At 41.0% G+C, this 61373-nt stretch overlaps 1 protein-coding gene across 1 annotated transcript; it reads right to left on the reverse strand.

Moving 5' to 3' along the window:
• Positions 1–20147: 20147 nt before the first annotated feature.
• On the reverse strand, positions 20148–60640 carry LONRF2 (LON peptidase N-terminal domain and ring finger 2). The gene is made up of 13 exons (XM_040623717.1): positions 60455–60640; positions 55118–55517; positions 45483–45601; positions 36988–37110; positions 34674–34832; positions 33950–34151; positions 33504–33597; positions 33108–33222; positions 29863–29984; positions 28329–28487; positions 24984–25146; positions 22346–22495; positions 20148–20692 (listed from the first exon to the last, which is right to left on the reverse strand). Exons 1-13 carry the CDS (start codon positions 60638–60640, stop codon positions 20498–20500), a joined length of 2187 nt encoding a protein of 728 aa, XP_040479651.1. The 3' UTR covers positions 20148–20497.
• Between the last annotated feature and the right edge of the window lie 733 nt (positions 60641–61373).

Raw genomic sequence — 61373 nt, forward strand, 5'->3', positions numbered from 1 at the left:
GGTGCACTGTCAGCTGACTGAATGTCTGAAGGTGTTTTTGGAGAAGGACCTGGGAAACTTACCATGGTGTTACAGTCCCCTCCCCTCTCGGAGAGCTGGTTATTGTCTTCATTCAACAGGTTCCAGGCCTGAAACTGCTTCAGATATGGAAGTTGGGCAAAGGAATGTGAATTTGTGTCAGGGTACCTCTCCTTCACCCCTTGATTTCTTTTGGTAGTACAGACTGAGTAGCTCCTCTGTTGGCTGTCCATCTATTCTGCCCTAGGGATACCTTACTTTAATATCCATGCTCATATCTGTGGGTCAACAGCATCCCTCCCTCCTCACCTTGGGCATCGCTACACGTTACAGTAACTGTTCACCTGGCTTCTGGCAGTTCCATGCTGTCACGTGGCCTCTACTGCTTTGGAAGTCCATAATCCCAACTGCCATCAGTGGGCTGGGTTCTCTAATGCCCTTCCCTATCATCAGCTCAGGGCTGGATTTTAGGGTTCCTGGGACTCCTTTCACTGGGGCACTCTCCCATCTCCTTGGGTCCTTGTTACTGTGTTAAATAAATCCTGAATCCTAGGAGACTGCTCCCAAATTGATCGGCTTTCTTTTAAGCAGGATATATTCCAATCCCTTTGACGGAGCATCTCAGAAACCCATCTCTTCAAGTCTCCTGCCTTCTGCTGGTACACATGGGCTAGGTCCTTCTATTGCTTTGGGATCCAATACTCTCCCCAACCCCTTTATTAGGCTCAGAATATCCCTGGATGAGTTTCACTATGACTTAACCCTATTATAGGCTTAGTGACAAGGAGGGTAGATAGGGTACAAGGGGTATCAGAGGATCCTGAGGAGTAGGAAGGAGTCTTTGTATCATCTCTTAGCTACTTCTGTGGGTAGGTCATGTAAATAATAAATAAATCTTTGCCATTTGAAGACAATGAGATTGGGGGGATGCTTGTTACTGTAGTCATGTAGTCTATCCTGACTAATACATCTGACTGCATGCTGAAAGAAGGGAAAAGATCTTTCAAGTCTCAAGAACATAAAAAGAAACCTTTTTTTCCTAGAATGGTATGTCTTTTCTTTTTTAGACATTTTCATTAAATAGTCATTCTGAGCACACATAGGTAGATGAGGTAGACAGTTTTTTTCATACCTCCATGTCCTTGGTTGGTTTTGCCAAATGCACTGGCTCGTGCCCCAGTTTGCTAACACAGTCACCAGGCCTGGAGGGAGGCCCAGAAGAGGGCACTGAGGTGGGCCACGGGGCTGGGAGTGGACAGATTTCTGGACAAAAAGCCAATGTTAAAGCTGAATCAAATAAAAAATTCAGTTTCTCAGCCAAGCTAACCACAGCTTAAGTGTTCAACATCCACCTAGGGCTAGTGGCGACTATGCTGGACTGCACAAATAAACGTTTCCATCATTCCAGAAAATTCCGTGGGACAGTGTTAAAGGATTTAAGATTAGGCACTCCATGAAATACCTTGGAAAATGCCTGAATCTTCTAGCTCATATATAAAAGAATATCAGTTTAAGTTTTCCCACATTTGGCAGCAGTCCTAATAATTTAAATGGCATAACAAACAACTTGTGGAAAAGAGAAGAAACTTCTGAATCATAAAGTTCTTCCAACAACCACAAGAGAGGAAGAGTTTAAATATCATTCTCTTGAGAAACTAATAACAAAATTCTCATAGGAAGAGGTGATCAAAGTAAATGCAACCAAAAAAAAAAAAAAAAGGAGAAAATGTGTCTTAAAGAAGCCAGGCCATTAATAAAAATAGTTTTCAGTATTTTGCAATGAGTGTGGTATGCCAGCTTTTTAAAATTTTTAACTTACTCCTTTTAAAATTCTAAATAAATATACATTTTCATACCCTAACTCTGTGTTTGCCCTTTTATATTCCTTTTCTTACGAAGTCCTACCCCCCACCCACTCCCCAAAAAACTGTATAAGCCTCAGTTCTTATAAAATCTTTTATGCCTTGGATAGAACGGTTCTTAAAAAGAAATTATTGTTTTTAAGGCAAAGCCACTGACAGCCTTATTTTCTAGAACCGAGTTAAGCTGGGAAAGCTCCACATTTGTACTGGGTTGAGTAGCAATCCTCTAAAATTCAAAACCAATTAGAACTGTGAATGTGACCTCCTCCGGGGACAGTCTCTGCAGAGGTAATCAAGTTAAGATCCTCTTGGATTAGCGTGGGCCCTAAATCCAATGACGGATGTCCTTGTATAGGAAGAGGGAGACATGAACACACACACGGAAGAAGGCCATGTGATGACAGAGACAGACATGCCGTCAGGTTGCCACGAGCCAAGGACACCTGGCAACCACCATGAGGTAGAAGAGGCAGGGAAGGATTCTTCCTAGGGCCTCTGGAGGAAGTGTGGCCGCGCTGATGCCTTGATTTGGGACTTTTCCTCTCCAGAACTGTGAGAGAATAAATTTCTGTGGTTTTAAGACACCGAGTTTGTGGTAATTGGTTGGAGCAGCCATAGGAAATGAATACAATATTCTACGCACTGAACTATTCTAATTTCCAGTCGTTGTACCCTATTACGGGGGTGTAATTATTTATTAAAGAGCATTTACAACACTGTAAGTTTTATTTAGTCCAAATATCACATCTTAGATATAGAATTCCAATGAATGAAAATCAACAGTCAAGAATACATGAAGTAAATACTGTACCATTTAAGACTGGCCTCACTTAAGCAACAGGAAATGCCAAATACTGCTATTACACCTTAATCCTGACTTGAGCTTAAAAAATAAAAGGCCAGAAGAATAATCTACATTACATGAATGTGATAACACATTGGCTATCTCTAAACAGATAAAAGCAGAGTTTTTAAGTTTATCTACATTGACTTATTGGCTCAAACCTGCTCTTCTAATTAAGAAGAAAAAGATACACATCAAATTTTTACTGGTAAAATCATTTCACAGCTATAAAAGATGCTAACGACACCACCCTCTACTAGCAAAGAACACTGTACAAAGAGAGCTTTCCAACCTATCTATTAACACGTTGTTTTCCAGAGTTCAGTGGAAACTTGTGTGTATGTGTGAGTAGTGTGAGAGGTAAGATGAGCCAGTCACTGATCGAACTGTTAACATATAAAACTTGACAAAACCGTTCAAGTTAAAGGACTATGGTAAAAGACAAAGGCCCCAGTGCAATATTTCAAATGATCCCCGAACGTGAAAGGTTAGAGACAATCCATGTTGCAAATGCCATGTTTGTCCTTAAGGGCCACACCTGCCAACTCAGCCTCATGACTTAGACTCCCCCGGTGGATTCCGTCATTACCGAGGCTCACACTCTCCACCTGGGGGCTGTCTTAGGCCAGGGAGCCTCCCTGCTCTGCAGAGCTGTTCTGCTGCGGCAGGACTGCCACAGTGGTTCTGCGCCGAGCTCTGCACACACAAAGGCCCAGGCTGTGGAGAGACTGGCAACTTGGGGGCCTCGCTGACTGGGAAGACACTGCTCCTTCTGGTCTGGCCAGTTTTTAGAGACAACCAAAGGCCTCCCACAGAGCATACTTTTCATATGAAAACCAACCAATCCGGAGCCCCAACTCTCAGCCGCTTCCTCTATCTGGTTCTTACACTCCAGGAGGCAATATTCCTGTGCCCTAATCACGCAGGGTCAGCACCACACAACCAGAGGTCAATCAGCCCTGTAGCCGAGAGCCCCCTGACATTACCTCGCCTGGCCTAACACTAGCAGCTCTCCCCTATCCTGGGAAACCAGCGCTCCTGCTTCTGCCTTCTGAGGGGCTCTGGGGTGTCTCCCTGTGGCCCTTTGTGGCACGGCATTAGCTTTTCCATGTTGTCACTCTGTCACCTCCATAAACTAAAATCTTGTGGGTAGATTTTATCACAACTGGTGCAGCAAGAAGGGTGACTGGTGTTGACAGAGGGGCATGCCTCTTCACTGCTCCTGACCGACTAACAGACTCTCTAAGCAGCCCACCCGCCAGCTGCTGGCACACTTGTACTCTGGCAGCTGCCATATGCTGACACGGCGTTCCAGCCTAACTCGTAGGAGGACATCAACGGTTTCCATGTCTACGGGCCTCATTTACTCTTAGGTGCTGTAGCCTAGGCTGCTGGTAACCCACATTCCCTACTTGGCACCTTGTGGGGTACATAATCGGACCCACGGCTCCCACGTGACTCCCCACCCTGATATGCCTAGTTTCTGGACGGATGACCCCTCAGAGATTGGAAAACTGGCCAACACACAAGGCAGAGGCTTTTCCCAACCAGGAGCAAGGAGTGACTTCCTCCAACAGACTGTGTTGGGGTGTAAGTCTGACTGACTAAGCCAGCAATGCCAAAGTCAATCAGGGCTGCTTGACTGAGTTACCTCCCTCCTCATTCTGTGAGCAACTGATCCCATCACATTGATGCCAGCTTCCTCTAGACTATCTCCCTTTTAGAAAGTGTCTCTGGGGGCACCTGGGTGGCTCAGTCGTTAAGCGCCTGCCTTCAGCTCAGGTCATGATCCCGGGGTCCCAGGATCGAGCCCCGCATCAGACTCCCTGCTCAGTGGGAGGCCTGCTTCCCTCTCACACTCCCCTTGCTTGTGTTCCCTCTCTTGCTGTCTCTCTCTGTCAAATAAATAAATAAGTAAATAATAAAATCTTGAAAGAAAGAAAGAAAGAAAGAAAGAAAGAAAGAAAGAAAGAAAGAAAGAAAGAAAGAGAAAGAAAGAAAGAAAGGGTCTCTGGCAGAAGTCCAAGTGTTAGTCCCTAATACACTATAGGGATCTGTTGGTGACATGATGCTGAGCGCCCTCCTCGTGGAAACTACAGCCCCCAAAAGGCTTAAAAAGTTGCTTCAAGGGGCACCTGGGTGGTTCAGTTGGGTAAGTGGCTGACTCTTGGTTTTGGCTCAGGTCATGATCTCAGGGTTGTGAGATCGAGCCCCACATTGGGCCAGTACGTGTGGTGCCTGCTTAAGATTCTCTCTCTCCTTCTCCCTCTGTCCCCACTCACGCTCTCTGTCTCTCTAAAAAAGAGAAGAAGTTGCTTCAAGGGCAGACCTCTTTGTTGTCACTTGCCTTTCTGCTATTGCACTTTGTCCCCAGGCCCAGTGTGAGATAAGAAACCTCTTCCGTGGAGACTGATAGCTCCATGTTCAATGCAAATTCCATCTCAATAGAAAGAGAAGAAAAAGGACAAGAGCAGAGGAGTAGATTGTTCCTGCTCCCCCCTAAGACTCAAGGAAGGTTCTCAACTCGTCCAAGATGGCAAATCTCTTGGCCGGCATGTCTGGGCGCTCAGGAGAGCTACCGCCTATCAACACGATACGAGCCTCCTCCTTAAAATCACGTGGTCACAAACTCAGGATGCTGCCACCTCTACTCTCCCGGATGCAGCAGCAAATGATGTAACAAATTTTATATAACGAATTATGTAGAATAATTATATGTGGAGCAAATGTATAATAAGATTGATATACTAAAAGATTTTTACAACCAGAAGATTAAAAAGTGTTCATTGGTTTTTGTGCCTCTGCAGCCTTAGCTGTAGGTTCTAAATTAGCTTGAACATTTTGCTAAAATGCACCAATGACAAAACTTCTTGGACGTAATCAATATGGCGGGGGGATCATAATTATACCTGGGGATTCTACTAAATATAGACATTGTAGCTCTTACCATCTGAAAAAAGTAATCAAATAAAAAACAGGAAAAAAATATAGGTATGCCTCATTGTAACTGTAGTTTTGTCTCAATTCCTGTAGCGACAGTACCAACTCTCCTAAAATACCCCCATGTAGAGACACACTAACATAATGAATAACAAATTAAAACTAATGTAAGTCATTGTCACTTACAAATTGGACTGACAAAAATGGGACTCCATGATCCCCCCCCCACCCTACCATTAAAATAGTTTACCTGGCCCAGTGTAAGTTAATAAGGCCCTTCAAGAGTTAAATTTTATTCTATAAAACCTAATTCACAAAGAGGTGATTAACCTAGTTGCTTCTCCATTTTTATGGCTCAAATTTGCCCGTTCTTAAACCCAGGGAATATAAAGGTCCTTCCTGGTGGATTACTGCCGTCTTGCTGCCGTGGTCCCATGCATTAGGGCCCTGATACCCAATATCCAATATTTTTAAAATTGTAAAATTACTAATTTTATTCAATCAGTAGCTGGTAAATATGTTGCTCTTAGAGGTTTGGCTAGGACACTTGCTCCTACTCGCTACTACTGTTGCTGCAGCAACAGTCTCTCAGGCACACTTCTCCTTCACCTTGAGGGGACATATTACCTTCTCCAGGCTCCCTGCGGGGTACCTCGGCAGCTTTGCAGACAAGATCTTTGCTGCGCCCATCCCCTCCGCGAGCACAGGCATGACATCACAATGATGCCATCCTTGCTCCAAGAAGATTCATCTGACACACTCACCAAGGACATACAAGCCTAACATCCTAACATCTTTCAGTACTTTCTGGGTTCTGATGACCACATAGTCCTCGTTTACAAATTATCCTTAATCTCACTGATGTTGCTACTTCAAATCAGTCCCCCTTAAATGGGGCTCCCTCAAAAAAACCCTCTGAAATCTGACCAAATTAAGATCCATAGGCACTGCTCTCAGAGACTCTTTCACTCAAGAGATCTGGGCAACTTTTCTTAGGTCACCTGGCATCTCTGGACCCCAGATGACTGACCTCATACCCGACTGTCCTATAAACAGAGGCTCTCCCAGACACTGGGCTGTATCTCTGTATCCAGATGCCCCTGGTTCATGAAAGTCACCCCACAAAGTCCACATGGGTACTGAGGCCTCCCTGATATAGGATGGAGCCAAACTCGGACTCTCTGACATAGTCCACCTACAGGAAGGAGTGGTCTCCCCTGTCCTCAGTCCCTTGCCCGATGCTACCTTCCCCAGGCCCTTCGCTACCTGAGGAGCTGTTGGGATTAACTGAGTGAACAGCAGTGAAAGTTCATAGACTACATGAATGGCATTGCCCACCATCATAAAAATGATGGTGAGCTCAGAGGAACACTGCAACTTTCTATCTTCTAGCCAGGATGTCCCTCCAACAAAGGATGGGACCCCAAGGGTGGGCACCATTGGCCAAAACTGAGGCAGTCATCTTCGTGCTCAGCAAACAGCCCCATCTGCATACACATCACAACTGTTGCCCCGGCCTAAGGTTTGTCCTTTTCAGGATAAAATCTCTGGGAATCTTGTAGCTAAAGCTAAAACACAATCAAAGTCACACACGTACTAGGCCCACAACACAAGCCCTTGCCAGGACACTCCTTACTCCCCCGGAGGTTACAGGCATTATGAATAGTAACCAAGACACACGTGTCACTTCTCAGAATATGCAACACTGGGCTTCTGGAAAAGGTGTTCAATAGAACTTTCATGCCCCTGTTAGGTCCCAGACAACCAGTTCAATGGAAAAATAATGATCTCCTCAAAAACTCCTGTTCAAATTCGAGTCTAGCAAACAGACGGCGCGATGGCCTCAATCATGCCCTAGGCCTTAATGTCTCTTAATTCAGAGCCTCTTGGCTGATTCATCCCTCATACAAACTTTACAAACTTCCCCCCAAAATACCTGGCAAGTTGATGGGGTAGGTGGTCCCGATGATTATCTCTCCCACAAAACAACAAAAGCAACAAAGAAATAACTACACGTCAACGGAAAAGGCTCTGGGAAAGCTCTGGACTACAAAAATGCAGCAAAACCCCCTCAAATCCAGAGGATGGCCACATGGAAAAGTGTAGGAAACATTTTTCCCTGTACCACCCCGACCCTCAGTCCAGAGCCGCTCCACACCAAGAGGGATCCCCTCAGAGGGATTGTACCCCACAAGGAAAGGAGAGCAGGGGCCCCTAGCAGTGGACCTTCACAGCCTTTGCTACTGAGGACCCTGACAGTCTTCACTGACGCTGAGCTCCGCTGATGGAGCTGCTCGGGTCGCACAGGGTCTCCTTCCCGGGGCTGGAGCCGTCCCTGTGGTGAGAGCTGCCCCTAGGCTCCTATGTCACGCCTGTGACCCACCGGCCCAGGCTCGTGCTGCTGCAGCTCCGTGTCTCACCCCAGGGTTCTAAGTCAGGGCGCTGACCCGGCGTTACTAGGACAGGGCTGCTGCTGCTCTACACCTTGTCCCCAGGTCACAGTCTGACCTGCCATCGCAGGCCGAGCTGCTGCTGCTGGGTCCCAAGTCACAGCTTCGGCCCGCCGTGACCAGGGAATGCTGCCGCCCTGGCCGCTGACTCGCCTCCTGCATCCTAAGTCAGGGTGTTGCTTCTCCGTCATAGGGGCTGAGCTGTTGCTACTGCTGCTCTGTGCTCTGCCCCCAGGCCCCAAGTCCAGGCACTGACCTGCCATCGCCAGGCCACACCACTACAGTTCTGTGTTCCCTCTCTGGTTCCTGAGCTGGAGCTTCGATCCAGCATAACTGGGGCCAAGCTGCTGTTACTCTGCCCCCTGCCCCTGGGGTCAGACCACTGCTGCACTCTGTCACCCTAGGGTCTGTGCCACTACTGCATACCGTGCTCCTGGGGCTCGAGTCATGCACAAGCCGCAGACCCAGACCCTGGTTCCATGGGAGATCTGCAAATGCCAGTACCTCAGACACGGGTGTCCCTGCTGCCGCAAGTGCACCTGTGCCTCAGGACCCAGGCATGATGGTGGTTCCACATGCAACCCAGCCCTGGACCACAGCGCCACTGAGGATCCGTGTACTGACTTGGTGCCAGGAGGGACGCCCTCAACCAGAACTTCCTTCCATGGGTAGCAAAGGAGAACAGGAGAACCTCAGCAAGCTTCACCGCCAAGGACTGCAGTAGCCCTAGCCACCACTGCCACCAGCAAGCCTTCCACAGTCTGGGCCACCAAAGATCCCCACAGCCTTTACTGACACCGACCTCATCTAACAGACCCGCGTAGACACTATGCCGCTGTACACTCCCCAGAACAAGAAATGCACCCTACTCAGCCGGTGCCCTCACAGCCCACCTCCAGGTAAAAGTCTCTCCCCACCAAAGCCAGTCTGAAAAGGCCGGAGGAAGTAAATCCCCCTCGAGCGCCCAGACGTCAATATAGACCCCTTAGAAACACACACAAAAGGCAAGGATGCGCGACATGACAAAAGGAGCACAATAACTTCCTGGCAACTGACCCCAAAGTATTGAAATTCTGTGAGTTACCAGAAAAGGAATTCAAAATAATTATTTTAAGGAAGCTCAGTGAAATTCAAGAAAACACAACTCAATGAACTCAGGAAAATAATGCATGAATAAAACAAAAGTGTCAACAAAAAATTAGAAATCATAAAAAAGAACCACACAAAAATTCTAGAGGTGAAGGATACAATAAATTAAATGAAAAATGCAACAGAGAGCTTCAATAGAAGGCTCAACAAGCTGAAGAAAGAATCTCCAAACTTAAAGACAGAGCACTGATATTATCCAACAGAGGGGGGAAAAAGAGTGGAGGAAACCTATGGGACTTATGGGACAACAGCAAGCAAAAAATGTTCATACTGGTGCGCCTGGGTGGCTCAGTCAGTTGAGCATCTGCCTTCAGCTCAGGTCATGATCCTGGGATCCTGGGATCGAGCCCCACATCAGGCTCCCTGCTCAGCAGAGAGTCTGCTTCTCCCTCTCCCACTCCTCCTCCACCCAGCTCATGCTCTCTCTCTCTCTCTCTCTCTCTCACTCTCTCTCAAATAAATAAAATCTTTCGTAAAAATGTTCATATTGTGAATGTCGCAGAAGAAGAGAGAAAGAGAAAGAAAATCATTTAAAGAAATAATGGAAGAAAACTTCCCAAGCTGGGACAGAGATAGGGATCATTCACGCACATGAAGCTCAAAGGTCCTCAAACAGATTCAACTTGGAAAGATCTTCACTGAGACACATTATAAGGAAACTCTCAAAACTCGAAAACAAAGATGGGGTGCCTGGGTGGTTCAGTCAGTTAGCATCCAACTATTGATTTCAGCTCAGGTCATGATCTCAGGGTTGTGAGACTGAACTCCACATCAGGCTCCATGCTCAGCAGGGAGTCTGCTTGAGATTCTCTCTCCCAGGGTGCCTGGGTGCCTCAGTTGGTTAAGCATACAATTTGTGATTTCAGCTCAGGTCATGATTTCATGGATCCTGAGATCAAGCCCCATGTGGGGCTCCATATTCAGTGGGGAGTCTGTTTGAGATTCTCTCCCTCTGTCCCTCCCCCGACTCATGTGTGAGCATTCTCTCTCTTTCTCTCAAATAAGTAAATCTTAAAAAAGATTCTCTATCCCTCTCCCCCTCCCCCACACCTCTTGCTCTCTCTACCTCTCTAAACAAATCAATAAACAAATCAAAGACAAAGAGAATTTTGAAAACAGCCAAAGAGAAAAAAGACTCATCACATGCAGGGAAACCCCACAAGGTTATCCGCAGATTTCTCTGTAGAAACCTTGCAAACCAGGATAAAATGGGACGATATATTCAGAGTGCACTAAGAAAAAAAACTGCCAACCAAGAATGCTTTGCCCAGCAAAGCTGTCCTTTAGAAAGGAGGGAGAAATAAAGACTTTCCCAGATACACAAAAGCTGAGGGGATTCATCACACTAGATCTGCCTTACAAGAAATGCTAAAGGAAGTTCTTCAAACTAAAACTAATGGATGCTAATTAGTAATTGAAAGCATATAAAATATAAAATTCACTAGTAAAGATAAATATATAGTCAAATTCAAAATACTCTAATACTGTAATGATAGTGTGCAAATCACTAGAAAGACAACAGAAAAGATCAATGAAGAGTTGGTTTTTTTAAAGATAATATTAACAACCCATTAGCCAGACTAAGAACAAGTGAGATGATTCAAACACACAATAAACAAAAGAGGAGACATCACAAACGATACTACAGAAATACAAAGGATCTTAAGAGAATACTGTGAGCATTTATGCCAACAAATGAGAGGACTTAGAAGAAATGGGTAAATTCAAAGAAATACACAACTTACCAACACTGAATCATGAAGTAATAGAAAATCTGAGCATGTCAATAACAAGCAAGGAGACTGAAGGAGTAATCAAAAATTCTTAAAAGGAAAAGACTAGAACCAGATGGCTTCACTTGCAAATTCTATCAATCATTTAAATAATACCAATCCTTCTCAAACCATCTCAAAAAATGGAAGAAGATGGAACATTTCCAAACTTACTTTATAAGGCCATTATTACCCTGATACAAAACCAGGTAAGGACACTATAAGAAAAGAATATTACAGACCAATATATCTGATGAAGATAGATTCACAAAATCCTCAAATACTAGTAAACCAAATTCAGGGGCACATAGGAAAGATTTAACCATGATTTACATGATTTTCATCAGGATCAAGAGGGATTTACCCCTGGGATGCACGGAAGGTTCAACATATGCAAATCAACCAATGTGATACCCACATTAACAGAATGAAGGATAAAATGTATATGATCTTTTCAATAATGCAGAAAAAGTATATGACAAAATTTAACATCTTTTCATGATAAAAACTCTCAACAAATTAGGTGTAGAATGAATGTTTCTCAACGTCATAAAGGCTATGTATGACAAGCCCACAGCTAACATCACACTTAACAGTGAAAAGTTAAAAGCCTTTCTTTTAAAGATCATGAGTAAGAGAAGGATGCCCACATTCACCACTTTCATTAAAGACAGCACTGGAAATCCTAGCCACAGCTATTGAGCAAGAAAAAGAAATAAAAGACATTCAAACGGGACAGGAAAAAGTAAAATTATCTCTTATAAATAGAAAACCCTAAAGGTCTTACCAAAAAAACTGTTAAAACTGATCAGTGAATTCAGTAAAATCCCAGAATACAAAATCAATTGCATTTTTATACACAAACAACAAACGATCAGAAAGAGAAATTAAGAAAACAATCTCATTTACAATTGCATTAAAAAACAATAAAGTACATAGAAATAAGTTTATCCCAGGAGATGAAAGACCTGTACATTGAAAACTACGAGACACTGCTGAAAGAAATTGAAGACACAAATAAAAGGAAAAGGTATCTCATGTTCTTAGATTGGAAGAATTGATATTGTGACAATATGCATACTACCCAAAGTGATCTACAGATTCAGTGTGGTCCCTGTCAAAATTCCGATGGTATTTTTCACAGAAATAGAAAAAAATTCCCAAAATTCATAAGGAAGCAAGAAGACCCCAATAGCCAAAGCAATCTTGAGAAAGACGAATAAAGTTGGTAGCACCATATTTTGTGATTTCAAACTATATTACAAAGTTACAGTAATTAAAATAGTGTCATACTGGCATTAAAAGGCACATAGACCAGTAGAACAGTACAGACATCACCAAAATAAACCCATGTAGATATGGTCAAGTAACCCTGACAAGGGCCCCAAGAAAACACAATGGGAAACAGACAACCTCTTCAATAAATGGTGTTGGGAAAACTGGATATTCACATGCAAAAGAATGAAACTGGACAGCTATCTTATACCTATGAAAATTAACTCAAAATGGATTAAAGACTTAAATGTAAGACCTGAAAATATAAAAATCCTAGAAGAAAATGAAGAGAAGAAACTCTTTGACATTGGTTTTAGCAGTGATTTCTTTTTGGATAAGATGTCCAAAGCACAGGCAAGGAAAGCTAAAATAAACAAGTAGGACCACATCAAACTAAAGTTTCTGTACAGCAAAGAAAATAATTAATAAATGGAAAAGGCAACCTATAGAATGGGAAAAAAAAATTTGTAAACCATATAGGAAATGAAGTGAACTCCCATAAGGAATGCAATTAGTATTTTGAAGAAATATCTGCGTTCCCATGTTCACTGCAGCTTATTCACAATAGCCAAGATATGGAAACAACCTAAATGTATTTCAATGGGTAACTGGATAAAGAAAATCTTATACACACACACACACACACACACACACACACACACACACACAGCAGAGTATTAGTCTGCTTTAAAAAAGGAAATCTTGTCCTTTGTGACAACAGGGATGAATTATGCTAAGTGAAATAAGCCACAGAAAGACAAATATTGCATGGTATCACTATATATGGGATCTTTAAAAAAAAAAGCTGATTTGATAGAAATTAGGAATAGAATGATGGTTGCTAGGAGCTGGGGAGAGGGGGAAATGGGAGGAGGAGGATGTAGGTCAAAGGGTACAAACTTTCAGTTATAAGAAGAGTAAGTTCTGAGGATCTAAGGTATAGCACAGGGACTAGAGTTAATTATATAGTTTTGTGTTCTTGAAAGCTGCTGAGAGTCGATCTTAAGCATTCTCTTCACACACACACGCTATGTGAAGTCACAGATGTGTTCATTATCTCAATGTACATGTATATCAAATCATCATGTTGTACACTTTGAATATACGTAATTATATTTATCCATTTTTAATAGAACTGGAAAAAATTTTCTAATTGCACTTTCCTCCATTAAAGGGGGATATGTGTTCAGACGGCTAACAGACATATGAAAAGAGGCTCAACATCACTCATCATCAAATCAAATCATCAAATCAAAACCACGATGAGGTACCACCTCACACCTGTCAGAATGGCTAAAATTAACAACACAAGAAACAATAGGTGTTGGCAAGGATGCAGAGAAAGGGAACCCTCTGGCACTGTTGGTGGGAATGCAAATGGTGCAGCCACTCTGGAGAACAGTATGGAGGTTCCTCAAAATGTTAAAAATAGAACTACCCTACAATCCAGCAATTGCACTACCAAGATTTACCTAAAGGATACAAAAATACAGATTTGAAGGGGTATGTGCACCCCAATGTTTATAGCAGCATTATCTACAATAGCTAAACTATGGAGAGAGTCCAAATATCCACTGACTGATGTATGAATAAAAAAGATGTGGTACATATATACAACGGAATATTATTCAGCCATCAAAAAGAATGAAATCTTGCCATTTGCAATGACATGGATCGAGCTAGAGTGTATTATGTTAAGTGAAATAAGTCACTCAGAGAAAGAGAAATATCATATGATTTCATTCATATGTGGAATTTAAGAAAGAAAACAGATGAATATATATGGGAAGGGGGAAAAGAAAAAAGGAGAGAGAGAACAAGCCATAAGAAACTCTTAATGACAAAGAACAAACTGAGGGTTGATGGAGGGAGGTGGATGGGGGATGGGCTAGACAGGTGATGGGCATTAAGGAGGGCAACTTGTAGTGATGAGCACTGGGTATTGTATGTAAATGATGAATCACTGGATTCTACTCCAGAAACCAATATTGTACTGTATGTTAACTATCTAGAATTTAAATAAAAAAATAAATAAAGGGGGATATGTGTTGCCTTCATGTATATTAAAAACTCATTATATGTTAGGCCCATTAACAAGGTTTCCCCCTCTATAAATTTTTCTATCTTGCCCCCATCCCACAAGGGTTAAAGGCCAGACTGAGGGCACATACTTTCTTGGGACCCATTAATCACAGACATTCTCACAGGTCTGGCAGCTGCTCAACTGATAAGGGACCCAAGTGAACATAAACCAAAAATCAAAAACAAAAACTTTGCAAGGTGTAGCTACCCACCATTCTATTGACTGTTGGTTTTCTTACTGCTGGTCTGGTTGCTTTCATTGGTTTACAAACACCTCCAGTAAATCACTGCTTCAAGCAGACATACCAAACGTTGAGACCCACATCAATCTGCGTGCGTACCCACTTAAAATGGATACCCCAAGTCCCACACCCCAGACAACATCACTCTGGCCCAGAAGCTCACTGCTCAGATGACATCTCCCAGACCACGAGCTTGCCACTGGAGAAAATTTGACCCTGGACACTAGAATTTATGCCCACAGACTGCTTTTGCTAAGTCACAAATTGGACACAGGACGTTTTTACTTTTCTTCCTTCAATATTAGGGATTCTATCATGTTTCTGAGCTTGCTACCTGTTTAGTGCATTACCCTGGTATTATATTCCTTGCTCTCTGCCAAAACACACACCCCTACATTCCCATGGCTAAATTGAAGATGGAGGTGATTATTACTTTCCCCAGGAAGCACCTGCCTTCTCTCAGTCAACCCCTCAAGTCTCTGGGAGAGGACCACTCACTCACTCTCCATTGCCTTCTCCTACTACCCCCTCCAGCTTTCCACCAGGACCTCCTACCCCGTGTCTCCAATCATAATACTCCTTTCCCTTGGTTACACACACTTAATCGTTAATGTATTTACTAAATTATCATATGCTCCAGTAGCATAACTGCTGGACCTGCCAACTTGACTCAAGAAAGAGATCAAGATATTATTATCACACTCATATATTTCATACACTTTACAACTCCTCCAAGATAGTGTTGAAGACTCCAGATCTGTGATCGTGGCTAATGCATATAAATAGGAACCTCAGTTATGGACTGGCCTCAAGGACTCCTCACACCTCTGCCTGTGTTGCTCCTTTGTCCTCTCATAGTAAAATGCTTTCTGTGCTGTTCAAGGTAACGTATGCCTTACTCTTTAATGTCTCCACTATCATCACTCCAAAGTTTCCTTAATATGATGTCAAAATATCGGAGGACAATTGTATTAATCATGTGTTTAGGGGCGCCTGGGTGGCACAGCGGTTAAGCGCCTGCCTTCGGCTCAGGGCGTGATCCCGGCGTTATGGGATCGAGCCCCACATCAGGCTCTTCAGCTATGGGCCTGCTTCTTCCTCTCCCGCTCCCCCTGCTTGTGTTCCCTCTCTCGCTGGCTGTCTCTATCTCTGTCAAATAAATAAATAAAATCTTAAAAAAAAAATCATGTGTTTAAAAAGACTTTATGATATTTTGACATCTTGGGGGACTCACTGGCTGGGGAGACTGCCCCTCCTGGGCTGGCCAGTGAGAGGCAGCAAAGGGCCCACAAGGAAGCATACCTTTCATATGAGAACCAACCAATCCAGAGCCCACACTGTGAGCCACCTCCTTTGTCTGGCTCTTACAGTCCAGGAGAAAAGAGTCCTCAGGCTTAATCACCCAGAGCTCAATACCAGACAAGTAGATCCCACCCTCATAGCCCAGAGCCCACCACCACCATCCAAACTAGACAATCCCAACCTGTTTCCCCTGCCCTGCCTGGTGTTTCCCACAGAAACACAATGAAGGCTCTCTCCCTCACTCCTGCTTCTGCCTTCTGGCTCTGGTGCTTCCCCATGCAGCCCTGATGGCATGCCTCCCATTTCTAGTGGAAATATGAATAACAATAAATTTTTCTTTCAAGGGCAGGGACCTCTCTGCATTGTCACATGGTCACCTTTAGAAGGCACAGATCAGAGCTAATGTCCCTAGCGAGCCCACCTGCAGTGGTGGCACATGAATTTCTTCAATAGTTTATGCTGCTGTAATATTCTAATACTCAATATGCTAACAGTCACCTAAAAGCAGATCCACTACTAAAAGCTACTTGGCAGGATTCAGCAGACTTGGTAATTTTTTTTTAGCAGTTGAGAGCCCAAAGTTAAGGTGAAGTTAAGGCAAGGAGTTGCAAAGGTGGAAATATCTCCTATGAGTCAGAATGCAATGGCTCAGAACGAAGCGTCAGCCCCAGTAGGGACAACGTGACATTGGGCAACAATCAGGATTCAATTTTTCCCCATGTGGCTGGCACAGCTCACCCTCCTCATTCAGATCTAGCCTCCCTGGTTTTTGGGTTTGATGAACCATAGAATCAGAACAGGGTCTTCTCATAGGGGCAGAGCTACAGAGAAAGAACCTCTTCCTGCAAGCTGCCATTGCTAACCATGTTGAGAACGGGAAATGGGGACCTCTCTACCCTATTCCACAGGGGTATTTAGGAAAATAAAACCTCATGCCTTAAACAAACAAAACTCACCCACATTTATTTTCCCTCTTTTCTTTGTATCTGCCACATTATTTGATAGATAGCATCTAAATTTTGAAGAGTGGTACCTACCAAATCAATTTAACATAAAAGGAGCAAGGAAGAAAAAAGAGATGAGTACTTTTTAAAAGCAACTTAAATATCATAATGACTTCTATGTAATACAGCTAGTCCAGGCAATGGACTATTTGGATTATAACAACTACCAATTTTCAAAAAATTTTATGACGAAATGATACTATCATAGTTCATGGTAATTCTACCATCTATAATTTTGTTCCTTGAGGATTCAAAAGTCCTGTAGTAAGACTTGATGTATGTTAATAGTGAGATACAACTTACTAAGCAGTTTTGCTGCTTTTTGGTTTGGGAGGTGGGGGGGATGATACTTAAGAAAAGAAAGGACACCCTTGTAGTTGTAAAAATGGGATAACACTCCAAAAGTTGGAACATGCATTGGTTATGAACCACTTATTGTGGTTGCACGGATAAATTTTACATTTTAAAATTGTTTTTTTCAATTTGAAACTTTAAAAAAAGTATTCTAACTTTTGATTCTGAAGATGAGGACACACAGGGAACGTGATACCCTAAAAATCGCATGAGCTTTCAGAATACTGCCCATCAGGATATCAATTGTATTTCAGAGACGTAGGCAGGGATGGAATTATGAGCCAAACCACTTAGAAGAGTGAAATGGAAAAATACCTAACAGAGCGCACAGAATGTACTTCAAGTTCTATAGACTTACAGAAGAAAAATCACTCCCCCACACTGTTATTATTACTCTAAGTAGATTCTGTTTTATTCTGATGTAACTAGACCATTAGTGTTGGAACATTTTCAGTAAAATTAAACTTGAACGTTCTGACTCTGAATGAGACCTTATTTTCTGAGAAATATTAAAAATGACATCTCCATGATAGAAAAGAGGTGTGTATGGGGGGTGGGGGGAGCTGTTCCACTGCTTTAGCTAAATTTGTAGCAAATTTGTAGCAAACAGGAGTTTAGGTTTCCTTAAGTTTGTAAAAAGGAAGCTTCCCTCATAATACGACTTGAGATATTATTTCCCTGGTCTGACTTCCTGATAAAGAATGTCATCTAAGGGGCACAAGGGTGGCTCAGTCAGTTAAGCGTCTGCCTTCGGATCAGGTCATGATCCTGGGGTCCTGGGATAGAGTCCCACATCAGGCTCCCTGCTTAGCGGGGAGTCTGCTTCTCTCTCTCCCTTTCCCTCTCTCCCCTCCCCATTTGTACTCTCCCGAGCATGTGCTCTCACTCTCTCTAATAAATAAATAAATAAATAAATAAAATCTTCAAAAAAAAAAAAAAGAACATCATCATCTAAGTGCTCAGGAAGTGTCCATCGGCTCCTGCTCTGCTCTAGGTGACATGTTGCATGAAGCATCACAGTCCATTCCCTTGGGTGTCAAAAGGCAAAGACAACAAAAACTTTTGCTGTTCTATCTACATCATTACTACCAAACAGGCTTTTACACAAGAACACTCAGAATGAGCTGACAACTCAGAAAGAGGCAGACAGAATCAGAGGGATAAGTCAGTGGTTCTGGTCAGTATTCTGTGCCAGTGATGACATTTCAGGAGTAAGGTTGAGAAAGCAACAGCATCCGATTGGTATGGGACAAGCCCTGGTCCTCTGAGCACAGAGACTTAACTTCAGAAAGGCCCCTGGGGAAACTATGATCACACTGTGGTTATTTTACAAACTCCCAGATGGAAACAGCCATGATATGGTTTTAAGGTAAGAAAGATTCTCCAAAAGAAAAAGAAAGAGAATGGTGCAAATCCATTTTCATGAACCATTCCCGAGAAAGCTCCTCTGGTATACTAGACAGAGTTTTGCTTTCTTTTAGATGATCAGGTTAAGACACAATGTCTAAGAAGTTCGGATGCTATCATTGACACATGAATCAATATAAAATATTTTAGAAATCACTTGGACAAACTGCCTTTAAACCATGATCAAGATGAGATTTGAGATTCGCAGTAAGTGAGGCACTAGAAACATCTGATTGGAAATACTTTCACATTTTCTCTTTATGGCTAAGTTATACGAGAACAGTATTTTCTCACTCCCATAATGAAACTGAGCTTTAGCTATGGAAAACTCCTGTAATTAAAACGAAACACAATTATAAAGTCTTTCTAATAAAATGCTTGATGGATTGGTAAACAACCAACTTTTGACACTATGAAATATATTTGTTAAAACTCAAATATCATACACCTTGAATGAATAAAGCAAATCTTACAGCTGTGATTTATTTCCTGGTCTGGTTCTCATCATCCTTCCGTTAAGAACATCCACAGCACAGACCAAGAAGCCAACTCAATGCACCAGCTGGTCAGGCCGGTGAGAACAATTCAGTATCTCAGGTTCAGATGGTTATTTCAATTAATACTACCAACATGCATCAGTGGCTGCAGTTGTCATGTACTGTCCTTTAATAGGTAACACCAAGGTCTGATCACTTCTAAAATTTCTTTTCAAAAGACACAAAGACAAATTTTAGGTTGAGGATGGAGGAAAAACTTGCTGAATATTTACATCCCATCCCCACCTCCTGCTTCTTGCATATTGTCCTGGTATGTTTTCCTGGAATAGACAGATGCCCATTCCATAGCAGCTTTTTTACATCTTCATCTATGAGTGGATGGATGGTGAACTCAAATTACTGATGGGCCTAATTTGCAATGCAAATCCTAGGAGCAAGAGGACTATTTCTTAAATGCTTAGTATCCACCAAATTAATGAGACAGGGTTATGCTTTCAAGGAGTTTTTTGCACTAGTTTGGTTCTAAGTTTGACATCCCAATGCACGTAGAGTTTTAGCTAACTTTTGCTCACTCTTTCTTGAGTGTGTAGGGATATATATCCTCAAATCACCTACACTGGTTCTCAGATTTTTCTATATCCAAGGTATACCTTTGTGTATTCTGACGTTCATTTGATTACAACATGCAATGCACATCTGAACTACCGCGGGACACAAAACACAGTTCTATCCGGCAGCTACTACTTCTTGGGTGACGACTAATTTTGGCTCCTGAACTGGACCACAGTTTGGTTCCTCCACTTCACAGACAACTTCACAGTGACACACAAAGCCTAAGCGCGTTTTCAGTTAGCCTGCGCTCTGAGAAATCTGCTTCCAGATAAAAATGTGGTTTCCCCTTTCCTGGCTAGCCACCAAAGCATGCTGTTTCCATCTGGTGCAGCAAGTCACTGTACTGGGAAGGGGGTCCCTCTTTCTTGCAAACCCTAACCCACTCGTCCACCTTCTGTGGTGTTCCCTGCTGTCGGCGAACTACATCCTGGAGCATCTGCTTCAGAAAGATTCTCCTAGGTTCTTTTCCAACCATAGGCTCCATTCAAACTTCAGGCTAACCTTGTACAGAGTCCGCGAGGCACAGACTTTAAACATTTGCGTAGGAGTCAATGTTTGCTAAGTGTTCATTTTGTAACCCTATCGACGAGCGTTTTACAAAGCATGATGAATGGGATGCTACTCTCTATGCCTAGCACTCCTCACAAAAGTACAAGGGCTTCCAGAAACCTTGACAGAAAGAGAAAATCAGTTATTTCTCTCCCTGCTATTAACCAGCTCCTGCCGACTATTCATCTTACGCGTGATGATGACTAGTATTCGCCGAATGGCAAGCAGGCGCTCTTTAAGGGAGATCATGCCAAGAATAGCCAGCTGAGCCTTGCGTTCCAACGGCAACACCGCCAGGATCCACCAGGACCACGCGGGACCGCTAGGGTTACTCTGCGAAAGAAACGAAAGTGAAATGAAATTATCACCTAAAATACAAGCCTCTTCCCCCACACTGTCCTTTTGTGTCCCTGACAAGGCAGGGGCGAGAATTAAATGCCATCTTCTATTTCAGGTCTACTTCCCACCCATTCAGCCTCTGGCATACAAAGTTTACTTTCCTGTTACACATTTAAATGTGGGAGAACTCCCAAAACAAAGAGCTTGCAAAGGGAAGCATCTTCCACAGGGAAATTCCACAAATTAATTGCTTCTGCTCTCTCAAAGCTCTAGTTGGGAGTATATAGCAGTCAGGCAAGGGAACCATAATTTTTACTTCTATTTCCAGTGTTCTGTGTTATTGTTTTTTAAGTTTTAAGTACACCATAGAAAGTTCAATATTAGGAAGGCTAAAAGTAGGTGCACACATTTGATTATAATAAAAGAAAGCTTTTAATAGTTATGTGATGAATGTGAACACGTAAATGAAACATCTATATATGGATTATTGTTAATTATATGTATATGGGAATCACCATGAATTAACTGTATGAGAATTATTATGCTGACTGACAGTCTTTATTTCACATACCCAAACTCACACTTCTGGACTGAGCTCTAAGCAAAGCTGGTCATACAGTTGTTCTCAGTATTCCTGGCATTAAGAACCAAGATAACCAGGCCTCCCAGCTTCCTGTCCTGGATTCTCCTCTAATCCCACCCCAAAGGTAAACATCCCACCTGGGAATGAGAGAGGGTGGACTCTGGTGTCAACTTAGTTTAGGATGAGGAAGATTCTACTGAAAGATCAAGAGTATTATATTTGAGACAATTTATGGCTTACAGGATGGTTCTGAATTTTAGAAAAGACATAGGTGTGGGGGTGGGGAGACAGAAATCCTCAAGAGATAGGAAAATAACATAAAAATGGATGGGAAAAATAAAAAGGACATTTCATCTTCCCCCAACCCTGCTGAAAGCTGGTCCTCCAGCTCCGCTTTCTCCACGATAGGTGAGCACGTACAGTCGAAGGAACTCCATACTCTCAGCCACAAGCCTAAACCATCCCTGCCTGGCTCTGTCACCCAGAGGAAGAGCAGAGGATTCATTTGCGGTTAGAACTGCTTCACAGCCTGAAGCCAGGCATTGCTTGAAGAGCCAGCTTCGTGGAAAGCTTGTGGAACACCAGAGAAAGCCGGGCTAGAGATAAGGCAGGAAGCCTTCTAATTTAACAAGACTTAGATTTTCTCTTCACTTATTCAACACCTGTTTATTAGGCGCAAGGCAATATGATATGTAAAACGTGGAGTGTTCGTGCCAATATTTAAGAATTATTACTCTCTAAATAGTAGGATTTAAACAGTTAATTTAAATAATTGGTGAGAGAAGTAAAAGTACTAAAGCTGACAGCCAATCAGAATAAATTTGCTTTTGATAGAAAAGAAATCACCTTTATGCAGTACTCATCGGAAAGCACTGCCTGCTTTGCTCCAAAAAGCACATGCTACTATATTGGGTGCTTCCTTAGGTTGCTGACAAATGAATTGGTTCGTAAGTGATCACGATGGAGTATATTGCATATAGTGCCTAATTTTCCTTCAGAATAATATATCTTAGCACATTATAGCAGCAAATAATAGCGTTATAAAAGAAATAAGGAGAATATACCTGAGGCTCAGATTCCCTGTCTGGCATTAACCCAAAATGGCTTAAAATTTGTTCCTTCATGTGATCCTGAAGTGAAGTAAACCAGGAAACTGACTGCTGATAAACTGAATCATGAAGACTGGTAAGTTCTTCATATGCTGGACCTTCCACCTGATCAAGGAAAAATGGACCACCATTTCAACAACTCATTAATACACATGAAATGTAGCAACATTGGCTGCATTTGCTAAGTGGATTCATGGCATTTATTTCTTAGAAAATTGATTAGTGTTTTATAAACCTATTATATGCTCAACATACAAATCTGTACTTTTCTTACACAGTGAGGACCTATCTGCCCTGTCTATCTAGAACATCCTGATTTTTCTCTTAACAATATAAACATATCCCATGTTACCATGACTAATTTTCAATGGCTACATGCAATCCTATATTTGAGAATGTACTCCATTATTCAGGTAAGATATATTTTAAAATAACACGGCAATATAAATATTTATGCAAAAGTGGGGAGGTTGTTTTATTTTTGTTGTTGGTGTTGAGAGAAGGGACCGTCATTCCCTCAGGATAGTTTCCTTGAAGTAGAATTGCCAAGTCAAAGAGTGAGACATTTAAAATATTGTATTCCATATCACCAAACTATACTCCAAAAGACATGTTACAGCTACGCACACTCCCTGCTTTAGCCTTACGCAGCGGTAGGCCCTCACGCTGTTTCTGGGTGCCTATCTCACTGCCAAGTCACTCATTTTAAGTATGTCCCAGTCCTACTCAGGAACACCTAAGTGGGAAAAGCACTGGGCTGGGAACCAAAGGACCCGGGTATGTTCTGGCTTTATTACTGATTCTCATGAGCCAGTCATACGGCCTCCTGAGGCTAGAGCTTTTTCATCTACAAAATGGGAATAAATCATTCAGGTCCTTTCTGGTTACAAAATTCCAGTATCTCTGAAAACTAGGGTGAACTGAGAAATTAGATTATAATGCATACAACCATTCTCAATGTGACGTATACAAATTAAACACTCATATGTGGTAGAGGATTTTCCTTTTTTAAAAAACCACCAAAATTATTTCATGTTGTAGCTATGTAAGCTCTCATTTTAAATACATATACCACTACAAGTCTCCATCCATACAACAGTCAGTAAACCCTCTCCTCAGATTTGTTACTGGGGCAGCAGAGGGACCCCGAGAACAATGACATTCAGTCACATCCTTTAAAGGCCACTCCCTGGTCCTGAGGCGTTAGGGTTGACTCGCTGTGCTCGGCTCCCCTGCACCGGGCGGCCCTGTGCTCAGGATGACCAGAACCGGCAGCTGGAAAAGGGACGGTGCTGGCCCTGTGGGTGTGGCTCTACTCATGGGCGTCACGAACGTACAGGACTGTCCCCAAAGTGACTTCCAGTGTGATGTCAGACAGCTAAAAACTCTCACTTTCCACGTTTGTAAATGTGAACCAAAGAATTCGAAAGAGGGATGCAGTAATGCCAAGGGTTTCCTCTTTCTAGAAGGATGTAATGTTTTTCTTGCAGGATAATGTACATACGGAAAATGCATAGGTCTTAATGGTTGGCTCGGAGTGTTGTCAGCCGTACACACCAGTGGGACCATGATCCTCAACAGGACAGGGGACGTTTCCATCACCCACGATGGGCCTCCACCCAGCCAGTCTCTGCCCTCCAACCCCAGAGACAAGTGACACCTGGTCTGGGAGGCGTATGAACGGAGCTACACAGCATGCGTGGTTGTGCGGCCGGCGCCCCTGGCTGAGCATCACGTCGAGAGATGTGTGCGTTGAGAGACCGAGGAGACTCTTCCAGGCTGCTCTGTGCGCCCCCAGTCCCTTCATTTTCATTGCCAGGTAGTACTCCATCGTATAAATACACTACAGTTTGTTATCCACTCCTGTGCTGAGGGGCATCTGCACTGTTTCTTGGTCTGGGCCGTTAATGAATAAGACTGCCAGGGACATCTCCGTACACGTCTTTTTGAGAACCCCTTCAAAACATTTCATTAACCTGTCAAAATATAAGTTCTGATATGTCTATTAGACATATCAATATTTCTTAAGGGGTAAGAGAGCCAAATCTTTTACACCGAGCTTTAGAAGGTGTTTTTAAGCACTGTTTTTTATATTATATCTCATTCTGAACTAATACCAGTACCCGGAACAGGGATGGACTACTACCCACAAGTCAGATCCTGTTCATTGCCTGTGTTTATGTAAACAGCATTTTACTGGCAACCAGTGATGCCGACTCATTTACGGGCTGTGTACGGCTGCTTCTGTCTGAGCTGAGGAGTCGCAACAGACACTGCATGGCCTGGAACATCTATAGTATTGACTGTATGGCCCCTGTAGGAAAAGTCTGCCGGCTCCTAGGCCAGAAACACCGAGACAACAAATCACAAAGGCATTCGCAAGGTGCAGCAGTAAGGTAATTTTTTTGAGGAGGAGATGGGTCCACCAGCTCCAACCCAGGTGAAAAATCCACGGACGTACCAAGTAACTGAAGTGCTGAATTAGGGAGGATATAAATAATATTGTCAGTAAAAATACGACCGAGTTTTTCCACAGTGCAGAGGGAAACAAGGTGACTGACCTCTAAACACGCAGCAGTAAGATAAACCTCACCTTTTCATCTTCGAGATACTCGATGTCGGCTGTGTTATAGCCATCTCTGTGGCGGTGGCTTAGAACTCTGAACCGACTGATTCCAATGGCATCCACAACCGAACTCCCATCAGGAAACGTTCTGACGTCCTTAATCTCCAGCATGCAGCCGTACTCCGAAATTCTGACAGGACAGTCAGGAGAAACAACCGTGATTTTAAAAATGCAAAGATCGAAACAAAACAAATGGTGTCTCCACATGGGACCAGCAAGCTTATTTTCTCTAAGAGACACCTGCAGATGATTCCTTCTGTTAAATGCGAAACATACGGGTGTGCAAGGGCTGCAGAGGGAGGGCTGGAGGGAAAGGGGACCTTGTGCCTCAGTCGTTCAAACAAGCTAGCGATTTGGAAGGACCTGAGGGGTGGAGGGAGAATTCTCCGTCCCCTTGGTCAGGGCACTGGCAGGGAGTACAGAGAGCACAAGGTATGTCCGGGGCTCTCACGCCACTCACAGATTCTGCTCCCTCCTCCCCCATTTCCACTGCTGCCGGGCAGCTCTGTCCTCCCCAACAAAAGAAAGTCATCTACAGTCACTGCCTTCACCTCCTGTCCCCATCAGGCCTCCATACCCCACCATTCCACTGAAATGACCCCACAGGAAGTCATACATGACTCCACAGGAAGTCATACATGACTCTGGCATGAGCCTGCTGATCTGTCACTGACCCAACACCCTCTGCTGCTCTCTGTCACACGTTTGTAAATGTGAACCAAAGAATTCGAAAGAGGGATGCAGTAATTCCAAGGATTTCCTCTTTCTAGAAGGATGTAATGTTTTTCTTGCAGGATAATGTACATATGGAAAATGCATAGGTCTTAATGGTTGGCTCGGAGTGTTGTCAGCCTTACACACCAGTGGGACCATGATCCTCAACAGGACAGGGGACGTTTCCATCACCCACGATGGGCCTGACCAGTGCAGCCCTTCATAGGTGCCTCCCTCCCCCACGTGTCCCTCACACAGGGGCCACCCAGGGTGGCATCCTCGCTCCAAAGCCATCCCTGTGATCTTACCCACTCTCACTCTTTTAACTCTCATCTGCTTCCTGAGGACACTGATTGAGCCCATTACACGTCAAGCACTACATGGAGCAGTTTAGAATATGTGCTCATTCAAGCCTCACAAAAACAGGAAGGTTTAAAAAAAGCAACAACTTATGTAAGATTTAGACCTGAGATCTGAACCCGAGGCCACCTAATTCTAAAGTAAATGAACAACTTCAGTACACACCTTCAAGCTAACGATGAGTGACGGTTCCCAAGTCACACGCCTGTAAGGCTGGACACCCCTACTTGGATCTCTCCTAAAACTCTCTCTTCCTGCTTGTCTAACAGGGCTATCTTATCCATAGCCGTGGCATGGACGGAGGTGCCCTGAAGATCCCCTTCAAGGGAGGACTGACTGCCCCAGCCATCAGCAGACAAATGCCTTCAAATGTCAGCTCTCCCAAAGCCTGTCTCATCTGCAGAACTGTCTTTCCAATAAGCATCCTGTCCTGTCTGTGGACAAGAACTTGTGAGCGAATGCAAATTCCCCTTGCATCTGTAACTCCCAGAGCATCTGGACTCTCATGCTTGTCCACATGAGGCCATTAGAACGTGGCCCAAAAAAACCAGCTGAATTCTTCCTACATACTTGCAGGTCTCCTTCTCTTGGGCTCTGCCACAGGTAAGCCACACTTTTGTCTACTGTTCTCCCTGGAGGGACTTGCCTTTCCTCACTTACTGTGAGCAACCTCTGCTCACCAATGGGTTCAAGAAACTTATGTCCTATAGTTTATCTGGAGTAATGCTCTTCTTAGTGTTCTGTAACCTTCATGGAAGCAGAACTTCTGGAACTTGTTTTTTCACTCTGCTTTTGCTGGTTTTGATGAATCAAATTTTAATATATTCAACTTTATTAATCTCTTCTTCCATGCTATGTACTCTCAGCATCTTGTATAAAAAAAATCATTCTTTTCCTTTTCCTAATTGTAGTCTCCAATGTTTTCTCTTAAAATTTGTATATGTTGTTTTTCACACTGAGAATGTAAATAACATGTGTTAATTTGTGTACATGGTGCAAGGCAGAGAAAAGATTATTTTTTCCCATTTGGACTGCACACTAATTTTCTAAGCACCTTTTAAGTGAGCAGCTTGCCTTTTCTCACAAATTGTATGTAAATACGGCATTCATATATGAGTGGATCTGTTTCTTATCTCCATATTCTGTTTCAGTGGTCTGCTTACGAGGACTTCTAAGTTTGTTACGGGAGTGTTCTCCCATCTTACTCAACTGATTTCTTCAAAACTATCATGGTCTTGGTCTTTTGCTTTTCCATAATAATTCTAAAATCAGCTTGAACAATTCCATGAAAAAAACCCTCTTGGAATGTTGACCGAAACTACTTTAGATTTATAGACTAATTTGGGTAAAACTGACATTTCTATGACATTGAAGTCTATGCATCCATCCATGGATATGGTATTTCTCTTCATTTACTTAGATCTTCCTGAATATTTTTCAATAAAGCTGTAGAATTCTTTCCATATATAAAGGTCCTACACATATCTTTAAAAAGATCTGTTCCTAGGTATATATGGTGGAAACTAGTGGATGGTCCTACATATCCATGCTCCCTTTCTTCCTGGGCACATGGGTAGACTACATTTCCCAGGCTTCTTTGCAGTAGGTGTGAGCAATAGTGATGTGTACCCCCTTTTATTCTGAATCCTTTCAGAGAATATGTGCCTCTTCTACCAGCTAGAACTTACATGAAGTGACCTCATCGTAACCATGCTGTAATGACAAAGCCCTAGGGGGATAAGGAAGCCAACAGATGGGAAGGACCCAGAGTCCCCAGAGCAGCCAGGGAGGGAAGCTGTCTGCCAGCTTGATGTAAAATGAGGAGAGGTAAAAACTAAGAGCTGGGGTATTTGTAAGACTGAAATTTGTCTGGTTGTACAGATGGAGGTTTCAATTTTTTAGCAAATTTTTTAGACCTTAAAAGTTAGGCTGAGTTTGTTTGCATGGTGAACTAAAAGAGAATTATAGGCAGAGGGAAGCATGGAGGTATGAATATGAACTATATTTAGAAAAAGGCAAATAACATGGTAGTGGACTAGCAAGTATGATGTCTGAAAGAAAGGAGCAGGATATGAGGCTAGAAAGAAGGCTGGGATCACATCATAGATGGCCTCGGACTTATACCTTGTTATGTAATGGGAGACACCAGAAGTTTTCAACATCATCTTAAATTGTTCTTCAAGAAAAAGAACAAGTTATGTATTTATTTAGGACCCTCTGAATGCTGACAATTCTTACCCTGCGTGCTCAGCAGACAGACACATGCCAAACCGTTTGGTGCCAGTTTCCATGCATCTTCTTATCATAAGCCGATAGCGGGGCTCAAAGACATGAAGAGGGCACGGGACGGTGGGGAAGGCCATGGCACACACGAAGATGGGGACATCTCTGGTCAGACTGTTGGGTGAGGGAAAATGTAAACTGAGAAGTAGGAGCAGTTAGAAACAAAAGGGAATATTAGCCACTGTAAAACAGCAAAAGCTAGCCAACCTCAATTCTCTCATTTACAATGTAAAACCCTCAGGCCTGTCTTTAGTGGGAAAAGGAAGCCAAGGACCACCTCATGAGAAAGTTATCAGCTCACCGGGTTTCCTGCCAAGCCTGTCTTATTTACTTTGATGAGACAGAACATGTTGAATTGTATTAATTTAATTAGAAAAAGTTACAGCTTATGACCATGATAAATAAAAATTCTAAGGACCTTGAGGGCACTATGCTAAGTGAAATAAGTCAGAAAAATGAATTCCGTATGGCCTCACTTACATGCGGAATCTTAAAAAAGAAGAAAACCAAGCCCATGGATACAGACAAAAGATTGGTGGTTGCCAGAGGCTGAGGTGGGGTGGATAATGGGTGAAATGGGTGAAGGGGGCTGAAGGTACAAGCTTCCAGCTGCGAAATAAATAAGTCCTGGGGATGTAATACACCGCACGGTGACTACAGTTAATAATACTGCATTGCGTATTTGAAAGTTGATAAGAGAATAGATCTTAAAAGTTCTCACCACACGAAAAAGAAATTTGCTAACTATGTATAGTGATGGACGGTAAGACTTACTATGGTAGTTATTTTGCAATATATATAAATATCAAAGCATTATGTTACATACCTGAAATTCATATAATGTTATGCATCAATTTTACCTCAATAAAAATAAATAATAAGAAGAGAAAAAAGTTCTGATGAAAGCAAAAACTACACAGTAGTCAAAGATAATGAGTTCTAAATAAAAAGGAGTGGAAGAATGATAAGACCTCAATAGTTAAAGTTTGCCACAACACACAACTCTGTTCACTTTAAAAAGTAAAAATAACTGTCAAACCTATTTCGAGGGGTAAACCTATTTTCCCTTCCATTTTTATTTACTGTGCCTTTTCAATTCTGGAAAACTCAGTACCACTTACTTAGATACAAAAAACAACTATGTAATTTTGTGAAGACACACTTTTTTAAAAAGTGGGCTCCATACCCAGCATGGGGTCCAACATGGGGCTTGAACTCAACCCCGAGATCGAGACCTGAGCTGAGATCAAGAGTCAGACACTTAACCAACTGACCCACCTAGGGGCCCCATGAAGACACACTTTTGAAATATTTCTTATGACCCCTCTCAATTAAATTTCCATAAACTCTTTGCAATTAATATTTTTTTCTATTTTTAGGTCTAATTTCTCTGCCAAGAGGGGAAAAAAGCTGAGATAAAGGTATGAATGCAAGGATTTCCTTCTTTAATCTGAACTCAAGACCAAGTACATATAACATGAGGACTTACTTTGACAGTTCTGTCATTTCTTCATCATAAATTCTCTTCCTATCAGAGAGTTCATCAGATAAATATCGAAATATTAACTCTTCGGCCAGAATAGTTATATTAAAATTTCTGCTTGCCAGCAACTGTAACAAAAGGAAATGTTAAGTAATACCATTTGGTAATTAATTCTAGAGGACAAAGCACTTTCTCCCCAGTAGAAACTGCCAACAAGGAGGGAGAGGGGTGGAGTCTCCGGACGACAAAAGGATGGGGATGGAGAACCTGGAGGTCAGCCAGCCTGGGGTAGGGACAGGGGCCGGGCAGTTCCTCCCCTCTGAGAAAAGGGCAGGATTAGGTGTTCATCACCTGGAGGAAGGATGAGTGATTCCCAGCCTTGCTGGCTTCTCCATTCTCAATCAAGTATCACAATGGCAGGGAAGGGAGAGGAAGTGAGTGGGATATGTTGTGAAAGAAGAGAAATGGGAAATAATCATCCGAGAAAGTGGAAAACTGAAGCTACTAGAGAAGCATAGTAAGAATGACTACTACTGTTTTGAGTCTGAGATTTAGAACTGTACATTTAAACTGAAACCATTCTTCCCAATTTTGCGCCTTCTCTCTAGCTTTGCTTTGTTACTTATATGGGCATGTGTGAGAGGCAGAGTTGACTTTATTTGGATTGGGAAAGGGGCTGAGGGACCAAGGAATTACAGCTGGATGTGAAGGGAAATAGGTGGAAATTGAATTAAAACTGCTAGGATCAGTGGCTGGAAGGGTCCTATGTAGCTGAAGATCTATTATTCTGTGTGTGTGTGTGCACACTTCTTCTATCTTAAGCCTATGAATTTGCAAATAACTACCCTTTTTCACTAGCATCCTAATATACATCAGGTACCAATTGCAGATGCTTCAGGCCTTAAAATAGCCCTACCCAAAAGTATTGTCTACAATGCACAATAAAGAAGATGGGTCTCAGAGGGGTGAAGGGACTAGTGTAGAGCCACACTGGGACCAGGACCTCGGGGCTGGTAGGTTTCAATGTGCTGCTGTTGCTTTGTTAACTTGCTGCGTCTCTGGGCTTGGGCTGCTCTACATATTTCTAACAGTTCCATCTGGGCGAGTCCTAGACATACTGCCATGTCTCCCTTTAGCTTGTGTGAAACAAGCTACATGTATTGCCGAAACTAAGAACTAGGAGTCCAGCCTCGAGTAACAGGACAACTAGCAAAAACAAGTTTAACTTAATTCACAGTGAATATTATTAATGACATCCGTGTTTTATTCTGTTAGTTTATGGCACCATTTTATTGAAGAGTAATATGATACAATCTGCTTTACTTGGCATCACGTTACCCAAGACCTCTGTGCATACAATAGATAGTTGATGACTCATGCTTATAATAATGCATGTGAGCAAGTCTAAGCTCATGAAGGGGTTTCTGCATGGAAGAAAGATCAAATTATGATTTTTAATTTTAGTTGGCTGTGTTAGATTCTAATTTCTGCAACACTGGCAATCCATGCAGAGCCTGCACTTAATCATTGGCTCATTCATTCATTCATTTAATCATTCATTCATTTACTCATAATCATAAGCCTCTACCATGTGCTCTGGCCCCTGGAGAGAGAGTGAAAACAAGGCAGAAGTCGTCTCTGTCCCTACGGATCTTGTATTACAGTGCCAGCCTCAACACACTGCTTCATCACACAGCCCCTACCAGACAGCGCTGAACATGGGCGTGAACGAAGGGTCTGTGTTACAAACCATGGTCATAAAGACATGCATTGTACTGTCTGGGAATAAACAAGCCACCTCCAGGCCCACCGGCCCAGACAAGCATGGGTACAGCAAGGCAGCAGGCCAGATGCTATGCCACCGTTAGCAAGAAGAGAGAGCAAACACAGCCCTGTAGACCGGCAGAGGAACCGGCAAAGGAAACTACTACGCAAACTCAAAAAGCACCCACCATCATGACACATGGTGTCTAGTACAATGAATCATATTCCTGGTGAGAGCCCTGAATAACTTAGAGTTTCAGGATGTATGCGATTTAAAGAAGTAAGTATGTACATAGAATGATTTAGAAAGGTCTCAATTATAATAACTTATTTTAACAAATTTTGGCAGTAAACTAAGTTACAGTTATTTAAAAACTCACATAGTATAATAACTCCTTTACCATATCAAATTCAAAAATAAATTTTTTACTGGACATTTGTTTTAAAAAACTACTTTATCCTGGGCCACCTGGGTGGCTCAGTCGGTTAAGTGTCTGACTCTGACTTCCGCTCAGGTCATGTTCTCAGGGTCTTGAGATTAAGCCCCGCATCAGACTCCATGCTCACCAGGGAGTCTGCTTGAGAGTCTCTCCCTCTGTCCCTCCTTCCCCAGCTTGCACCCGCACACCCACACACTCTCGTTCTCTCTCTCTAAAAATAGACAAATAAATCTTTAAAAAACCACTTTGTCCTACTTAAAATACATTAAGTGTATAGAAGTAATTAAGACAAATATTATTAGTACATTTTATGGATTAAAAAACCCCTCCCCCCACCAAGAAGTTAAATAACTTGCTCCGTGGAAGGTTAGTGGCACCAGAGCCCAATACAGTTGATACATATTCACAATTTGAAAGGTTGATCAGAAAGCCTTTAAAAGCCTTTAAGTGTTGTTTATTGTATTTATGTGACAATTTATTTTTGAGTTAGAGATAATTAAATAGCTTCCTCCACAGAATCTTAAGTATGACTGGCTTTGATTATAGACAAAAGACACAACTGACAACACACCAACGGGATTTCCCAGTGGTCAAAACTGATCAAGTCTTCGATCCTATGCAAAACTGAGTACCACAATATGACTTCACCTTGAGATGAGATAAAGGACAGAATCCTTGGCACATATTAAGTGCGTCATGATGTTATCTCAACCCTTTACGATTAACATATGGTGAGGACTCAGTAATGTTATCTCAACTATTTATAACTAACACATCATAAGAGCTCTGATTATGGTACCTGTTTTCAGTATATCTCAACTATAATTCATGCCTGAAAACTTCCCTGAAGTTTAATTGTTTCTGTATCTAAACTTCCCTTGTGTACTTTTTGAGAAATCAATGGGAAAAAGACCTATCTTTGACTGGAGAAATCCAACTTTCCTTAGGATATGGGTAATAGAAGCAAAGCCAACCCCAGAAATGAGCATCTACTGAGGGATGAGAGGAGGGGCTCAATAGTCCTGTTGTTTCAGAAGAAATACTTACTTCTGAGAGTTTTTCTTTACACAGTGGACAATGTGGGGCATGGTCGAGGCAGCGCTCAAGGCATTTCAGGCAAAACGTATGTCCACATGGTGTCGTGACAGGTTCAAAGAGCAACCTGGAAAATATATCTGAGTTTTTAGCCAAAAATGTCCAGAAGAGATTTTCAAGTAATCTATTTATTTTCTAATAATTCCTTAAGACAATTCTTTTACAGCTGTCGAAATTACTGATATCCATTTCCATTGAGATTTTCCTTATCAAATTTTTAGAAAATAAATCATTTATTACTAAGGTATACATAATTTCTCTGATAATAAAAAGCCCATTATGTTTAGGATATCCAATTCAGAAAGGATGAGTTTTTCAAAGAGTCGCACAGGTTCTCTGTCATCCTACCTCATGCAAAGGGCACACTCAAAGTCAGTTACATCTATGGAGAGTTCTGGACTTTCTCCTATGTTAGAGGTCATGTTCCTTTGAGGTGAGGAATCTGACTCTGAAAAAGTTTAAAATGCTATAATTAACATTGCTCATCTGGACAAGAGCATGCAGCAACTGCATTTCCTCTGGCTAAAATGTGTTACACCAATATAACAAATCATTTATCTGGACTGTGAGCATGAATAAACATTAAAGTTATAACTAAAATTTCCCTATTTCTGACTATGAAGTCTTTGTAGGATTAACCATTTAAACTGTTCTATAATCATAAAGCTGATGTATTCCTTTCATTATTAATTTCAAACTATCTGTGTAAAAACTTTTTAAAAAATATATTGAATATTAGCTAACATTCTGTCACTCTGGAGTCCTACAACTCTATAACAAAATAGCTTACTGACCTTTCTTGGGAATTTTCCCAGGGCCATTCAGGTCTTGCACATCCTCCAAATCATTTGGAAATTGTCTCTTTAAACCGGTGCTGGGTGCTGCTGGAAGGATACTCTCTAACACTTCTTTATCCTCTTCAAAGTGCAGACCCAGTATAAAATACAAAACTGAAGAATTGGTATTTCTAAACACATCAGATTTCTCAGATGGGTTCTGGTTAAATGGGAAAAAAGAATCCTGAATATTAAAGAAATCATAACATAAAATAATATTCATGTAGTGGCCTTTCTTAGAAACCTCTGGAAAGAAGAGGGCTTATGCTCTTCCTTCATGACTGGTTTCATCTATTAACATCTAAGATGAGCTTTACACATTCCACGGTAAAATACAGAACGATTCTTCTTGAGACAGATCAACTGAACATCAATCTTCATATATTCAAATCATCCCTCTGCTTTCTTTTCTCCAAGCCAAAATAAATCCGAGTCTCCTGATGCCTGGGTTTCTCAATGTGTGGTGTCCTGAATGCTTCTACATGTTTCTTTCTATTGTGTTCATTATTTCTACCAACTTCCTTTAAAAGGTTCAACTTTCAGGTTGAGGAGCTAGAACCAGTCTTGAGAAGTACTTCCAACTAACACAATGCCACACTCTGAATAACTTGTAAGTGTTCAAAATTAAGGGATTACATAAAGCTTAATCAAGATAATACCGACAAACACATGCACCTCATACCTTAGAACCCCCGGCACTGCCGCCTTCCTCCAGAGGCTGGGTGTTTTCATGGCTGGAACACTGAGCCTTTAGCCTGCTGGTCAACATTCTGCTTTGGATGGGAGATGTCAAATTCTGATGCACATTTTCTGAAGCTGGAAAAAACACCTCACACATGACCTATAAAATTTCCAAGAAGATAAAAAGTATTTTAAAACACTTTTGAAAAATACATAATATGTCTTAAAGATCCAAAGGAAACTATAAGGCCAAATAGGCCTAGCACACTGAAAAGAATAATTACCATATTCCAGTTGCCAAGTGCTACTATTTCAAAACTCAAGTTTCTGAAACCATAATCGATGCTTTAGGCAGTTTAGCTACCAGTCCCTTTCCAGCTTAGTCTTACCAATTATAAAATATGAGCATTACCAATTCTTTCTACCTGGTCCTTACACATCTGCTACAGAAAATCACCCCTAAGAGTCTCATGATTAGGAGAGAAAAGTGGGGTGTAGAGGTTGTGGGGGTCCATCCAGGCTGTGATCACCCACAGGACTGAGATAATTCTAGAAGACTGCTTGACTTACAAGATAACCACAAGAGCCGCCTAGTAAAGAACTTTAAGGGAAGACCAGGTGAAGAGCCATAATTCTAGTTCAAGAGCCATGGACTAGCCTTTGGTGGTGGTGGGAAGTGACTGCCGGTCACTCCATGGTCCTGCCAAACCTCATGGACTCAGCTGAATCCGAAGACTTAAAAGAGGTATAAAGGAGTGACGGAAACCCAATAAATCACCAGCCACTGTTCTTCATGTGACAGGTCAGTGCACCGGCACCCATGACCCCTGTATCAAGAAGGAACAGCACTCAGCAGGGACATCAGTGTCCTCAGCACTGGCTCTGAGGGGCTCCAGTAAAGCAGCAGAAGGCTGCCTGGGGGATCACCACGTTTCGTGGGCATCAACAGACTGGCAGTGTTTGGGCCCTGAGATAGAAGACATCTACCACTCACAGAATGCTACAGGGAAAAACATCATATCTGAAATAGCATGAGATAGACAAGAAGCACCCCCAAGCACCACCAGACCTAGATTCTGGCCCAGGGGACCTCTGTAAATCTGCTTAATTTTGAGCTCAGGCTGAATTTCATTACGATGCTGTTGTAAAGAGCAGCTGAGATATGTTTTAAGGTTCTCGTGAAGTTTGCAGTTGGGACAAAGCAGGCAGGGATAGAAGAGCCGATGTTAAGATTCAGTATTATTTTGACAAGTTGAAACAATGGCCAAAACCCATAAGTGATCATTTGACAGCATTAATGAAGACCAAACCACTGCACAATACAAGGATAAAAAATATCCTCACTGAAGGTTCTCTCACTGAAAACAAAAAAAGATCTAGGTGTTTGGGCTAACTATGGTTCTAATAGGAGCCAACGGTGTAGTATTAGGCTAAAAATAAACAAACATGCCTCGTGATATAAACACAAGGGAAGGTAAAATCCCCCACCTGTGGCTGTCAGGTGTGCACTCTGAGGTACGCTGGAACGCGTCCAGAGGAGGAACCCTTACAACCTTGTTCCGTGAGAAAAGGATGTTCAGTCCAAAGAAAGACTTAAGGCAAAGATAACAGCCAATGTCAAATATCTAAGGTGGTTTAAAATGGAGGAGGAAAAATGGATTCATTTCCTGTTGCTCCAGAAAATAAAACTAGCCTGTAAAGTGGAAATTGCACGGTACATGTACAAGAGAAGTCAGCAATGAGTATTGTTTAAATAGGGAAACACTGACATAAAAATAAGAACTCCCGGTCACTGCAAGTGCTGAGACTAACTATTGTATAGGCTCTTATAGGGTGGATTCCCACAGTAAATGTGACTCGGTGACCTCTAATGAGAATGGGTTAAAGACCTGAATAAGAAAAAAGATATTTCTGCATCATGCTCGTGAAGCTTTGATGAAAATTTCAAGTCAACCTATCCAGCTAAACTGGTATATTTTGTTTATCATCACAATGTCTCTCATAGGGCTCCTATCCAAACTATAATGCTTGAAATTACAAGTCTAAGAAAACTCACTCTGCCTCCCTAGCCCGTATCATTATCCGTGCAGAACGGAGCTATGTAAATGCTGTCTCATGAAACACTGGGCTTTATCCCTGGATGAAAGTTATCAAACGTGTGAAACTCATCGTTATTCCTGTGGGTTTTTAATTACATTGTCATGAATATTCAGAACTATATTCCTTTTTTTATTTGACATGCAGGAGTTACTCAGCGTGGACATAAAGGCTACAAATGAGACTTAAAAAAGAAAGTCATTTAAAGAAAATCACACCTTCTGCGCTTCTTTCTTCACTGAGTTACATTCAGGATTTAAAGCAAGGCAGTAGAGAAACTCCTTTAACACTTCCTTACTTCTTCCCAATCCAGAAAGAGCCTGAGCCTTCATATGATGCCCCTGGATTCATCAAAAGACAAGATACACATTTTTAAAGAGTGTGATTATATACTTGCATACAAAAAGCCCCGAAAAAAATCATTAGGACTACTGAATATTCGGATAAACATATTAGCTAGAATAAACACAAACCCACCAAGGATGGCTCTAGCTCTACTCCCCTGGCACCTGAGCAAACCCAAATATCTCATAACACACTCTACAGTCAGAGCACAAGAGTCTCGAGACCAGGAATTTGAGCCCAAGGCAGTTTCAAGGGCCATGCTAAGTAAGAAAGAAGCAGCTCTCTACCAACTTTAAATACATTCAGGCATCACAGATCACAACCACATTTCTGTCTTCAAGGAGCGCAATCTTGTGAGAGAAGACAGACATGAACAGAAATATCTGTAACACAAAGCATAACATACAAAATACTACAAGAGAAATAAACAAAGTGCAGTACGGATCAGTATTTTCCCCCAGCATTTTGTTTCTTTTTTGGGTGGATGCAGTATTTTCTCATATCATCAGAAACACTGTAATTTGTTTTTATCAGTTCATGTATTATATTTCCATTGGAGTCAGTCCTGATCATGCATTTTAGTCTTTTTCTTCTTTATTTTATTGACTTTTTTCTTGTGAATCCCTGCTTCTTCATTCATATTTTTAAAAGATGTACTGTTTCCAACTGGTTTTCTCTCATGTTGAGTCAGACCCTTGACCTCATAGACTTCATTATGAATGGAAGACTTTTTGGGTCCTTCATCTACATGTGGGAAATCTATTTGAGAGGTTTTATTTTCAGGTGTGTGGTAGGGAAGCCAGGCCTTAGGCTGGGAGCCCCACATACCAGGATTTAGAGGGGCTTACTCAGGGGGTAGGGGGAGGGGAATTTCTGCATGCATTGGCAGCCACACTTTTCCCCAGGAGGTTTGTCCAAATTCTTTGCGGGAGGTGGGGATGGGGCACTATGATTTTTTTTCCCCCACTACTGCTCTGCATGGCATAGTGAACTGGCATGTCAAGCAAACCTCCTTTCTTATTCCTTTCCCAAGAGTTTAAATTGAATCTTTTCTGGAGTTTGTATTAGGATATGAGCTTAGCTCCCATTTGAACTATAATGTTCTCTGCTTTTTCATCCATTCACGTGCAGTCCAAACATTTGCTGAGCTTTCTAATCTCATAAATATTCCCCATTCTCTTCAGTGATGGACTTATACTTGCTTATACTTTCTTGCTGCCACAGTTTTATGGAGGTATAATTTATATAGAATTAAATTCACCAATTTAAAATGTACAATATAGACTTTTGACAAATGTATACAATATCTAAGTACAACCACAATCGTGATGTAGAACATTTCCATCACCCCAGAATGTTCTCTCATGCCCTTCGAAGTCAATCCTCCCCTCTCTCCAAGTCCAGGAACCACTGATCTGTCAGTACAGTTCTGCCATTTTGAGAATTTCATATAAATGAGATCACACATGTATTTGTGTGCCTTCCTCCACTTTAATGTGATGCTTCTGAGGTTCATTCACATTGTTGAATGGATCAACAATTCATTATTCCCTATTACCAAGGAGGGTTCCAATGAATGGTTATACAACAATCTAAAGGCCCAGAATCGCCAAGGAAGTGTTGAAAAGGAAAAACAAAGCTGGACATCACAATGCTGGATTTCGAGCTGTACTACAAAGCTGTGATCACAAAGACAGCATGGTACTGGCACAAAAACAGACACATAGACGAATGGAACAGAATAGAGAACCCAGAAATGGACCCTCGGCTCTCTGGGTTATACAACAATCTGTTTATTTATTTCTATTTTTTAATTTTTAAAGAGAAATTTTATTAGTTTCATAGTACTTCATTCAGGAAGGTGAATCATACAATGAACCAGAAACTTTTAAATTACCTGACATTTGCTGACCAGTAACCTTACTCGAATTGTCAGTTAGGATAGGTCATGTGCACAGCACAGCTCACCTTGTTTATCCCCTTGAAATGTCTCAGGAATGACAGGTTTTTTGTTTGTTTTAAAGATTTTATTTATTTATTTATTTGACAGAGAGAGAGACAGCCAGCGAGAGAGGGAACACAAGCAGGGGGAGAGGGAGGGGAAGAAGCAGGCTGGATCCCAGAACCCCGGGATCATGCCCTGAGCCAAAGGCAGATGCTTAAAGGCTGAGCCACCCAGGTGCCCCAGGAATGGCAGGTGTTGAGAGTTAAAGCAAACAGGAAAAAAAAAAAAAATACTGTCATGAAGCCCAAAACTAAGAATTTAACCTCCTCCAGATGATAGCTGAATTCATTTTTTTTTAAAGATTTTATTTATTTATTCGACAGAGATAGAGACAGCCAGCGAGAGAGGGAACACAAGCGGGGGAGTGGGAGAGGAAGAAGCAGGCTCATAGCGGAGGAGCCTGATGTGGGGCTCGATCCCATAACGCTGGGATCACGCCCTGAGCCGAAGGCAGACGCTTAACCGCTGTGCCACCCAGGCGCCCCTCATTTTTTAATCCAGATTTATTGAGGAACAACTGACAAATATAACTGTATGTAAAATGCAGCATCTATCATGATGATTTGATATACACACACATTGTGAAATGATTCCCACAATCAAGGTAATTGACACGTCCACCACCTCACATACTTAGTCACCCTCCCTTCCTTCCTTCCTTCCTTCCTTCCTTCCTTCCTTCCTTCCTTCCTTCCTTCCTTCCTTCCTTTTCTCCCTCCCTCCCTCCCTCTCTCTCTCTCTCTCTCTTTCTTTCTTTCCTTTCTGAATTCAGTTTGCTAGTATTTTTTGAGGACTTTGCATCTATGTTCATCAGGGATATTGCCCTATAATTTTCTTTTCTTGTAGTGTCCTTATCTGGATTCAGTATAAAGGTAATGTTGGCCTCATAAAATAAGTCTGGAAGTGTTCCTTCCTCTTCAGTTCTTTGAAGAGTTCGAGAAGGATTGGGATCAGTTCTTTAAATGTCTAGTAGAATTCACCTGTAAAACCATTTGTCCTGGGCTTTCCTTTTTTGGGAGATTTTGATTACGGATTCAATCTCCTTGCTCATTACTGATCAGTTCAGATTTTTTATTACTTCATAAGTCTTGGTAAGTTTTAGGTTTCCATGAATTTATCCATTTCTTCGAAGTCATATAACTTGTTGGCATATAATTACTCACAGTCCTTTACAATCCTTTGTATTTCTGTGGCATCACTTGTAATGCTTCCTGCATTTATAATTTCATTCTTTTGAGTCATCTTTTTGTCTTAGTCTAACTAAATGTTTGTCGGTTTTATCTTTTCAAGAAACCAATTCTTAGTTTCATTGATCATTTCTGTTGTCTTTCTAGTCTCTATTTTGTTTCTGCTCTAATTTTTATTCCTTCTGCTAAATTTGGGCTTAGTTTTTTTTCTAGTTTCTTGAGGAATAAGATTAAGTTGTTTGAGGTCTTTACTTTTATTAATGTAGGTGCAAACCTCCCTATTAGAACTGCTTCTGCTGCACCCCATAAGTTTTATTATCTGTGTTTCCATTTCCCTTTGTCTCAAGATTTTTTTTTTAATTTCTTCTTTGATTTCTTCTTTGACTCGTTGGTTGTTTGGAAGTCTGTTGTTTCATTTCCACATATTTGTGAATTTTCCAGCTTTCTTCCTGTTACTATTTCTAGTTTTGTACCATTGTGTCTGGAAAAGATACTTGATAAGATTTCAGTTTTCTTAAATTTGTTAAGACTTGTTTGGTGACCTAACATATGATCAATCCTGGAGAATGTTATTTGCTCTTGGAAATATCTAAAAGCATGACTGTTAGGTCACATAGGAAGTGTATGCTTAACTTTAAACTTCTGAACTGTCTTCCATTGTGTCTATACTGTTTTGCATTCCCACCACATTGTATAAGGGTTTCAGTTGTTGGACATCCTCATCCACACTTAGTATGGTCAGTCTTTTAAGTTTAAGCCATTTTAGTGGGTATTTAGTGTTATCTCTTTGAGATTTTAATTTGCATTTTCCTAATGACTAATGATGTGGAGCCTCTTTTCATGTGTTCAGTTGATATTCCTATGCCTTCTTTAGTGAAGTATCTGTCCTTGCCCATTACTTAACTGGGTTATTTACATTATGAAGGAGTTGGTAAGTGTTCTTTATATATGCTATATACAGATATATGGCTTACCAGAAATATGTCTTGCAAATATTTTCTCCCATTCTGTTTGCCATTTTGTTTTTGTTGCAGTATCTTTTGAAGAACGGAAGTTTTCAATTTTGATGAAGACCAACTTACTTTTTCTTTTACAATTTTTCCTGTGTCCTGGATAAGAAATCTTTGCTTTACAAAAAGTGTCAGAGATTTTTATGTGTTGTTTTCGATATGCTATAGTTATAGACTATATGTTTCAGTCTATCCTCCGTTTTGAGTTAATTTTAATATAGGATGTAAGGAGAGGATTGAGGTTCATTTTTTTTCTTTTGCAAATAGATATCTAATCATCTCCTACTAAAAATTGTGAAAAAATTATCCTTTCACTATGGAGTTATCTTTGCACTATTGTAAAAAACTAATTCACCACTTATGTGTAGGTCTATTTCTGTACTGTCTTCTGTTTTAGTAATCTACACAGTTCTCATTAGTGTAGCTTTATAGTATGTCTTGGTACCAGGTAGTGTATTTCCTGCAACTCCATTCTTATTTTTTTTAATTGTTTTGGCTTCTTCTGTCCCTTGTATTTCCATAAATGTGTGTATACACATGTACACATATATGTATATTTTAAAGCCAATTTGCCAAATTCTGCAGAGAAGAATACCAGAAGTTTAATTGGGACTGTGTTGTTTTTATTTGGGGAATCTGTCATCTTACTAACATTGAGTCTTCTGATCCATGAACCTGGTATGTATTTATACTTACTTAAATGATACTTAATTTCTCTCAGCAATGTTTTGTAGTTTTCGGTATACAGATCTTGTATGTACTTTGTTAACTTTATCCCTAAGTAAGTCATGCTTTTTTAAACTATTGTAACAGTTATTATTTTTAAAATTTCATTTGTACAACTGTTTCTTGTTGGTGAGTAGAATGTGATTGGTTTCATTTTTGCATATTATCTTGTAGCCTGCAAGTTTTTTGTAAATTTCTTAAGTTTTCCTCACAATTATGTCAACTGTGAACAGACAGTATTGCATTTTCCTTTGCATTATGTATGCCTTTTACTTCTTTTCTTTCTTTCTTTCTTTCTTTCTTTCTTTCTCTTTTCCTCACAATTATGTCAACTGTGAACAGACAGTATTGCATTTTCCTTTGCATTATGTATGCCTTTTACTTCTTTTCTTTCTTTCTTTCTTTCTTTCTTTCTTTCTTTCTTTCTTTCTTTCTTTTTTTTTGTTTATTTGTTTTCTTTTACCATTCTGGCTAGGACCTCCAGTACCATATTGGTAAGTGGTAAAAACACTTTTTATTTTTCTTGGTCTTAGCAGAAAGTCATTCCATTTCCTATCATTAAGTATGATGTTTGCTGTAAGGGTTTTCATAGATAGTGGTTATCAGATTGAGGAAAGCCCCTGTTATTCCCAGTTCATACAAAGTTTTTAACATGAAGGGCGTTCAATTTTATCAAGTGCTTTATCTCCATTTACTGCATTTTTTTCAGTCTGTCAATACAGAAAAATTGATTTTCAAATGAGATAATGAGAGATATCAGTTTGAAGTTTGTTTGTTTTCTAATGTTTTTTTCCTGGTTTTGTTATCACAATAATGCTGTTCTCATAAAATAACTTTTCCCTCCTTTTCTGCTTTTCAGAAGAATCTCTGAAGGATTGGCATTATTTCTTCCTTAAATGTGTGATAGAATTCACCAGTAATTCCATCTGGTCCTGATCTCTTGGGGGGGAGGGTGGTTAACTACAACTTCAATTTCTCTAAATAGAGATAAGGCTATTGAGGTTCTCTGTTTCTTCTTGAATGAACATTAGTAGTTTATATCTTTCAAGGAGTTTGTTAACTTCTAGGTTGTTGAATGTATTGGTATAAAGTTGTTCATAAAATTGTTCTGTTTTAACCTTTTAATGTCTGTAGGATCTATAGTGATATCTCCTCTTTCATTCCTGATATTAGTAATCTGTACCTTTTCTCTTTTTTCCTGATTAGTCTGGTGAGGTATGTCAATTTCACTGATCTCTTCAAAACAGCAGGTTTTGTTTCATTGACTTTTCCTTATTGTTTTACTGTTTTCTATTTATTGACTCCTATATTTTTCTTTCTTTCTTTCTCCTTACCTTTATTTTAATTTGCTCTTCTTTTCTTAGTTTTTTAAGAAAGAAACAGATCACTCTTTTGAGACCTTACTTCTTTAATAACTTATCGTTATAAATTTCCCTCAAAGAATGGCTTTAGCTGCACAGGACGAATTAGATGTAATGTGCTTTTATTATCAATGATTTCAAAATAGTTCCTAGTTTCCTTTGTGATTTCTTCTTTGTTGCATGCATTGTTTAGAGGTAATCTAATTAAACAACAGATATTTAAGGATTTCCTAGATGTTTTATTGTCATCAATTACTCTTTTCATTCTATTGTCGAGAGCATAGTCTGCAAGATTTCAATAATTTGAAATCTATTGAGACTTTTTTTTTTTTTACCAGCATAGGATTCTATAAGCATTAAAAAGCACAGGTATGCTTACCAATTTGGATAAAATCAAGCTTATCACATGCCTATTTGTATTTCTGCATATAGGCAAATGTTTTGTTAGCACTGGCTTATCTCCATTTGCACCAAAAGTTGTGAATCATTATCAGCCATGATCAATGGCCTGAAAGTATAGTTTTGCCTGGATAAAACACACTGGTATAGAAGTCCCCAGTTGAAAACTCAAAGTTGGTTCTACAAGTGCTTCCATATCATCTCAGCTACAGTTGGACAACTTCATCCTTCCCTCAGTCCTTTCAGCTTACTTTCCAATGTTGCTTCTGCCTAATCCTTTAGTTACAACATTAACCTGGAAACAAATTTCTAGCCTTCATTATCTTAAATTGATTTATCAGGGTATACTTCCACTAAAGCTATTCTTCACTAGGCATTTATCAAGAACTGAGGTCCATAGATTTGCAATAAATCCTAAAGACATAACCCAAATTCCAAAAGCTAATAATTCACTTGCTGGCTCTCTTACAGTTAAAATTATCTATGTAACTTTGTGGTAACTAAGTCTATCTTTCATCACAGACACATTGCAAAGTTTTTAGCTCAAAAAGTCAATACTGTGGAGAAGAAACTAGCTTCACAGGGCAATACAGGTCCACTGTCAGTCAGAAATGCTAAACTTATAATTCATAGTAATGAAGTCTTAATCATTACTGACAGAAATTCCCTAAGAAGATTAATAGATCAAGGGATAGGAGAAAAGTCATCAATAAAAGGAGGAGAAAATGTTTTTAGTGAAGCAAGCAAGCAAAAAAAAAAAAACAAAAAAAACAAAAAAAAACCCAGATTTCTGGGCTTGGTCCAACAAACATCTGCTCTCATCCTTAGGCTCATACCCAATTCCAATTTAACACTCAATCTAAGCTGAAAACATTTTGTTTTAAAGAATGGAAGTTTGGATAGAAGGAAGGAAAGAAGGGCATCTTTTCTAATAACATGGGTTAATGCTTCTTCAATGTTTCTAAAACAAAAATGATAAAGAATAAGATAGAGGGACAAAATATTTTTACTTACTGGCTAAGAGCATGTGATCCATGTTAATTCCATTACAAATTCCTTAAAACTTTAAAATCTCTTTTGGGTTTTAAAAACCAGGGATTCGTGAAAAAAGTTACAACTTTTATTGTTTGACTTCTTAATCTTCAGGAACAACTTAAGCTATCATTATTATATTAACAAAGCTTATTTTGTGTCATCACAGAAAGAAATATTAGACCTTTCCAACACGGACGAAAATTATTCCAAAACCCTTACAAAACACTCATCCTTTCACTGACAACATTTATATGTTCCATGCATATTAGGGCCCAACTGTGAATCATGATTATTATACGATCTTACTAAAGTGTAATTTTAAACATTTCCCCTTTACTCACATTTTTATATAATTTTATCATTGTGCTTATATATTTATTTATTAAAAAGGCATATTATTCAGCTAAATATCTCCTAAAAGTAATCTGAATTAGTGTTTCTTAACTAAATCCAGCTGGGAGACTTTCTGGTCTTTTAGACTGAGTTGGTTTATTGTGAAGTGGATTGCTACATCTAGACTTCTATCATGAGGTAAACGTACACTGTGCGTAAGTACCTAACCACCATCCTCTTAGTTTATTCTGAAGAAAGTCCCATAAACGTACATTTATTATCTCCAAAGCCAACCAATACCTTAGCCAGTACCTTAGTCAAGAGAGGTTCATTCTGACAAACTGCGTTGGCATCCTGCAGAGCCTGCTCGTAGTTCTTCAAGGTTAGATATAACTCTGCTCGCAGCAGCAGCAACGAATTGTCTCTAGGCGCTGAAAGACATGGGCAATAGAAAAAAAATTAAAGCGACTACATTTAAAAATAAATCTTTAAGTCACTAAAATATTAAATTGGAAAATAAGCACAAAGGCAAAATAAATACTTCCTCCCACAAATCGTATGTGGTTTAATAGGTTGGTAAGTATATTTACATAACTTCCCTCAGGAAAACAGAAAGAGTATTAACAAGACTTCAAAATGCACCAAGAAAAACAGACTGCTGAACGCACACTAGGCACAACCTAATCTGCAAGAATGAGTAAACGTGGAATCATCTTAATGCCATAACTAGGTATTAAAAATGAGAAGATTTAAAATAACTTTCTTGAGGGGCGCCTGGGTGGCTCAGTGGGTTAAGCGTCTGCCTTTGTCTCAGGTCATGATCCCAGAGTCCTGGAATCGAGCCCCACATCGGGCTCCCTGCTCAGTGGGGAGCCTGCTTCTCCCTCTCCCTCTTCCTCTGCCTGCCACTCCCCCTGCTTGTGCTCTCTGTCAAGTAAATAAATAAAATCTTTTAAAAATAAATAAAACAAAATAACTTTCTTGAAAGTACATGAGGAAATTCGTGTTCAAGAAACAAAAGAATGCATAATTTGTTTTCTTATACAACTGCATGGATGTGGACTTATCACCATAATTGTACCTATAGTATGTTCTTTTAAGTGCGAAAAGAAGGGGGGACAAAAAAACCTTCCTCAAACAGAAGAGAGCTTAAGAACCGCTCATATGCGACTATGGAGATAAGCCTAGCTATGCAGAAGCCAAGAGTGACTCTATGAGCTGACGTGTAGTATGTAAAGTCCTTGGCTTGGCAAGGTACCATGGAAAAGCGACAAAGCCAGAGTTCATGAAAGCTGAACCATCACCGCCATTTTCATACTGCTGGACCTGGTTCACTCTACCTATACTCATTGCAGGATCTTTGTAATAGAGCTACAGCATACATTTTAATTGACAATAAATATTCTAAGGACCCAATGTGTTCTCATTTCTCTACCTAATACCCATTTCAGTTTGCTTCAAATCCTAGACCTTAACTCTCTCTCAAACCAGCCACTTGGTACTTTCCAAATGCCACCACAACTCCTCTTAGTTTATGTAGGTAAGTGGGCAAGTGTGCATAACAGAACTCATGCAAAAGGATGTTACATCAAGACATAGTGGGGCTACCTACGACTGTATTATTGCTACAGATGTGTAATATAGAGAAGGTATGACAAGGCAAAAAGGTGGGAAAAGAGGAAAGAAATGGCAGAAATGGAGAATCTAACAATAAAAGTTGAATCTTTTAAAATGACATGGACTGGTTAGAGTAAGGGTCAACAATTTTTTTGGCAAAAAACCAAACGGTAAGTATTTTAGGTTTTGCAGGCCAGGAAGAAATTTGAGGGTATTGTACAGGCACTTATATAACAAGAGAGAAAACAAATTTTCACAAAATTTTTATTGACAAAATTAAAAAATAACAATAATTTAGTACTTTTTTTGTAACACAGGTCTACTAATTAGAAGAATGGAATTCTTTGGGGGAAAGGATAACATTTTCCTTAAAGTTCAAAGTTAGTGTCCCCCATCCTATCAAAATAAATAGAAAATGTTCACGTGTTGGTTATGATCTGTAATGAGATTTTATGTTTTTCGTCTTGGAATCTGAAATATGGATGTCAATCCACAAGCATATGATTTTACATTGAGCAGAAGAACTGAAGTTCTTTATAGAATTCTATTAGATTCTGTGCATATTTGTCTCTGTAGTATGTCATTATACAGTAAATATAATTACAGATTAATCATTTCCAACTGAAGACGAAGGTAAAGTTCCTCAAATGCACAATTAAGTGCATTTTCAAATACAGAAATAACTTTTAGAGATTTTGGAAATCTCGAAAAAAACATGCTGCTTGAACTATAGTTTGAGTTTGAGAAATACACCCGCTGCAGATGTGGGTGAGAACGAAGATTTCCCACCTTGTTCCCACTTTGCCAGAGTTGATTCTCTTGAATCTTCTAAACCACCATATCACGTGCAAACAATCAACTTTGACTCTGGGATGCTAGGTTTCATTCTTTGTGTTTCTTTTTACTCCCACATTGCAGTAAGAGTGGTGATAGCAGACGTTTTTCTTCTTGAATTTAAAAAAGGATGTGTGGAATGTTTTAACATGAAATATGTTTACTGTAAGCTTCTGACAGAGAATATTTACCAAATTAGTTAAGTTTCTTTCTATTCCTAGTTTTCTATGAAGGCATTAGAACAAGTGGGTGCTGAATTTTATAGTATGCTCTTTCAGTATGTGAGAGATTACTTGGAGTGTATCTCCTTAAATCTCCCCTTATAGTGAATTACATTGAATAATTTGTCTAATACTGAAATATCCTTGTATTCTTGGGATAAGCTCATCTTGACCTTAAGTCTTACTATATCGCCGGATTCAAATACTAAGAAATTTAACTAAGATTCTGGCAACTATGCACATATGTAAGACTAGCCTGTACGTTTTTTTCCTAAGCTTTACTTGATTGTAGTATCAAAACTACACTCATAAAATTAAATGAAAAATTTCCCATATCTCTCCATGATCTGAAATAAGATGAAAGTTCATCTTCCTTGCAAGTTTGTTAAAACTGGCTTGACCTGTCTTTCTCAAAAAAAAAAAAAAAAAAAAAAAAAAAGCCCTGAGTAGCATTTCTATTTTGTTTATGATTATTGCTCAACGTCAGGCTTTTACCTCTTCTTGGGTCAATTTTGATAATCTATGGTTTCCTTAAAATTGTCCTTTTTATATCGGCTTTAAAATCTGTTATGTTCTTCTATATCTGCAATTATGCTTTTTCTTCATTCCTGATCCTATTTGTGTTTTGCTTTTTCTTCATCACATTTGCCAAACATTTGTTTCTTTTATTGGTCTTTGTAATGAACCAGCTTCTGACTTCTTAACCAACTCATTTTTATTTTGTTCGTTTCATAATGTTTTCTTCATTATCTCTTTGCTTACACTTGTGTTAGCTTAATTGATCTTGACCAAATTTTTGGAGTTAAAAACACTCTTCGTTGACATTTATTTTTTTTAATTTTTTATTATGTTATGTTAGTCACCATACAGTACATCCTTAGTTTTTGATGTAGTGTTCCATGATTCATTGTTTGAGCTGACATTTATTTTTAATCATTCTTTTCTAATGAATACATTTAAGCCTCTACTCCTTACATTCTAAAGGCTACTTTTACTGAAGTCCAAAACAGTCACTTCCCATCCAGACACTAAATGAATCAAACTGCTTTCTTCGTTGACTTCCACCATTTGGCAACCCATTTATGAAGTCAGAACTTCATAATTTAATCTTTTAAAACATTTCAAATAAATCTCTACACATTTCCTGAGCATTAAGCTTTAAGCTTAATAAAACTGAGTTTATGGAGGAATCACAAAAAAATAAATGGAAGACAAAAAGCAACGTAAAATTCTTTGTGTGGAGACAGCTTATGGAAGAAAAATGCACGTGTGCACCTTCCAAGAAACTGACAAAAATATCCAAACATAATCAACCAACCCTTATATGGGGAAATGAGTCAAAAAGAGTGCAGTTTGAGAACCAGTCTCTGTGAGGAAAAGAAGAGATAGTCTACTCCCTACATTTGTGTTTAGGGTTAATCAAAGACGGCTCTCCAACTGCAACCCAAGGTCATCATCACGTTGGGAGCTAGAATTACCACCATAAGATCTGTCAAATGAGTGGGCAGTGGTGACAAGTAGAGAACTGTACAAGTGTCATTTAGGAAGAGTTGAATGAATTGACAGAAAGCAATGACAGCTAAGTAGTGGTCCTGGTGAATAGAAAGAATAAATGGCAATAATCCTCATGGGTTATTTGTTCAAAGTGATGTAGGACTTACAAAGTCAAGGCTACAAGTCATAAATGTGTTTCTTGAACTTTTACATTCATATACACCTGCGTGATCACTACCCAAATCAGGATCTAAGAAGGCTCCTTTGTGCACTTTCCCAGGTAGTACACCTTTCCTAAAGGTAACCACCATTCTGACTTCTATCACCATGGATTACTTTCACCTGTTTCTGAACTTATACATGGGGTTACATGAATAGAATGTAATCTTTTGTATCTGTCATTATCATTCTGTGAGATGCCTCCATGTTGCTATAAGTTTTTGTTTTTTTTAAAAACAACTTGCTGCATAATACACTGTATGACTTGATTTATATACTCATTCTACTGGTGGGTTGTTAGCCCAATGTTTTTGGCATATATTTAATATATATAATATATATTATATATAAGTATATTATATATAAAACTGCTATGAAAATTCTTATATATGTCTTTTGTTGGGCATAAGTATTAATTTCTATTTGGCATATACTCAAAAGTGGAAATACTGTGCCAAAAGTTGTGTTTATGTTTAACTTTAGTAGGTAGTCCCAAACATATTTAACTTGCACCAATCTGCACTTCCACCAGCAATGTAAGAGTTCCAATTGCTCCCAATACTTGTCAACAGTAGACATGGTTACTCTTTTTCATTTCCAGGTATGTTTCAACATCTTATTCAGTTTAAATTTGCATTTGGTCAGTAATTACATGTATTTCATATATTTATTGCCCATTTTGATATCTAGTTTTACAAAGCATCTGTTCAACTCTGCCTATTATTTAGACAGACTTCCTTTCTTGTTCTTGAACTATAGACATTTTTTTCAATATTCTGAACCAGCATTCTCATTTAGATACATATTACAAATACACATCACCTTTTCACTCTTTTGAGGCATCCCTGAGGAACAGAAGTTATTAATTTTAATTAAATCAAATTTATCTTTTCTCTATGGTTATGCTTTTTGTGTCTCAAAAAGTATCACCTACCCTAAGTTCATGAAAATATTCTGATTTATTTTAGATATCTGATTATAATTTCCATGTATGATGTGCAATGGTCATCTAGGTTCATTTTTCCCCAAATGGATAAGCAACAGACTTAGACTATTTAAAAGACCCCCCCCCCCCATTTAACTCTATTGGCATCTTCGAAGGAAACCAGGTGACTGTACATGAGAGTCCCTTTCTATGTGTCTATACTTGGGCCAACACAACTCTGTGCTAATTACTGCAGCTGTATACTAAACCTCGGTATCTTGCAGTATCAGTTCTCCAGCTTTGTTACTTTTCCTCGTTATTGCCATGGCCATTTATCAACTTCCACCAAAACCATGAGCTGAGATTTTGACTGAGAATGCACTGAATCTGTAGTTCAGTATGCACAGAACTGACATCAATACTGAGCTTTGCAATCCATGAAAATCAGGTATCTTTCACTTATTTAAGTTCTTGCAGAAATGTTTTGTATTTTCAGTGTAGAGGTCTTGAACAACTTTCAGGTATTTCAAGATTTACTCCGAAGAATTTCTGGGTTACATAAATGGGTTTTCTATTTTGTTTTTTTACTAAGTATATATAATTATCACTGATCTTTCTATATTAACCTTAGAGTCAACAATCTTGATAATTCACTTATAATTTCTAATAGTTCAAATATCCCTCTGAAGTTCCTATGTACTCCAACATGTCATCTACAAATAATGTTTTATTTTTCCAATTTTATACCTTTTTTCTCCTCATTGCACCAGCCAGAATCTTAATACAATGCAAAATGGCAGTGATGACAACGAACACCCTTGTCACCTTTTCCTTCAGTGGGAAAACATTCAATATTTCATCCTTACGATGGTTGCCACAGATTTTTTTAAAATTTAAATTCAATTTAGTTAACATATAGTGCATTATTAGTTTCAGGGGTAGAGTTTAGTGATTCTTCAGTTGCATATAACACCCAGTGCTCATTACATCAAGTGCCTTCCTTAATGCCTATTACCCAATTATCCCTTCCCCCCCCACCTCCCCTCCAGTAACCCTCAGTTTGTTTCCTACAGTTAAGAGTCTCTTATGGTTTGCCTTCTTCTCTGTTTTTTTATCTTATTTTCCTTTTCCTTCCCCTATATTCATCTGTTTTGTTTCTTAAATTCCAAATATGAGTGAAATCATATACTATTTATCTTTCTCTGACTTATTTCGCTTAGCATAATACCTTCTATTTTCATCCATGTCATTACAAATGGCAAGATTTCACTCTTTTTTGATGGCTGAGTAATATTCCATTGTGCATATATACTGTCTCTTTATCCATTCATCAGTCAATGGACATCTGGGCTCTTTCCATACTTTGGCTATCGTAGACATTGCTGCTATAAATATTAGAGTGCATGTGTCCCTTCAAATTACTATGTTTGTATCCTTTGGATAAATACCTAGTAGTGCAATTGCTGGGTCATAGGGTAGGTCTATTTTTAACTTTTTGAGGAACCTCCACACTGTTTTCCAGAGTGGCTGCACCAGTTTGCATCCCCACCAACAGCGTAAGAGGGTTCTCCTTTCCCTGCATCCTCACCAACATCTGTTGTTTCCTGATTGTTAATTTTAGCCATTCTCACAAGTGTGAGGTGGTATCTCATTGTGGTTTTGGTTTGTATTTCTCTGCTACAGATATTTTTTGTAGATACTCTTTAACATACTAAGAAAGTTCCCTTGGGGCGCCTGGGTGGCATAGCGGTTAAGCGTCTGCCTTCGGCTCAGGGCGTGATCCCGGCGTTATGGGATCGAGCCCCACATCAGGCTCCTCCACTATGAGCCTGCTTCTTCCTCTCCCACTCCCCCTGCTTGTGTTCCCTCTCTCGCTGGCTGTCTCTATCTCTGTCGAATAAATAAATAAAATCTTAAAAAAAAAAAAAAAAGTTCCCTTGTATTCCTACTTTCCTGAAAGATCTTAAACCAGGTCTTACGATTTTTCTCTATTCTGTAGATGTAGTGAATTACATTGGTTGATATACAAGGATTAAATGAACATTTTACTTGATTGTGATGTGTTTAAGTGTATCACTGGATTCAATCTGCTAATATTTTGTTTCCCAAAGGTAACCACTGCCCTTACTTACAACATGCTAGAGTAATTTTGCCTGTTTGGATTTACGGAGAAGTAGAATCATGGTAAAAATGCTTTTGAGTCTTCCTTTCACCCAAAATTATGTCTGATTTGTCCACATTGTAGTGTTTAACTGTAGCTGGTTTACTTTCTTTCTGTAGAGTATTCCAAAAGGCATCGTAATGCAGTCACTCATTGCATTCTTATTGGACATGTAGGTTGCTTCCACGTCAGGACTATCTCTACATAAGGATATACCCTCTTGCACATTCTTGTACATTCTTTCAGTGCACATATACGTGAACCTTATTGAAACTGCTCAGCCAAAGGTCGTATTTAACATTTCAGATACCACCAAACTATTTTCTAGGTGTATAATTTGCAGACCCATCTGCAGCATATGATAGTTCTCATTTTCTGCATCTTCTCCAACAGTTGGTATTGTGATTGTCTACATTTCCAGCAGCTGTTTTTATTTATTTTTAAGATTTATTGATTTTAGAGAGAGCATGAGCAGAGGAAGGGGCAGAAGGGGAGAGGGGCAAGGAAGGAGGGAGGGGGAGAGAGAGAAGCAGACTCCTCACTGAACAGGGAGCCTGACCCTGGGCTTGATCTCAGGACCCCAAGATCATGACCTGAGCCGAAATCAAAAGTCAGATGCTTAACTAGGCCATCTAGGTGACTCAACAACTGATTTTAAAAGTTCTATACTTCTACTGTCTAAGACAGTAACCACTACCTGCGTGTGGCTACTGGACAACTATGGGGCTGGAGCGACAGAGGATCTGAGATACTGACTTTTTAAATTTTAACCAACTGAAATTTAAATTTAAAAGCTGATACTCTATTGACTAGTGGAAAACTTTTAATTTGGAACAACTTCAATATGCCACTCTACTATTTTTTTTTTGTTTTTTTAAGATTTTATTTATTTATTTGACAGAGACAGCCAGCGAGAGAGGGAACACAAGCAGGGGGAGTGGGAGAGGAAGAAGCAGGCACCTAGCAGAGGAGCCTAATGTGGGGCTCGATCCCAGAACGCCGGGATCACGCCCTGAGCCGAAGGCAGAGGCTTAACCACTGTGCCACCCAGGCACCCCTACTTTTTCAACTCTAAATTTATTGAAATGCAAATATGAAGGAAGTATTTCTGATGAAAATTTTGTATCCAAATTGGGGTAGGCAGTGCATGTAAAATACACAATGCATTTGAAAGATTTTTTTTAAAGTAAAAATCTCCATTTTTTTTACATCGAAGGTATGTTGAAATATTTTGGATGTATATGTTTAAAAAATACTGTTAAGGGGCACCTGGGTGGCGCAGTCGTTAAGCGTCTGCCTTTGGCTCAGGGCGCGATCCCAGCGTTCTAGGATCGAGCCCCACATCAGGCTCCTCTGCTAGGAGCCTGCTTCTTCCTCTCCCACTCCCCCTGCTTGTGTTCCCTCTCTCGCTGGCTGTCTCTGTCAAATAAATAAATAAAATCTTTAAAAATTTTTTTAAAAATTAAAATAAAAAATACTGTTAAGATAAATTTAATCTGCTTTTCACCTTTTACATGTGGCTACCAGAAATTTAAAATTACATATGTGGCTCACACAATATTTCCACTGGATAGTGCTGCTCCGTGCCACATATACATAAACAAGATAGATGAAAATCCAAAAATATATAGCCTGCTAAAACATGAATATATTGGCTGCAAAAATGGTACAGAATACTTGTTATATAACGCAATTTCACTGCTCTACTCCAACAAAGAATCCCCCAATTTAAACATAGGTGCGCCCTCTAAAAGGCAAAACCTCAACTCTAAATTTAAAATAAAATGCATAATGACTACAGCACACAAGATTCTTTTAGTAACAAAAAATTAAACCAAATCTTCTTGGCTAGTGATTTAAATCATATAGAACCAGTAGCAAAAGGAAGTTTGGTCTTTTAAATTACATATCTTAACAGGTGGGGGGAGGGGTCAAGGAGAGCCTGGTGCTGGCCACAAATTTTAGTTATTTTTTAAAAATTAAGCAGACACACTAGTTAACTAATAAGCTAATCACACCATAACAACATCTAATGCCCTTTGAGAGAAAATGTACAATAAAAGCAGAACGGAAGGGGATCCTTCCTGGATTCTTTAGCTGAAACCCCAGAGCAAATCCTGCCACATCACAAGGCACTCTGTTTGTGCGCCTCTAGGGTGTTAGTTGTCGGCATTTTCCTGCAGGACAAATAAAAACACTTGGTCATCCTCCCACTTGTAGACAGCTGAGATGGGAGTGAAAGGCAGTCTTGGCCTCACAGAGCTACGCAGGAAGGATGCGGAGGTTCTGCAAAAGACTGGACCAGTGGGGCGCAGCTGGCCTCTGACACCAGCCACCCCGGTTGCTGGTTCACCTTACCATCTTCGGAAGAAAATAACCCCTAAGACCCCCTAAGCCTGAACAGAGCTCTCCATGTCCACCCCTGCTGCTCGACAGGTGGGCCAGGCTGGCGGGCAAGCTCCCAAGGCCGACTTACCCAGATCCAGAGCCTGGTCGCACCTGAGCAGCGCGGCCTCGGGCTGTTGCTGGCGCTGCAGACTCCGCGCCTGGCCCGCCAGCCTGCGCACGCGGCACTCGGCCGGGTAGCACTTCTCCAGCAGGCCGCTCAGCACTACGTTGACTCGCCGAGCCTGCGGCCGGGCGGGCCCCGACTCCACGCAGCGCTTGCACACCGTCAGCCCGCACGGCAGGGTCACCGGCTTGTGCAGCAGCCGCTGGCAGCGCGGACAGCCCAGCAGGTCACGGGGCGCGACGGGCGCCGAGGCCGGCTGCTCCCCACGCGGCTCCTCGGGGGCGCGGCCCGGCCTCCCACCCGGCAGCCGCCACTCGCGCCGGCCCAGGGCGCACGCGAGGCCGCCCGCTAGCTCCCCCAGCTCCTCGGGCCGCAGTGTGAGTCAAACCATGTTAGCCCTCTGCTTAAAACCTTCCAATAGCATCCCAGTTCATTCAAATGAAAAGCTGAAGTCTACAACATCCTGTGAGTTTGGGTATAATCTGAACCTTACCCCAATTCCCATGACCACTGTGACTTCAATTAATAATATATTGTCAGTAGTTCGTGTTTGTGAGTCTTCTTTCTTTTATAAAGTTTCATCATAATTCATGATTCTCTCTTCTATGGAAATTATGAAATATACTTTTAAGGTTTAAGGCACATGGCAAATAATACCAGTCTCTTTTTCCTTGTCTATAATTCACTCTAACATAACAAAGAGTTTCTTGCAAGTTCACATCACTCCCACTTTGCCAAATTGTCCCTTCCTCCTATAATTGAGGTCAGGGCAGAAGTTCCTGCTTGTTGCCTTAATTTTCAAAATGATTTAAAAAAAAAAAAAAAAATACCTTAAAATCACATTCTACTTGAGCGGACTTCAGTAGCTGCCAAGCTATTGCACTCCTATGATGATTTTGAGTTGTCCCTAATTTTACAACCTGTACTAGGCAACTATTTATCTATCTGAGCATCTGTTCATCGTATCTTTTGCCATCAAATATCTTCGTAGTTAAGTGACTGTGTCAAATCTTTGGCCCACTTTTTAAGTCAGTTATGTTTTCCTATTATTGAGTTTCAGTGTTCTATATATATATCTTGTACAAGCCCTTGATCAGATACATGATTTATCAATATTTCTTCAAGTGTGGGGCATATTTTTAAATTCAAGTTACTTAACATATAGTACAGTATTGGTTTCAGGAAGTATAGGGCATACTTAACAGTCTCTTTTGAAGGATAGAAGTTCTCAATTTTCATACATCCAATTTATCAATTCATCAATGCCCCAAACTACCAGGCACACTGTATTTTATATTTTTATAATTTATATTTTGGTTTATTATTCATTGTAGTGTGGGAGAACACTTACCATGGGGAACCGGAAGTCTTCGTGAGATGATGTTAGAAAACCTCTTATGGGGTTTCGGCTTTGGTTAAGGTAATTTGGCTTTTGGTAGGTACAATTCTATAATTGGGTATCTTACTAAATCTTATTTAAAAGAGAGCAAACAGAACGAGGGATAAAGCTGCACTTGTAAAGAAGTAGTAATCATTCATTTTAGCTGGGAGAAGGGGATGTTCAATATTTTGTGGGTTGTACAATGACCTTGGTTTTTTAAAGATTTATTTATTTGAGAAAGAGAGTGTGTGCAAGTATGCATGTGCAAGCAGGGGAGGGGCAGAGGGAGAGTATATAGATTCCTTAAGTAGACTCCGCCAAGTACAGAGCTCAGCTCAGGGCTTAATTCCAGGACCCTGAGATCATGATCTGAGCCAAAATCAAGAGCTGGCTGCCTAACCAACTGAGCTACCCGGGCGACCCAATAGTGACCTTCTGTTTTTCTCACTTTATCGATGGTGTCGGGGTGACTTTGTCTGATACTGGTGTTTTATGAGATTGTTTATATCTGACAGGTGAGCAACTTTAACTAGTTGTGAGCATCAGGCTAGCTTTGTAATATATACTGAGGCCTGGCTCTAAGTCTCAGACCAGTTTCCAGATGTAGGAGCTCCTTTTTCTTTTTTTCTCTTATGGATTTTGATTTTGCTGTCAAATAGAATACCCAGAGTCACAAAGTTTCTCTTCTATGCATCTTTTCCCCTAGAAGTTCTATAGTTTTACTTTTAGGTCAATAATCTTTGAGTTAATTTCTCATATACAATGCTAGGTATAGATAAAAGTTTTTTTTTCCTTCTCCTTTTCCTCCCTCCTCCTTCTTTTCCTCCTCTTTTTGCCTGTAGATATCCAATTAGTCCAGCTTTGTTGATTGAAAGACTATCCTTTCTTTACTGAGTAGGCTTTGTGAGAATCAATTGCCAATATGCATGTGTGGATTTGTTTTTGGAATCTCTCTCTTATTCCGTGGATCTACATGTTTATTTTGACACCAAACCACACTCTCTTTGATTACATAGCTTTATAATAAGTCTTGAAGACTCTACTTTTCTTTTTTAAAAGTCATTTTGGATATTTTAGATACTGTGTATTTTCATGTGAGTTTCAGAGTTAGCTTGCTAATTTCTACAAAAAGGCATGCTGGGATTTTGATTGAGATAGATTTGAATTCATAGATCAATTTGGGGAGAATTGACATCTTAACAACTGATTCTTCAAAATATATAGCAAAACAAAAACAGAAAAAACTGTAAGGTGAAATAAATTCATATAGTTGGAGATTTCAATATCCTTCTCCCAAAAATCAGTAAAACATGTACACTGAAAATCAGTAAGGATATAGAAGACTTGACCAGTATTACCAACCAGCTTGACCTGACTGACATTTATAGAACATTCCACGAAGCAACAGAATACAAATTCTTTCAAGTGCACATGGACCATTTACTAATATACTACATATATAGACCACAAAACAAGTCTCAATAAATTTTAAGAGATCCAAGAAGTCAAGTCATACAACGTATATTCTCTGAAACCACACTGGATTGAAAATGAGAAATCAATAATAGAAAAGTATGTCGAAATCCTGAAATATTTGGAAACTAAATAACACACCCCTAAGTAACCTATGGAATGAATAACAGATTTCTATATACTAGCAACAAGTGGAAATTGAAATTTAAAACAATACTATTTACACTATTACAAAAATTATGAAAAATTTAAGGATAAGTGTGAAAAAAAGTGTAAGACCTATACACTAAAAACTACAAAACGTTGAGAGAAATCAGAGAAGACCTAAACAAATGGTGAGACATGTGTAAATCTTTAGTGTTGCATCTTTGTACTGCTAATTTAACTACTCAGCTTTTTCCTTCTAGCTTTCTGGTTGTTGGTTGTGAATTTGTTGAATAAGCAACCTTCAAGTAAGTGAATTGTTACTGTATAAAGAAAGTAGTTAAAAACTTAAAAGTGATTAAAAAGAAAGTTTGGAATAATTCAGTAAAGAGAAACACATCAAAACCTACTTTGGGATCCCCTTTCTCCACATCCTCTCCAACAATTGTTTCTTGCCTTGACTGGATTAAGAAGTTGTGGTCCATATATACCATGGAATATTACTCAGCTATCAGAAAGAACGAGTTCTCAACATTTGCAGCAACATGGACGGCACTGGAGGAGATAATGCTAAGTGAAATAAGTCAAGCAGAGAAAGACAACTATCATATGATTTATCTCATCTATGGAACATAAGAACTAGAATGATCAGTAGGGGAAGAGGATAAAGAAAGGGGGTAATCAGAAGGGAATGAAACATGAGAGACTATGGACTATGAGAAACAAACTGAGAGGCCTTAAGGGAGGGGGTGGGGGAATGGGATAGGCCGGTGATGGGTAGTAAGGAGGGACGTATTGAATGGTGCACTGGGTTATACGCAACTAATGAATCATCGAGCCTTACACGGAAACCGGGGATGTACTGTATGGTGACTAACATAATATAATAAAAATCATTAAAAAATAAAAATAAAAAAATAACCTACTTTGGGGCGCCTGGGTAGCACGTCGTTGCGTCTGCCTTCGGCTCAGGGCGTGATCCTGGTGTTCAGGATCGAGTCCCACATCGGGCTCCTCCGCTGGGAGCCTGCTTCTTCCTCTCCCTCTTCCCTGCCGTGTGTCCCTCTCTCCTCTGGCTGTCTCTCTGTCACATAAATAAATAAAATCTTAAAAAAAAAAACAAAACAAAACCCTACTTTGACCGAACTGTTATCAGTCAAAATAGAGGCGGTCGCGCCTGTGACCTGTAAAATCATTGGCGGAAAGGGCTGGCGGTGGGATGAGAGGTGGTGGACGTGCTCTGCATTGATTATAGGACTAGAAGGTTGGCGGAAGTTGTCTCTTTTTCCCTTTGTGAATTAGTCTAATTTTTCTCTCCTCACCCTAAGGAGGAGGCATTTCCCCTTCCCCAAAGCCAGATTTGATTAAGGTATTTTATATTTTCTTAGTCATCAGTTTTAATGTTAAACCTCACAAATTTAGCATAAAGAAATTTCGACTTGACACAATGAACATACGGATTCTGACATATTGCATTTTATCGCATTCAAACACATAGAATAAAATAAATGGCGGAACAACAGGGAGCCGATAGGCCATGGTTAGTGAAGAATTCTAAAAACTGGTTAACGAGCACAGAAAGAACATTTAGTCCTTGCTCATACACCAAGGTAGCTTTTAACTCCCTCCTTCCAGCAACTTCTGTCTGCAGTACTCCATGTTAGGAGACATTTTTAAAAATTCTATTTCTGCTTTCTGAACCCTTAAGGGCACAGTAGAATTGTCCGTTTCTCAGATCCCTCCTCCTCCCAGCATCTAGCATGGTATTTCTTTACGTTCTCTATTAAAACTACTGTTCTAAATTACAATTCTAAGATGTTTCGGTCTGTAATTTATTAAAGTTGCATTAGGAAGCTTGCTGGAGACGTGTTCAGTGCCCACTTCAGGCTCTCCCGTCACCTAGGACAGTTTCCTAAATCGAATTCGTGACGTGCTTGGTAACTGCCTCGGCTCCCCTTTCAACCACCGCCACAGGTTGTGTTGGCGGCCAGGCCTCGGGGAAAGGCTGGAGCCGCGGAAGAGGAGAGCTGGGCGCCGGGCCTGCCGCGGACACCTGTTCCGGGCGCGGCCGCGGCCGCGGGAAGAGAGCGCGCGGCGAAGGGCGCGTGTAGGCGAACGCGCACGCACACACGCGCCCGGCCGCCCTGGGACGAGGAGGGAGAGCGTTGGCAGGAGACGCGGCCGTGGGGAGGGGGTCGCCACGTTCTCTCAGGCGGTCTGGGTTACATAAGCGAGCGGGGCGAGGAGGGCGCTTCGCGCGCGCGGGACTCGGGCTGTGCCCGCCGTGTCTACCCCGCCCGCGCCTCTGCCCGGGTGGGGTTGTGGCCCTGCGGGACCAGCCGCCCACGCCGCGCGGGGGACACCGCCCCAGCGTTGCGCCCGCCCCCGCCAAGGGTAGCCACGGCCCGGAGCGGCCGCCCCCAGACGCGCGTGGCTCTCGGCGAAGAAGCTGCCGCGCTTCCGCTGCTGGGCACCAGGCAGCGGAGCATCCTCCCGCCTAGGCTTCTTCTATCCGGGCCTACGGCGCCGCAGCCCCACCGCTATGAGCCCCGAACCGGTCCCGCCGCCCCCGCCCCAGTGCCCCGGCTGCGACTGCGGGGAGCCGTTGGCCAAGCGCTTGGAGAAGGGCGAGGAGGCCTTCCGCGCGGGCGAGTATGAGATGGCCGCGGAGCTCTTCCGCTCGATGCTGGCGGGACTGGCGCAGCCCGACCGCGGCCTGTGCCTGCGGCTGGGGGACGCGCTGGCCCGAGCGGGCCGGCTCCCCGAGGCCCTGGGCGCGTTCCGCGGCGCCGCGCGGCTCGGGGCGCTGCGGCCCGAGGAGCTGGGGGAGCTAGCGGGCGGCCTCGCGTGCGCCCTGGGCCGGCGCGAGTGGCGGCTGCCGGGTGGGAGGCCGGGCCGCGCCCCCGAGGAGCCGCGTGGGGAGCAGCCGGCCTCGGCGCCCGTCGCGCCCCGTGACCTGCTGGGCTGTCCGCGCTGCCAGCGGCTGCTGCACAAGCCGGTGACCCTGCCGTGCGGGCTGACGGTGTGCAAGCGCTGCGTGGAGTCGGGGCCCGCCCGGCCGCAGGCTCGGCGAGTCAACGTAGTGCTGAGCGGCCTGCTGGAGAAGTGCTACCCGGCCGAGTGCCGCGTGCGCAGGCTGGCGGGCCAGGCGCGGAGTCTGCAGCGCCAGCAACAGCCCGAGGCCGCGCTGCTCAGGTGCGACCAGGCTCTGGATCTGGGTAA

The sequence above is a fragment of the Ursus maritimus genome, unplaced genomic scaffold (genome assembly GCF_017311325.1).
Source record: "Ursus maritimus isolate PB19 unplaced genomic scaffold, ASM1731132v1 scaffold_6, whole genome shotgun sequence".
In the NCBI taxonomy this organism is placed as follows: domain Eukaryota; kingdom Metazoa; phylum Chordata; class Mammalia; order Carnivora; family Ursidae; genus Ursus; species Ursus maritimus.

Bases quoted from the DNA above. Each gene is read 5' to 3' on its own strand.
- LONRF2 (XM_040623717.1), bottom strand. From the start codon at position 60,640: ATGCTCCGCTGCCTGGTGCCCAGCAGCGGAAGCGCGGCAGCTTCTTCG. The intron at 55,518-60,454 runs GCGCGGGCGGGG...CTGCGGCCCGAG, and splicing joins ACAACCCCACCCGGGCAGAG to GAGCTGGGGGAGCTAGCGGG. The intron at 29,985-33,107 runs GTAAGTATTTCT...CTTTTGTTACAG, and splicing joins GTAAAGAAAAACTCTCAGAA to TTGCTGGCAAGCAGAAATTT.